General features: G+C 45.5%; 3 protein-coding genes and 1 long non-coding RNA gene across 7 annotated transcripts; 2 read left to right on the forward strand and 2 right to left on the reverse strand.

Annotated features, from left to right (window-relative positions):
* Window positions 1-9,028: 9,028 nt before the first annotated feature.
* On the reverse strand, window positions 9,029-10,599 carry LOC124658436. The gene is made up of 3 exons (XR_006989193.1): window positions 10,552-10,599; window positions 10,405-10,466; window positions 9,029-9,777 (listed from the first exon to the last, which is right to left on the reverse strand). It is a non-coding gene; the product is annotated as an uncharacterized LOC124658436 (long non-coding RNA).
* A 1,958-nt stretch (window positions 10,600-12,557) lies between these two features.
* Window positions 12,558-22,974, forward strand: LOC124652210. Of its 4 annotated transcripts, none has more exons than XM_047191230.1 (5): window positions 12,558-12,752; window positions 14,498-14,724; window positions 19,070-19,135; window positions 20,338-22,042; window positions 22,150-22,974. In XM_047191230.1, exons 2-5 carry the CDS (start codon window positions 14,507-14,509, stop codon window positions 22,813-22,815), a joined length of 2,655 nt encoding a protein of 884 aa, XP_047047186.1. In that variant the 5' UTR covers window positions 12,558-12,752; window positions 14,498-14,506; the 3' UTR covers window positions 22,816-22,974. The 4 variants fall into 4 exon arrangements, with proteins under 4 accessions (XP_047047186.1, XP_047047185.1, XP_047047184.1 ...); XM_047191229.1 differs by lacking the exon at window positions 12,558-12,752 and adding an exon at window positions 13,037-13,147; XM_047191228.1 differs by lacking the exon at window positions 12,558-12,752 and adding an exon at window positions 13,305-13,417.
* Window positions 22,975-26,041: 3,067 nt separating this feature from the next.
* On the reverse strand, window positions 26,042-30,820 carry LOC124654352 (nucleoside diphosphate kinase 2, chloroplastic-like). Its single transcript, XM_047193363.1, has 7 exons — window positions 30,533-30,820; window positions 28,925-28,978; window positions 28,755-28,841; window positions 28,238-28,318; window positions 28,036-28,148; window positions 27,869-27,918; window positions 26,042-26,389 (listed from the first exon to the last, which is right to left on the reverse strand). Exons 1-7 carry the CDS (start codon window positions 30,743-30,745, stop codon window positions 26,322-26,324), a joined length of 666 nt encoding a protein of 221 aa, XP_047049319.1. The 5' UTR covers window positions 30,746-30,820; the 3' UTR covers window positions 26,042-26,321.
* A 769-nt stretch (window positions 30,821-31,589) lies between these two features.
* Window positions 31,590-41,284, forward strand: LOC124654351 (auxilin-related protein 2-like). Its single transcript, XM_047193362.1, has 8 exons — window positions 31,590-32,180; window positions 33,922-35,506; window positions 35,587-35,710; window positions 35,794-35,891; window positions 36,082-36,147; window positions 36,362-36,451; window positions 39,782-39,958; window positions 40,784-41,284. Exons 1-8 carry the CDS (start codon window positions 31,651-31,653, stop codon window positions 40,820-40,822), a joined length of 2,709 nt encoding a protein of 902 aa, XP_047049318.1. The 5' UTR covers window positions 31,590-31,650; the 3' UTR covers window positions 40,823-41,284.
* The last annotated feature ends 19,831 nt before the right edge of the window (window positions 41,285-61,115 follow it).

The following is a 61,115-nucleotide window of genomic DNA, read 5'->3' on the forward strand; positions in this document are numbered from 1 at the left end:
TCCGGAGTACCTAGGGAACTCGCCGAGCACTACCTCAACATAAATCCGGGGGCTAAACCGGTGAAGCAAGCTATGCGACGCTTTGGAGATAAGAAGCGCCGCGCCATAGGAATGGAACTAGCAAAGTTACTAGAAGCGGGTTTTGTAATAGAAGTTATCCACACCGATTGGGTCGCGAATCCCGTCCTTGTACCCAAAAAGAACAACTGAAATACTAAGAATGTGCATCGATTACTGCGGCTTGAACAAACATTGCCCGAAGGATCCGTTCCCCTTGCCGCGCATTGACCAAGTCATTGATTCGACGGCGGGGCGGAACTCTGTGTTTTCTTGATGCGTATTCCGGGTATCATCAGATCCGGATGAAAGAATCCGACCAAAAGGCGACTTCATTCATTACCCCGTTTGGTACTTACTTGCTATGTTACTATGCCTTTTGGTTTGAAAAACGCAGGTGCCACCTACCAACGTACGATGCGGCGGTGCTCGAAGGACCAAATTGGCCGGAACGTGCACGCCTACGTCGACGACATCGCGGTCATGACCCGGAAAGGATCCGACTTGATCAGCGACCTCACGAAACCTTTGAGAATCTCCGTCGGTACAAGATGATGTTGAATCCGCTGAAGTGCGTCTTTGGCGTGCCGGCCGGAAAACTCCTTGGCTTCATAGTCTCTCACGGAGGCATTGAGGTTAACCCGGAAAAGATCAAGGCAATCCTGTGTATCAAACGGCCAACTTGTCTCAAAGATGTGCAACGACTAGCTGGTTGTGTCGCGGCAATCGGTAGGTTTGTTAGCCGTCTTGGCGAGAAGGCGCTACCTCTGTACAAGTTGTTGAAGAAAACGAGACAAATTTATGCGGGACGACGCGGCTGACGCAGCTCTTCGAGGGTTGAAGGAAATGCTTACCTCCCCACCTATCTTGGCAGCCCCGGCGAGTCGAGCCAATGCTCCTTTATATGGCAGCTACCAACAAAGTCATCAGCCTCGTCATCGTGGTGGAGCGAAAGGAAGAAGGTCATGAATATGACGTCCAAAGACCTGTCTACTACATAAGCGAGGTGCTGACGGAGTCAAAGCAAAGATACCCTCACTTTCAGAAGCTAGCTTATGGAGTTTTCCTAGGCAGCCGGAAGCTGAGACACTACTTCCAAGAGCACCCAGTAACAGTTGTGAGCAAGGCTCCGCTGTCAACAATTCTCAACAACGCTGACGCAACAGGACGCACAGCAAAATGGGGCATCGAATTATCCGCCTTCGACATCAGCTACAAAGCCAGGACTGCGGTAAAATCCCAAGTCTTGGCAGATTTCGTTGCAGACTGGACAGAAGCTCCGGATGCAAGTCTGGAGCCGGAACCAGAAACATGGGTCATGCACTTCGACGGATCCAAGCAGCACCAAGGCTCAGGAGCCGGAGTCACCCTGAAGTCCCCTACGGGAGAAGAGCTGCGGTATGTTACGCAGATCCACTTCGAAGCTACAAATAACATGGCGGAATATGAGGCTCTACTACACGGTCTGCGCATCGCTAAGGAAATTGGGATCAAGCACATCATATGTTGTGGAGATTCCGACTTGGTGGCACAACAAGTAGCCGGAACTTGAACGCCGAGAAATTCCGTCATGGCAGACCTACGAGAGACGAAGTTGATGAGATCGCCAAGTGCTTCCTCGGATACGAAGTCAAGTACGTCGGGAGAGACGATAACACGGCGGCGAGACATGCTATCCAAGCTCGGATCCGGCGAGAAAGCCAATTCCGCCTGGAATCTTCCTAGAGCATCTCCGGATACCCTCGGTGAAGGGCGCTAACCCGGAAAACCCAGAAGTGGCGAGTGTCTCCGGCTAGAGAGGTATTGGCTACCATTCCGGCTTGGACACAACCTTTCCTGGACTACCTCATCGATCAGAAGTTGCCGGAGGACGAGGTCCTCGCGCGCCAGATCATCAGACGAGCACGATCCTACACAATTGTTGATGGACAGCTCTACAAACGAAGCGCAACAGGGGTATTTCTCAAATGCGTCTCCAATCAAGATGGCATTGAAATCCTCGAGAGAGATCCACGCGGGGACTGCGGGCACCATGCCGCTCCCGGGTCACTCGTTGCAAAAGCTTTTCGGCTAGGCTTTTATTGGCTCACGGCTAAAGAAGATGCTTGACAAGATAGTCAAGACCTGCCGAGGTTGTCGGTACTACGCTACTCAACCAAACGCTCCAGCCCAAGAGCTGAAGACCATACCTATCACCTGGCCATTTGCGGTGCAGGGGCTCGATATGGTTGGTAAGTTAAAAAGATCATCTCCTGGCGGTTTTGAATACCTCTCGGTCGGCTGTTGACAAGTTCAGCAAGTGGATCGAGGCAAAGCCAGTGAGAAAAGCCGACGGTGCTACGGCACTAAAATTTGTCTGCAGCCTCGTGATGAGATTCGGCATCCCACACAGCATCATAACAGATAATGGCACAAACTTCGCTCAGGGAGAATTGAAGGATTATTGTGAGACAATGGGGATTCGATTGGACCTTGCATCTGTGGCTCACCCACAATCCAATGGTCAAGTTGAAAGAGCTAACGGTCTAATATTATCGGGAATCAAGCCACGCCTTGAAGAACCGCTGCGACGAGCAGGCTGGAGCTTGGGCCGACGAGCTGGACGCTGTCTTGTGGAGTTTGCGAACTACCCCTAACGAGGTCAACGGGGTTTACCCCATTCTTCCTGGTATACGGATCCGAAGCCGTGATTCCCTCCGACATCATCCACGATTCACCGCGAGTTTCCGCCTATAATGAAGAAACAGCTGACGAGGCCAGACAGCTATCTGTGGACCTGATCGAAGAAGCTCGGAACCTAGCTGACCAGCGCTCCGCCATCTACCAGCAGAAGCTCCGACGTTATCACAGTCGTCGAGTCCGGAATCGCTCCTTCATGGCAGGAGACCTGGTCCTCCGCCTTCGACAGGTGAAAGACCATAAGCTGCAATCTCCATGGGAAGGACCCTTCGTCGTTAGCAAAGTGCTTCATAACGGGTCGTACTACCTTGTTGATTTCCGCGAGCTGAGGGATAGACCTGCTAACTGGCGCCGGAAACGCAAGCGTGAGGATCCGGATGACATCTACGATGAAACAGATCGCCCTTGGAATATCGCACAGCTACGTCCTTTCTACACTTAGCATATTTTTCCGAGTTACAAACTCCGTAATAGTTATACATGATCAATGAAATAAAGCTTATGGTTCACTCTTTGAGTCTTTTACCTCCTTTACTTGTTCATTTTAGATCGTGTATGTTTTTTCCGACTAAAACCGCAGAGCTGGATGTTTTCCGCCTAGGCGTGTATAAAAGTTGTGATTTCTAAAACCGTCCTTTAGGACGTAAGCTTAAGTTTTACGATTAAGTTGTTATACATTGCGAACTCGTGGATTCCTAGTAGCGATTTCCGGCACCTATGCATGGGGGCTTGTTTCCGCGGTTATGGACGGATTGCCATTGGGCTTCGTCGCCGCTGGCGAGCATTTCCGGCTAAGGTTTTCCGGCTCGTGGAAGGTCAAGCGGGCAAGCCGGAAAATAACGAAATCAGCACTTGCTTTCCGACATAAAACGAAACATGCACATAATATTAAACGGATAGCAGGATAAGTGTTTCCGCCCCATGCATAATCGTTTCGTTCCTAGCTACTAAGAATTTAAAGTCTTATTACAAACCCTCGCTGGGGCCAAAATGATGCATTGTTTTTCCCACAGGAATAAAAGTTTTCACTCCCCCTTAGCCGGAGAAGTCTTGCCCTCTGGATCTTTTTCCTTGGCGCCTTCGGCCGGAGAAGACACGTCTTCATCACTTTCTTCAGAAGCAGCAGTGCTGGTCTTGGGTTCCTCTTGGGGAGCATTCTTGGAGCTGGTCCAGGTAAACTGGGTTCCGGATTCCGCAGGTCGCGCCTTGGCAGCGAGCTCCTTCTGAAGTTCCGCTTCTAAGGGCTCGTCCGCAGGAAGGACGACCTTGTCGTAGAATTCCTCGTGCCGGATCCTGCGCGCAATACGGGTGTCGTAGCCGCTCACTGCATCCAGGAGCGCGCTAACATCCGCATCCGGAGGAACGCCGTGGTTACACGATCAAGATCAAGATCCGCATTATGTGCTAGGCACATGGTCAAGGCCATTGCAGCTGCGCCTCGGGCTGATGATGCTTGCGAGATCCGTCACTAGCTCCGGCAGAACATCCATCTTTCCAATAAGTTTCCGGACGTCGCAAGTGCGGCTCCTCTTGATGGATAAGTTATAACATATCTTGCGGGAGGCGGAGATGAGATCTTTGCAGTCATCGCCTGCAAGTTGAAGAAGGTCATCCCGTGGGAACAAATTTCGGCGCTCTTCCGAATACCCAAGCGGCTCTGCATAAAACAGTCAGGGTATAAGCATACAATTTGGAGCATAAAGTAAAACGTCGGAACAAATATCTGGGCAAGGTTCCAGTATCGGTACCCAAGATGTTCTCATTGAGCAAATCCCAGTGTTGTTCCGCGGTCTCCATATACTTCCGGAGTCCATTGAGCTCTTTTTGCTGACATTTGATGGTCTCACTGTCAACATTTATCTTCAATTTCAGCTCGCCCTTTTCCCTGATGAACTCGGAATTTTTCTCCGCCAGCTGCTTTTCGGCCTGCTCCCTCTTTAGTTCCGCCTCCGTTAGTTTCGTTTCCAGATCTTGGTACGAGGAGCGCAGGTTCTCAAGTTCGGTTGAGGCTGTAGCAAGGGAAGAGGATGCGCCTATAATAATATAAGTTAACAGCAAGTTCAAAGTCGGAATTTGGTTAATGACGAAGAAGGCGGAAACCAACCTTGGGCGTCTGCCAGTTGTTTAGCCAGCTCCGCATTCTCATCCTTCAGAGTCCGGATATTCTCCGCCTGGCTCAGAGTAACGCGGCGCTGCAGGGCAATGTTCTTGTGCAGCTCGTAGTGCAGCGCCTGCTGTTCCTGTAAAATTTACACAGTGCAGGAGTAAAAATTCCGCCTGTAGCAGTGGTTTCTTTCAAAGCATCATTGCCGGAACCTTTCCGCCATAATGCTTGGGGGCTACTGGTTCATTCTAAAAAACTTTCCCGGAAGTAATCTTTCTCTAAGCATCTAAGCGCTAACTATTATTCAAGTTTCCGCCTACATGCTTGGGGGCTACTTGGGGAGTACCTTTTGCTTGCGAGATGAGCTTGTCGAAGAAACTGGCCGACATCCTTTTTAAAATCTTGGATCTCCGATGTCGCGGCATCAGGTTTCCCCCAGGCGTTGTTCAGCATGGCGTTGAGCAGGTCTTGTTCAAGCTCCCATTTCTCCGCCTCGGACAGCTTGTTGAAAAACTTGGTAGCATACGCCTTGGGGGTGGAAGTGATGTCAGCCGGATCTCCAAAGTTCTTCGGAAAAACGACGATGTCGCCAGCGCCATCTCCGGCCTTCTCAGAAGAAGTGACTTCAGCCTCTCCTTGGCCTTGTTCTCCTGCATCTTCTTGGGCAGGGCCTTTGGCCTTAGGATCTTCTCCACCTACCTTGTCGCTGCTGACCGGAATTATTTCCGGTGGAGTGTCTGTGGCGGGAGGGGGAGACGGGTCAGCTTTGAGGGGAGATGGCTGAGGAGTAGGGTGAGAGGCACTTGGCGGAGCCGGAGTAGCTGGACCGACTGCCGGAGATTTCTTCATGTATTTGGTAATGGGCTCCTGGCTGGCGGTCCGCGTGGCAGCGGTTTTCGGATTCCTGCAAACAAGTGAAAGGGTTTAGACAAGAGATAATTTCGCCAAGATAAAGTTGCATCATGTTCGGAAACTTACGGGGCGCCGGGGATGATGGGGCGCGTGCCTTGGCCAGCCGTTGAGAGCATCCTTATACGCGCACGCTCCGCTTTCCTTGAGTCTAGCGGAGGTGGTTTTGCCGTCTTCGGTTTCTTGGCGGAGGCCTCGCCGCTAGCTCCGGCCTCAGAGCCGGAAGCCTTGGCGCGGGGACGCTTTGTAGGTCGAGGGGCCGCCTTGCGGGGTGCTTGTTCCTCTTCCTCCTCGTCGTCATCCGGAGCCTCCTCCGCCGTGTCGTCGGTGACGGGGACGCGAAGAATGGTGCGAAAGTTTTCCTCCGCCAAAGTGTTGAGCTGGAAGGAAGATGAATAAAAGTTAAGTTAAACATCCAAAAACTTGTGAAGTTTGAAGCAGCGAAAAGAACAAAGCTTACCGGAGGACACTGGTCGTTCGTGTAAATGTCTTTGGATAGTTCCGGGACCTGTTGGCCCCTCGGAATCTTCACCAACGTCTTGATCCTTCTCTTCAGAGAGTCGGCCGGAAGATCGTGGCGGGTAACCCGGAGAAGATCATCCGCCCCGGTATAAGCGCACATCAGGCGCGCGTTGTAGCGTAGAGGCTGGATTCTTCGGGAGAACCAGCTAAGTGTGAGCTGGGCTCCGGTCAGTCCGTCGTGGACTAGCCAGGAGATTCTCCGCGCAGCCTTCTCCAGGATCGGGGTGCGGGCGAGCGAAGGGACGAAGCTCCAGCTTGCAAGTTCTTCCGGAGGTTCGTTGACGAACTGAGGCAGACCCTCATGGACCTTCGGAACTGAGGCATTCTTCTCATAGAACCATCCGGCGTTCCAGTACCGGACGGATTCGTGCGAGTCGTGGGGAGGGTACATGCGGCTAGGGCGGAGCATAAACGTCATGCTTCCGCAGTTCACCATTGCTTTGTCCTTGGTTTCTTTCTTCACCCGGAAAAAGAATTGCCACAACTTGACATCTGGCCGGATCCCAAGATGTCCTTCGCAGAGAGTCACGAAGTTGGACAAGAGAAGGTATGAATTTGGGCAGATGTTGTGGGGCTGGAGCCCGTAGGTGTTGAGGATAGAGAGAAAAAACTCCGAACAGGGAAGTGAAAGTCCGCGTTCCACCCAAGCCTTGGTCATAACTATTTCTCCGGCTTACGGCTTGGGGACGTCGGAATCACGAGTGAAACTCCAATGTGAGGAGATCATTCCTTCGTTACGGAGCTCCCTAAGCTCCACGTCGGTAGTTTCGCAAGGCCACCATTGACCCCGTTCTCCTTCGCGGATCCGGGCCTTGGACGCCTTCTTGTTTTCCGCCTCCTGCACCTTTGCTGCCATCCGAGCTTGCCCCTCGAGTTCTTCTTGGAGCTCTTGGAGGGAAGGGATCCGGCACTGGAGCGGTCGTTGGAAGATGCGGAAAAAGGTTGAGCTAGTCGATGTCGGAAATATATGGTGGCGGGAATGATATGGGATCCGGGCATATGGGTTCTATTTGGTTGGGATCCGGGCTACTCGGAGAGCTACCGGTACAATGCGACGATTCGAGTGGCATGCTTCCGGCTGCACCCATACAAAGTATTTGAGTACCCGGATCACTAAGGCTATCTTCTACACTAAGTTATCTTCTACAAGGCCGGCGTACTTACCGCTAATGGCGCGGTGGCTCGACGGAGCTCCGGCGAAGATGAGGTCGCCGAACTTGAAGGAAATCGTCCCGCGTGACCACGAATCGGCGGCGGAGCGGAATTTCTCGTTCAAACGTGGGAATCTTGGCACGAGGGGAGCCTTGGTTTGGCGGCGCGCGGGGTTCACCGTGGCAAAGCTCGCCGGAGTCGAGATCTGACGGGCGGCGCGGCGCGAGGAGGAAGACGAGGTGGTAAGGAGAGGTGAAAGAATGGATTTTTTACCGGTCCGCGGGGTATTTATAGGCCACACGCGGAGATTCGGGATCCGGATCCGACGGTGGAAACTGAACGGTCACGCCGTTAGATGGATGACACGTGTTTAGGTCAACTGCGGTAAAACGACGTGGAGGTGACTAGACCATGCACTCCCGAAAATTCCGGCTGAAGATTTGCATCTGCGAAAATTTAGCGCGGGAAATGAGGAAGTTGTGCGCGGGAAATGAGGAACTTCCGTTGTTAAGTTTGATCTAAAGGTAAAAGATTTTCGGAACTGTTTGAGTCTTTTAAAAGATTCCGGGTAATTCCGTGAGGATAAGTTGGCTCTCGTTCGAGCAGGGAGTAACCCGGAAATGTTCTTTGGAACGTCGATGGATGAAGTCCCGCGGGATGGGAGCATTTTCCGGCTATAAGTTAGGAAAAAGAAGAAAATGCAAAGTTGGAGCTCTTCAAGTTTCTCCGCGTTACCAACGTTGGCCGAAGATTGTGATGGATCGGCAAGGCGGAAACTGCAGGCGAAACTCGGAGAACTCTGGGGGCTACTGTTGTGGGTATACTTCATGGGTGTACCATCGACAGTGCCTAGATCCGGCAAGCCCGGGTGGCCCACAGATGGTGATGAGGCATGTGGCCCATCGGGCGGCCCGATTCTTGTTGATCATGAAGGAAGAAGTCCAGCCCGGGATCGGTAGGCCGGATCCGTACCGACATTAGGAGTAACCGGATCCATGGAGCCCATGAGGAACCGGATCCGTACGACGTATGGAAGGCGGATCCGTGACGTGCACGGCAAGATATTGTACCGTAGTTAGGCTATCTGTAATCCGGCTAGGACTCTCCATGTAAACCCTAGATCCGTGCGCCTATATAGGCCGGATCCTGGGAGCCCTAGAGGCACAACCTCAACTCATTGTAACAACGCGAAAGCGCCCAGATAATTCCGGACAAGCGGCGGTAGGCCCTGTCATCGTGCGGGTGTTCCGAAGCTGGGTAACTCGCGTACCACCGTCCCGTGTGCACTCCGCCCTATGGCCCCTACTTCTTCTCCCCCTCGTGAGGATCCCTCCTCCGGGGTACCGTCGATTAGGCAACGACCGACATGAAAACTATGCAAGTTTGCGAAGTGTCATGATTCAATCATATTCTTTAGATGAGCAAATAGTATCCACCATCACATCTCACTCATTTATTTCTATGTTGGAGATGCGAGGGAAGTCTCCGTTCCACAGCAAAATATCTCAATAATATATGCCATGTAGAAGCTAACCTAAAGGAATTGAATTTGTATTGGTGTGAAATGCAGTACTTTGATTCAACGGTTATGTGCACAACACCCTCTTTAGGGACCAATCATCAGAGAAAAAAAGGAGCTATATTGCACATAGAAATCCCAAGTTCATTGCCATCCTATAGACTGTAAAATATCCCAGTAACTTCGAAGGAGAACTATCATATGAAGATCCCAGCAACTTCAGAATACTTCATGGCAGTATAGTAACTGAAAAAAAAACATGGCCTCTTAATAGACTGTACCACATCAGTCTTTCTTTCAAAAATATAAACGCATTTTTGCTCTAATATTCTGCAAATAAGATTATCGTTCTTGAGATGTGAAAATGAGATCTATGAATCATAAATTTTGATCTAATTAATGAAACCTATGCTTTTGTACATGGACAACGCACAATACTTAAATCATAGAGTTCCGTAAAAAAATCAAATTATAGAGGTCTCTGGTTTGTAAGCAGGACTATGTGAACAATCAATTGTTGACTATAATCTACATGCCACCAGCACGTGACACAGAAATCATGAGGAATGGTGCGCAAATCAATCACGGATGATCAAGGTCCATATGAAATTAGTATGCGCGCAATTCTATCGTCCAAGGTTATGTCATGGGCGGATGCACAGAAAATCACTTTACCTGATTCGGAAGAGACTCATGCAAGATAGATCCAAGTTTTGGCCAGAGTGCCCTAGTCAAAACTTCACAACATTGGGGATGAGAAATATTTTCCACTTGGGCATGGCTAGATTGCCGCAGTCCAAACTCAAGAGACGTCGGGATGAAGAAATATTGGCTTCTGCTCGCCCGCATGTCAGTGAAGCAAATCAATCTAAACCAAAACCCTCACCATATACCAGATTAGTTTCAGGTTATACTCGTTTAGCATCGAACAACATCAGAAGGAAGAAATAACACATCAACATATCAGATAAATATTGCAGATAGAGGCAAGCGAATGAAATGGGAGAAGACCGAAGATAAGTTTGCTGCAGACACACACAACCTTTGGCAACCTCTTGCCGCATATACATCTCCACTTCTGACAGTAGTATGAGTTATCAATTTATAAAATGAAAGTGACATGTGTATATTTTTCACATTGAATGTACATTACTTTATGTAACAAATAAACAAAGGATTAGCATGTCGAATATAATTGAAGCACAAGTTCGCTAATTTGGTCAATAAGACTTTAGTGCGCAGCTTCTAATCCATAGCATAAATAGAAGCAGTCAACATTGATAAAAATGAGTTGCATCCATTCTAATCAAGCCATACCCAATTGCACAGAGTATCAGACTAATTGGTGGAAAGTACATAGAGCGTTGCTTTGCAAGGAAGCTTTATCCATTAATTACTAAGATAACCATAGTTTTCTTCTACTCACATATAAGATAATCGTAATTAGAAAGAGATAGCATACCTAGTTCTTTATCACAAATGACCAGAGAGCTCGAGTTTACTCGAAGACATGGGCGATATTTTCTGCACAATGTAGATAAGGGGATGTGGCAATGACCATCCGCAGAGCCTGGCTATACTAAGATGATAAGATATGGAGTCTGGATACCTCGACTGGCAGCCCAGGTAATGCGTACATTCCATTGAGAATGAAATACTGAAATACTCAGTATCATTAAGCTGACCAAACACTCATAGAACTTAACTGAAAGAGGAGAATATATAAAAGTATCTTTTGAGTAAAGCAACATAATGCAGGTAATCTATGTTTATTTCCCGCCAGTAAATGCAAGTCTGCGAATTCAAATGCACATGCACCAAGAACTGAAAAAGTCATCATCGAAGATATCACTTATCCAATGGTGGCCGCAAGACAGAACCAGAAAGCAAAAGCGCAGCACTATTGAAATTCCACCAGGAAGCAAGGCATTAATAAGTTCTTCCAAGTAAGAAATAAAGGCAACTTGAATAGTCGGGCTGGTTCAAAGAAGTATGCTTTTAAAATTTGTGCTTCATAGGATTCAATGGGTGTCCAAATAGCATCCTAATTGGTGCACAAATAGTAAGATCTGGGCAGTCAGACAAACAACAGTATACCAAGTGGACTAATGAGTGGAAGATGGTCTCCTCCAATTTCCAATTATTGTTTCAGTATGTTCACATCTACAAAGTAGAAGGCAGAGAAATAGTCTAGCAGTTTTTCTTAAAACGCATCAATCTAGTACTGCTATCAAGGTTGTTTGCAACCATATGTTCACATGGAAACAACATTGAAGAATCCACAAGAACCTGAGCAGATGACAGCAATCGATGAAACCATAAATAGCAAACAGAGAAGACACTAACAAAGAACCAAAGAAGGGATGGATAGTCGTAGTGCAAAGACTATGCCATGGCGCTGCACCTCTCCCTTTTCCCCCATATTGCACATGCTCTTTCTGAATCAGCTCCCATCTGACAGCCACGCTCCTGCAGTTTAGAACCACTCGTGAGCATCTACTTTTGCCTGACAGAGATGGAGAGGAGGTGAGACGCATAGTAGAGAAAGGGGCTGGGATGAATCGACCAAGATCGGTCATCGAAGGGAGGAAGCTGAAACGGAGAATTACATACCTGCGCACCGAATCGGCCACCGGTTGTTGCTAGCCTCCTCCCTCTGATGTTGAGCAGGGTGCGTGCTCCCGGGCTCGCCTGATCCCACGCTGAACTATTCCCGCACTGCTGGCCGCAGGCAATACGCAACACCACATCGGCCTCCTCCGTCGCGTCGCCTTGGTGGCCGGCGCCCCATCCTCGGCCTCCTCGCGCGGCTCTGATGCGGTGGTGGTGGGCTGGTGACCGGAGACGATGAGGATGCAGCCATGGAGAAGCTCCCCACAGGAGACTGGCGGCTACGTTACCCGCCAGGCAGCGATCCGCCGCGGGGCAAACCGGCGCCGCCGGCCATCCGTTGGTGATGAACGGCGAAGAGAAGGAAGTTTGTGCATGTGCCTCGGAGACGGCGATGCCGCCGGAGGCCATTCTCGAGGAGAAGCACGGGGCGGCCAGCGGATCAGGCGGGGACCTGCCGGGACTGCGCTCTGGCCACACGGCGCACGTGGTGGCCGCGTCTGGGATGAAGAGGAGACCAGGGCAGCGGTGAGGATGGACAAATCGGGAGGAGAGGGAAAGGTTCTAGAAAGAAGCTACCTGTCTGATAATCCATTGAACCACTGCTTTGACTGTCTGGCTCCTTCAAGCTACATCCTCACACCGAAGAGACCAAAAGTAATGCAAGAAAAGTAAATTTAGAAACTCCCACAAAATTGCAAAAGAGCACCCAAACGTACACAGGTATGAGGCAGAAACCAAAACACCATACGTGTCCGCATCACGTTAATCCCAAAAGAAAATCGGAAATTTGAGAAAAAAGATGTTTGTTACGGAATAATATAGTAGTTATAACTTTTGGGTATTGGTAGCCAAACTGCCCTTGAGATGCTGTAAGAGACAATTTCCTTGGGAGTACAATAAGTGCTCGTATTATTTACTCCATGTTGAGCTAAAGCAGCTGAACATGCTGTCTAACTGCTGGGATTAGTCACAGCGGCCTCAGCTTGATGTTGGTCGAGATCTAATCGCCTTCCCCGTTCCTGCATAAATTAAGCATAGCCTTTACTTCCAAACCATAAGGCAGGGAGGGCCGGCGCATTCCTGATTGAGTTGCACCTAGTCTTCAATTCCTTTCCCCTCTGCGTGATAAATCTGGGCTGAGATAGAGATATACTCTCGTGGTTGCCGCAAACCAGTCGCTGCCTCCACTTGCTGAAGGTAAGAAACTAAGAACCATCCCTTGAATGTAACGGTGCTCCAAATTTCTCTCCATTTTGCTGTTTTATTATGTGCGGATAGCGCGCGCCGAATGGTAGTGTAGTTAGTATATCTTCTTCCACATGGTTTGATACGGGAAGAGCTCATTCTTATCCCTTTCTTCTCTCTCCTACCTACAGTACCTAAGAGAACCTCCGAGAAAACCGGGCCGAGCCAAGGCCTCTCTCGCCGGCGATGCCGGCCGAGGAGGGCTGAGGCGAGGCGCCGGTGCCCTTAGTGTGTATATTAGGTGTAGTTGTTGGCCGTGTGCCAGTAGTCGGCTCTATGCCGGGAGGAACTCGCCGGTCTCTGGCCAGATCCGGTGGTTGCTGTTGGTTACTTTCTCCACTCTCTTGGTAATCACCAGCTACTCCATCAATAAGGTCTACCTGGGATTGCTGCTCCGGTGGTGGTTGTTGTTCTCTCCTTTGGCCGGCCGTGGCGGCGAGGGAAGGAGAGGATTCAGTGATGTGCTGTTACCTCGAGCTAGTAACTTGACGGATTTATCTTCTCCGGTGCTTCTGCACGGCGCCGGCTGGCCGTTCCTGCATCAATCTGGCAAGCTCCTCCGGTGGGAGGTTGCTAGTGTTGTTGCTACGGATGGGAGCTCCTTCAATAAGTGCAAGGTTCATTTCCGCTTCTGGTTTTGTATGTCTGTCGTGGTTCTGCTCCTACTGGCCGGCCGTGGTGGCGGGGAAAAGGAGTGTGCTGCGTCGGCGTTCTGCAGAACTTCGAACTGGTGTCTTCATCGCCTTTCTGGTGCTCCTCGAGCTGTCTTCTTCCTCTCGGCCGGCCATGGTGGCGAGGGAGAGGATGACGTCGGCTCTGTGCAGGCTGGTTTGCGGCGATGTGCTCGGGAGCTTCTGGAGTTTTTGCTCCTTGTGGCGGTCCCCAAGCGACGGCGAGGCTTCGCCGCTGCTATCCCCGGTCAGAGGGCTGATCCCGCCTTGCTCAGCAGTGTCGTCTGCTCGAGCTCCGTCTTCCTCCATAGGAGGATCATCTTCAGCCTCGACGCGCCTTCTCAAGCTCGTGCTCAGCCAAGTGGTCGAGTCCCCGGTCTGGGCAGGAGCGGCTGCGTCAGGAAGCTGCTCAACGCCGGCGAGAAGCAAGTATTGGATCGCTTTTTTGCGACCACTTCAGGGTGTTCCATGTTAATCTGCAGGACCTCGTTGTAGTTTCCTTTTTCTTCCAGGTCCTGTTAGTAATTGTTCACCCACCGCCGACAAAATAAAACTCCAGGCCCTTCTGGGCCTTATCTGTTAAAAAAAAAATGATTTGATACGGCGGCATGGACCTCCTTCCATCGTGAGCGTGGGTGCTGCCGCCTGAGCCAAACTGGTGGCTTGGAGAGCATGGCGCTGTAAGTCAGGCTGCAAGTGGGCCGTGACGCGGGAGCCCGCAGATGCGCTGCATAATCCCACGATAGTTTAGCAGGACACCGTGGCAGTCCGCAAAGCACTGGTTGCACTAATGCGGTGCCCGCACTGGCCCTCATAGCGTTGCTCGCGTTCCTCCGCGTATGACGTTTTGTGGCGCAGGCTTTGCGGCGCTGTGGTTGTGCCGCGCCAACTTGCAGCCTTATTACAGGCTGTAAGACGCCACTCCGAACATCCGCCGCCATATTTTTTCGTTCGTTTATATTCAAGAATTGAAGGATTGATCGAGCATGCTGTTCTAATCATATCGGATTGCTCTCAATTATTCAGGGAGGTTGAATGGCATACAGCGAGGAACTTGATGACAGACCATGGGAAGAGGTGGCGCTTATCAACACCTATGCCTTGTTCATTGGTTACATAACTATGGCTATCAAGGGTCTAGGTTTCCTTATACTTACATGGACCACCGTCGTACTTCTTGGTGGCTTCATCACCGGGCTCAGAACGACAGACTTTTGGTGTATCACGTTTATTACCCTTGTACAGACAGCCGGGTAAATCTTTTTTCGTTTTGATCCTTGCAACTTTAATATACTTTACTTCTTTCTTTTTTAGGTTGTTTCTTTTTAATACTTGCATCTTTAATATACTTTACTTCTTACTACTTCCGTAGGCGTTTCATAGGAAATAAATATCTTATAACAATTTCGACTTTAGCTTCATCTGTTGTACTCCCTTCATCTAAGAGCATCTCCACCGGCGCGTCCTAAGTAGCCGCCGACAGCATTATATGAGACGTTCCGGCAAGTGGTTTTCAGCTTAGGGAAGGCCATTCCACACTGACACACCTTGTGCGTTGGTTCCCAATTTTTATTTGATCAAATTATAACATTTTGCATAGTTTAAACAATTCAAATAATACTTTTACAGTGCTAAAACACACAAATTATTTCAAACAAATTATTTCACACAAATAGTTCAAATAAATAAATTAAATTATTCAGACCATAATAAAAATAAATTGCAATTAATCATGCGGCGTTTTCTCTCCGCACCCACAAATGTTCAACTAGATCATTCTATAGTTGACTATAAACACCAACATCTTGGATTTATTCATGCATCCGGAGGAAAGCACCAAATTGGACCGGCTCAACCTCACCAAGAGGTCCCTGAAAATCAAATGGATGGTCATCATCCGCTGGTGCGTCGCTCTCACTCTCAATGATCATGTTGTGCATGATCACACAATCATTAATCGCCTCTCAGATCTAAGACTCCGATCAGGTGAGAGCAGGGTACCGAACAATGGCAAAACGCTGCTGGAGCACGCCAAATGCCCGCTCTACATCCTTGCGACATGGTTCTTGGCATGTAGCAAAATAAGATTTCTAATCCAAAGCAGGACCTAGAATGGTCTTTGCAAATATAGCATATTGTGGATAGATACCATCAGCTAGATAGCACCCATTGTTATATGTGTGGCTGTTGATATCAAAGTTGACCGACAAAGCATGTCCCTCGGCTAGCCTTGCAAACACCGAAGAGCGTTGCAACACGTCGATGTCGTTGTGAGTTCATACATGCAGAAGAAAAGCGTGCCAAATCCAGATGTCATAGTTACTTAGTGCCTCAGGTATGACACTTCACTCTCCGGTGTGCCCCTTGTACAACCCTTGCCAAGCAAATGGGCAATTCTTCTAACCTAGTGCAAGCACTCAATACTCCCCAGCATCCCAAGAAAAGCTCATGCTGTATTTTGTGCCAGGATCTTTGAGTTGTATCTTTTTCACTTGGTGCCCTCAAATAGTATTGAGTGCTTGGCCTGTAAAACTGCAACCACTGCCCTGTAAAACTTGTAGAAAGTCTCGAAGCATGTCAACTTAGCCATGCGCAGATAGTCATCGGCTACATTTGGGGGAGCTCCGTATGCAAGATAGTGCATAGCAGCCATGCACTTCTGAACTAATTCTAACCCCCACAAGCCGGTTCATTCTTTTTTGCACATGAATTATGTGTAATACTCTGTGATGCCGAACACAATCTTTATGAACAACTACTTGTTCATCTAAAATCAGCGCCGAAAATCTTTTGGCGTATGTGTTGTGTTGTCGTCGAATTATTCGGAGTCAAGCAACAGTGTTCCAGCTTGCCGATGCCGGCCTTGTTTAGCGCCTTCCCAACCCTCGAACCGCCACGACGAGGCACGCTGATGGCAAGAAGGGGCTGGCAAAGGCGGAGAAGGTTGGCCAGCATCAGCAACTGTTGTTGCCGCATAGCGGTGGCATTGGCTTCTTCCTGCATGAACAATTGCTCTGTCATCTCATTGTCGTTGTCCATCGCTGCAATTCACCGAACACCTTGTGGATGGTGGGCGCCGGGGGAGATGCCGATGTCGATGATAGGTTCGGCAACCAGGCAGTGCGAGATGGCGGAGGCGTCGACGTTGGCTACGGCGGCGGTTTCTGGGTGGGGCAGGCAAAGGTCAGGCCCAGGGGAGGAGACAACGATGATGCTTTGGAGGGATGGGAGGCGGATCGCGAGGGGCGGAAAGGGTGGAGAGGGTGGAGAATGGGCAGGTTTGGCTGCCAAGAGGGTCCCGCGGAGCAAAATCCTACATGGATGAGAGTGATGGAGACGCCAACTCGGTCCTTCCGTGTAGGGGTCAACACGGGCTGCGAGCGATTTTATTGGGCTTGGAAACACACCGTCTATTTTGGAGGGTGCTGGTGTGAGCCCAAAAATAAGGCCGGCTCCCAAATCGCTATTGGGGTCGCTATGGGACGCACATGTGGAGATGCTTTAAGAATACAAGGTCACTTTACTTTTCATGCATACTTTAATTAATAACATACTCAACCAAATATGAGTTACATGTCATTCAAAACTATATCAGGACGACGTGGGCTTAGCCCAGTGGTTGGGGTCGCAGTGGCGCACCCTAACGACCAGAGTTCGATTCCTGTCTGTGACGAATTTCTGAAATTGTCATGCCAAGTCCTGCTTCTACTATATCAATAGTGTTCTAGTTCCTCCTAGACACTGTTTCATATTTTTTTCATTCAAAACTATATCATCGGATATACATTTCAATGAAATTTTCAAAGGTACTCCCTACATATTGGTTTATTAGGCTGAAACGTGGTTTCAAAAAATATGTTTAACCATAAATTTGGTCAACAAAAATATAAATTATACGTCACAATAATTGTACCATTGGATTCACAACAAAAGATGAATTATATGTCACAAAAATATACCATGTCTTAAACAATGTGTCAGTATAATAAACCGGTCCAGAGGAGGTGTATTTATTTTGGATCACATATAGCTTAAATAATTTATCAAAGTTTAACACATAAAACTACCGTGGCCTTGACAAAGAGAGTACTGCTCACTCTATTAAAAATAAGTGACTCAATTTTTTCTAGATACGGATGTATATGAGGGACCAATTTTGCATACTTGCTTGTATACACGAAAAACACATCTAGATGCAACCGTATCTAAATAAAGTTGAGTTACTTATATTTAGACCAAGGGAGTGTCATCTGTTTTATACTAGAGCCACCACGTTAATCCACATCATTCAAATTATTTCAGTAGTTAGATCTAAAATTAGTGGCTATAATTTAACAAAAGATTATTAGTTATGTATATGTGTAGGTTCTTTTGACACGACTTGTATGTGGAGTGGAAGAGCTTGTTGTATTTCTCAAAAAATCAATATCGGTACTTTTCTTTCCTTCTCCCTTTCCTATCATGTAATTCCAAAATGAATTGGTCCGTACTTTTCTTTATTCATCTCTTTTCTTGCTGGCAGGCAAAAAAGATGTCACGTTCCAACTAATACGTTTCTTTTCTTTGCTGGTCATACTTTTTTTTCTTTCCTTTGCCAATTGATTTTTTTCCTACCTAAATTTTGCTCACAAATTTTGGTTGGTCAAAGTTCTTACTCGCATCATATGTGCGAGTAATAACTTTGACCCCAACCTAAAATTGTACGCTAATGATTATTGTATCCTCTGTCAAAACACACACGTATTGTTTGTAAGTAATATTAGCTTAATACTAGAACCATCGGTGATGTAAGATCAACATGCAATGTAATTTACATTGATAAATTTTCTTGATGAACTTAAATGAAATTAATTCATCATAGTTAATAGTTAGTCCAAATTAAACAGTTACAGTTATTACGTTGGTCGGTCTTCCTTGCTCACAATTACTTATGTAGTTTCAAAATGTGAAACATTGTAGACTTGAACTGTCTTCATAGTGAAATTTTGACCATTATTTGTATACTAATATGATACTTAAATTAAGAAGAAAAAACTAACACCATTTTATTAATATTATTTTACTTTTCGGCGGATGCATTAACGTGTTTATATGTCGGTAATTAAAGTTAGAGAAGTATGAACACAATTTTTTTAATAATATCATCTGTTTCTATAAAATAATTTTCTATCTACGTTTTAAAATCTTCGCATGTTATCTCCACTTCAATTCATGATTTATACACAATCTTTGATTTGATCGAATGATTGGAATGATTTGTGCTCTTGTGTTGGCTGCTTTGATGTTTCATTGGAATTTCTAGTATATATCGCCTATTTATGGTCTTATGTTGATTGTATTGTACAATAGATCATGTCGATAATTTCTATAGGCTGCATACATTCATGTGGTAACATGTAGTTCTTTTTAAAGAATGATCAATGTGCCATGATCTAGCTTAAACTAAGAGAAATAGACAATCAAGTTCTTGTGATTTTTTGGATAAATATTCAAAGAGTATGATATGTCATCCTTCCGCGAAAAGTTTTGGTAAACCTTTATCTCTCTTTTATTTATTATAGATTAGTTTTTCTTATTTTTGTATACTTGACCATGCAGATGCATAGATCTATACATTAATATACATATTGATCATTTCTACGGAATTATTCCCTACATTCAGAAGTAAGTGTCGTAGATTTATCTAAATTCGTATGTATAAAGTGCCTTCCTAACCACCTAACCACATGTTGGTTCCCTTTCTAGCTGGTTTTTTAGCTAGCTATGTATCATTTTTTTCTTGTATATATGGACTCAGGAGGTAGCTAGGTAGCCTAAGTTTTTTAGGGAACAGACTCGGCCAGTTAGCTAGCTAGTACCGTATGGGATCACCGTGTATTGAGTGGATTTTCTTATTTCCTTCCATTTGTTTGGGTCGGTCGTACGTGCAAGTTAGAAAAAAAATCAATTGAATACAATAGATTGATCGTTCAGCAAAGGAAAAGAAAAAAAACATGACCAACAAACAAAAGAAATATTGGGATTGGTTGGAACGTGACATCTTTCTTGCCTGCCACCGAGGAAAGAGATATATAAAGTAAAGTACAGACCAGTTTAGTTTGGACAATTACACACAAGAAAATAGATAAGGAAAGAAAAGTACCAATCCTTTTTTATGAGAAATACAAGTCGTATTGTCAAAATGACCAGCACTTCTTCTCAATATATAAGTCGTGTTGTCAAAAGGACCTACACAGTTACGTAATTAATAATCTTTTCTTAAATCACAACCATTAATTTTAGATCTAACTACTAATGTAATTTAGAAGATGTGGAATAACATGATGGCTCTGTTAAACATCTGTGTATATATAATATAAGAGTAATACTACACCTACTGGCAGGCTTTACGGAAATCTCTTACGGACCTAGAACGTGGGATAGCACGCAGGGGTGGAACTACAAACCACTCCCGGTTTTTCAGCAAGGGATAAAATTTCACCCAACCATTTTTGGCCGTTTGTCCGTTCCGTAAGTCTAGGATTATTGATAATATAATATAATAGATAAATTTTTAGATTTTGTCTATTTGTGAAATTTGGAAACCTATGAAGCCGGTTGATGGCTTTTCGTTAATTCAAAACCAAACATTTTGAGCCTTCTATGTAAAAAACATCATGCAAACAAAACATGCACTTATCTCTAGCATTATCACATTTTGAGCCTTCTATCTACAAAATATCCTGCAAATCAGGCATGCACTTATCTCTAGCAGTATTATGGCCCGCTAATGTTGGGGAACTAGTGTTTTTATTTTTCTTGGCGAATATGTTCAGTGCTTTCTTTAGTATGTGTCTTGTCACTTATGTTGTCCATATCTACAACAGGATATTCAATCCACAGCGAGGGATCATCACCAAGAAATTAGAATATATAGTGAAGTCAGCCATCGGCTCTATTTTTGGTGTTTTTTTTGGCATAATTGGCCGTTTCGACCAGTATAGCACGACCTGCAATTCGCTTATTGGTCTTGCAAGTGTCTTGGTAGCAAGCGTTTCCGTAGTGGTTCAGACGCTGGTCTTGACCATACTAATATGCCCTCTGGCAGCTACATACATGTTTGGGCTGTTGATCTCGACGGGGATATCGATATGGCGTCTGGTGAAACATGATTACGGTAGCAACTCGGTTACAGAGGCAAACCTGAAACCGGCGATGGACACCTTGTACTACCTTGCATTGCTCCAAGGGGCTCTCTTCTGCTATAGGTTCTTCTTTGGTTTCACCAAGAAAGGGCTGGCTAAGGTTGTGATGGGAAAATGCAATGATAACGAGGACCTTGAAATAGCTTTGTTATACTTGGATGAAACAAGGGCCGGGTGCGAGAAGGACCCTTTGTTCGAGAGAAAACGAAACCTCATCACACATGCTGTAGACTTGATCGGTTCCAAGTCCCATGATGATTGTGTTTCCGGGGTAAAGATGTTGTACACATCAATATGCGTGCGGGAGGGGGGATTGAAGTACGCAAGACTCAAGGGCAACAATGAATTGTGTCATGACGGATGGAAAGCGATCATTGGGCGGCACATGATGATGAAAAATCTGATCATATCAACCTCCTCTTCATTCGTACTCCAGAAACTTTTGCAGACGTTGGATCCCTGGGGCGCATTTGACAGAGAGACGAGGAACCAGGGCGCGGTGATACTGGGACAGCTTGCTCTGGACATCCAATTGGAGCAATTCCCCGGGGTGATTCAGTACATTTGCACTCTGATCGGCAGTTTCGAGGAATACCGTCTAATCGAGCCATACCATAGAAACCGGCTGCGGCGCAAATATGACCAAAACTGGGATCGACAAGCCAGTCGCCTGCCGTCACCGGGCAACGATGCCAGTAGTCTTCGGGAGGCCTACGAGAAGCTGGTGCTGACAGGCTTGTGCATCCTCCGAAAGCTGGCAACCCACGAGAAGAACTGTAGAATCATGAGCAAGACCCCAGGTCTGCTACCAAGGATCATGGCGCCTGTCACCTCCGACATGACCCATGCATTTGATGGTGGGGCATGGTCCGCTAGAGTAGTACAGGGGTCACTGCAGATCATGTTACTGCTCGTGGCTGCTCCTGGGAAGACTGGGGCCAAGTTTCGTCGAGAAATCTCGAGCAACAAAGAAGCAATTAGCACCATGGAGAGGATTCTCAACTGTTCCTGCTGTCATATAGATCTGCAGAAGCGAGCCATGGGGATTCTCATACATTTATACATGGACACAATGAGCAGGAAAACTTACCCTAAGATGTTGGTAGACAACTTCAGTGATGATACCAAGGACAGATCCATCAGAAAGTTGGCAGGTGAAGCACTGGCAAAGTTATGTATCCAAGACGGAAGCATTTCTAGTATTATCGTACAGGTGAACAGCGATGGTGTTGGTAGCCTCATCAAGATACTACTTCTAGATGATGCTGAGAACAAGTCATGCAGGATAAGAGCAGCTCAAATCCTGGAGCAAATGTGTATTCATCACACACAACGTGGTGAGTCTCTCAGTAAACTTAAGAAAGACATGATAGACACAATGCCCAAGGTAATCCGCGTGATTTTTGTTCTAATCATCGACAGCATATATGTGGTGAATATCCTACCTTTGATTATTATGTCCTCTTGAAGCTCAAACTGTTCCTATCGTTTCAGGTGCTTTCACAGATCCTTTGCAAAGATAAAACACATGCACTAACAGAAGCAACCCATATTGAATTCCCAGAAAAAGAAGTTGATATTGAAAACCAATGTGATAATCCACAAGACAATGCCCTGGAGGAAACCTCTTCCATTCGTCCTCAAAACAAGAAGCATGGAGGTAGGGTGGAGGTGGAGATGGTGGTGGATGAATTGGATAATGACGAGGAGGAGGAACTCCACGCACCCTTGCTATCCCTCTGTGTGACAATATGCGACACATTCATAAGTGCTGATCAAGATTTGTCCTCTCAGTTTGGTGCATTTAGCCTTCCAAAGAAGGTCAAGGAAATGGTAGCAGAAAACAACGTTCCAACAGCCCCTTGCCTGAGACTGATGAAGCTTGCCTGTAAGATGGTCATATCAATGATGAAACACAGGGGCAGCTACAAAAAAGAAGACCTGGAGAGCTTGAAAGAAGCATTATCCAGTGCTTCTGAAGGCATGTCTTTTCTTGACATCTCCATGGTTTTTGCCAGCGAAGATGATGGCCCAGCAAAGACAATGAAGCCTGTCAAGAGTCTCGGTTCCCTCGTGAAGGAAGCTAAGGAAAGTGTCGAAGCATACTTCAAGGCACAAGAATCTGGAAATATAGAGCCATTTACTTCCACCGACGGGTGACCCTGATTCATCTCCAGCCGCGTCCCCAAAACAACCCCTAAACGCGCCTCCAAGATTTTAAAATAATGCATGTACTTTTTTTATTTTTATTTTAATAGATGGAAGAAATTTGTAGGTACGGTGAAGACTTCAAAAAATATATATGAACTAATTTTCAAAGGGGTGCAGTATAAACAAATTACGTATAAAAACTTCGAAAAAATGACTAATTTTTTAACTACTTCTTTGATGGCCCCGCCTCGTCGTCCTCATGGTGGCGTTTCCTGCTTGTCACATCTTTCGAAGAGTCGGTGTCGTTCGACGCGTCGGAGGAACTTGTGTCCCCCTCGTCATCGACGGTGCTCGCTGGCTGGGCCTTCGCTTTCGTCTCCACCTCCGTCTTTGCCCGGGCCCTTGCCTCCTTCTTTGCCGCCGCCGCCTCCTTAGCCTCTTCCTCCTCCTCGTCGGCCTCCCAATCCTCCTCCTGGCTGTCCGTCAGCGGGGAACTAGAGCTGCTAGGCGTTGCAACTCTGTCCCACCAATGACGTCATCCAGGCGGTTTCCCCTCGTTGTCGATGTCCGATGGCAAAGAGAGGTTGCTCATTGTGAGAGGGGAGAGGAGAGATAAATGGCGTCGGCCGGTTGTAGATCAAAGCGCATACGTATGGGTCTTATTGAACGCGGATGAATGGCGGCACATATATCGAAGAGAGCTGCGGTTGCTCTTCCGAGGAGTTCGCGTTCCATTCCGGTAGTTCGTGCGTCGACGCGGTTGCCACTGCGTCGGTTTCCCTTCCCGGCAACTGCACCATCGCTAGGTAGGTGGCGATTGAGCGTCCGTTCGTGAGTCGCTGACGCGTTGGTCCCGCCACTCCTCGCCTCACTTTTCGTTACGTCCGGCTCGCCCGGAGCATTCCCTGTGGAGCGGGGACAGATTGGGGCGCCGGACACCGTATTAGGCCGCGCCGGATGGAAAAGGTCTTTGGGACACGCGGCTGGAAACAAAATTTTGTCTGACGCGTCTTAAATACCTTTGAGGGCCGCTTTGGGGCGGCTGGAGATGCTCTTAAGACTCACCTGATAAAATCTTTACTCTATTATCTATCCATTGTGTGTTCGCTCCTAGGTGTATCACCTCATTGAAAATTTCTTTGTGTGTGCCTCGAGGATGCTCTGTATTTCTTTCTGTGTTTGTGTGTAAACTCAAATATGTTGACTGTTGTGAGTGTATCTCTGGAACCAGCGTGTAAACGCTACTCCTTGATCGTAACAGTTGTGAAAAGTCAATTATTTTTCCTGGTTTATACATTGCAGGTTGGGAATTAGCTTGACTACCTCCTGTGCTCGCAGGCATTTTGGCTATAGATTTGTGGAAAAAACAGTGACTCACTCAAGTGGAAAACCATGCAGTGAGGAACCATGAGCTACAGCAATTAACATCTTGCTTACACAGTAAGTAAAATAAAACGGTACATGTTTTCGATGCCTTGGTGTTTTATTGCCTTGATTCTTGATCCAACTATTAACATGTGAATACAAGAAAATTCTCAACAAGAATTAATAATTACCAAAAAGGTTAGTGTCCCAGACCAGCTCAATATAGCTCTATCTATCTATACCTAATAATAAAGTAAGAAGCGTTTCCGCGGTTTGGTCCGTTTCAAACCGTTTCGTCCGTCGTCTGTCCTCCGTCGCACCATGGAGATCGAGAGTTTGGCTGAAACGCGCCGTACGACATGAGTTTGGCTGGAAACCGATCAATTCTATCCTCAAATAATAACTGACCAAACGCGGACAGACTGGGGCGGGCAGAATCCGGCTAGAACGCGAACGATACGTACTGTCCCATATAACCTCGATTCTCTTGGCTGCCACGGGAGATCGATCAAACACCCGGCCAGAGAAACGTTTTACTGATCAGGCCCGGCCCCGATAGACCGCGTGGCGCAAAACGGCAGGCGACGGCCGACACTTTCCGTGGAGCGGCCTGGACACCGTCCAAGACGACTTCCCACGCTGGGCGACGCGATGTGGTCGACATGAGGCGCAGCTGGGCGTGCTCTCGCGTGGAGGAGCGGCAGGGGTTTGCGGCTGCTGCCAGCTAGAGGAAGGTGGCGGTGTGGAGGAGTTCTGGCGACCACTCGGGGCTTGCTCACCGTGATCTAGGAGAGAGCTTACCGGCGTGGCAGGAGCTACGCTGCCACCACCACGACCAGATCTGGGCAGCACCGACACATGTTGAGGGTCCAGAGCGCCTGGTGGCCGATTCACGATGACGGAAGGGGAGGGGCAGGCACGCAGAAGAGGATCCGGCGAGGGACCCAGTATTTTCGAAATTCTCTGTTGCTATTCCATGGGGAGCTCCTCGCTAGCCTCCCGATAGATGGATGAAGGTGTTCAGACGGCGTTGGCTGCCAAAGACGCCTCCTAGAGTCCTAGATTCTCGTGATTAACAATATCTTGGTCGCAAGCCGGTCGTCCGCTGTTGAGTGAGTCTGACAAAATACTCTTAATTTCAACCAGACCGTTTCATGAAAATGTGAGCATTTTTTCTGCATTATTCATGTAAAAGGTCGGCGGGCTGTTATTGTATCAAGCAAACAAATACCAATCACAGATTGTATATTTTAAGATGCAAGCTGATCGTGTCATCATAATATGCATGCTAAATCCAGCCTTAGTTGCATACTGGGGAGATGCAAGCTTCCATTGGTCGGTTAGTAAGATTCGTTTGCTTGAATACATTAATTTGAAGGGAATTTCATAGCAATAAATTTATTTTCATATGGAACACAAACGTTTTGAAAAAGGATGTTTGAAATAGAATGAGCTGAAATAAGAGAACACTGATCAGTTATGCCAAATAAAAACCACGATGCTCTGCCGGAAACGACTCATTTGTTTCCTTTAACTTTTATTTTTTCGTGATTGGGAAAATCAGATTGCTTGAGAAGTCGAGAGTCTATTTTAATAAATCCAATGAGAGCGACTACATAATAAGAACTGAAATATATGATAGTGCTGCCAAAATCATGCTAGCTCTTCAAGTTGACATATAAAGTTAAATTTAAGGTTGAGTTGGACTTTTTACCGCCACTCATGCTTCGTTGGAGGAGATATAATGGAAAAAAGGTAATTTCAGGATATATTTATATCGATCGATTTATTTTGTGACAAACTTAGATAGTGCTAACTTTAATTACGGTGATTATTTATTTTCCCCGGTGCAACGCACGGGCACTTTTGCTAGTATAACAAACACGCTCAATATAACAAACAACCGTAGAAAGAACATACATGTGGACTTTTTTCGATAAGGGGAGAGACCCCAGCCTCTGCATCAATTGATGCATACGGCCTCTTTATTAAACTTATTTAAAAGGTCTGAGTTACATGTGGACTATGGTGAAAATTTTGGAGCCTTGATAGGCTACTATACTGGACAGAAGTAAACTCATACATGGCCCCGCAGAACAAAGTTGGCCAAGTAAGCACCGGTGTCAGGCTCATGCAGTGATGTGCCAGCATCACTCTATAAGCCAGGGTGATTGAACTGATTCCCACTGAGCGAGCTCGCCTTCTTTGAACCATAGCGCTACAAACAAGACAGTAAACATGAGTTCATATCATTACATATTGTAGAGAATAGCATGTCTAAACCAATTGTTGAAGCTAATATGCACGCCACATCACTATGTACATGATGACGTTTGCATTAAGAAAAATCCGAATCTCCTTTTAAGAGCATCTCTAACAGAGCCCGAAAAAGTGCAAACCAAAAAAGTGGTTTTCAGTCTTCCGAAAACGATAGTTCGTTCGAATTTGGCAGTGGCGCAGATTAGAAACCGTAAAAATGGAACTGAAAAGCGGAATTTGAAATGGCGCGGGTAAATTAGGCGATGATCATAGTTCGACATCAAATTGATGCTCCGATTGAGCATCAAAACATACATTGTTCATAAAATTAAAGCTACATTATACTGGTACACCGGCGGGCGCTAGTTAGCTAAAGCAAAATGCGGCCAATATAGTGACCTACGCGCGTGGCGATGCCGGTGGTGGCGCAACGATTCGGCGGCAGAGGGCGCCGACGCTGTCGTCGATGATCTTCACGCGTCGTCGGCGTCAAGCTCGACTATTTCGAGCTTGACACGGCGGACGCGGGCCTCCCGGCGGCCCCCCTCGTATTCACGAATGAGGCGGACGGCTTCCGCCTCCTCCCGGCGGAAGAGCGCGCGAGCCTCCGCCGCGCTGATGGCCTTGGTTTGCGCAAGGACGGCGTCCTCCTCGTCGCTGCCGTGGACATAGTCCCCGGCGGAGAAGGTGGGCGACCGCGCGGGGATGAGGTCCTCGTCGTCGCTGCTGTCCGTGACGGGGAGCCGTGGTGCGCGGCTTGACTGGCCGGACGACGAGCCCTCACCGGCGTTGCCGTACCTGGCGAGCTTCCTTGGGGGCGTGAGCCCCCAGTTCGTCCACCGGCGGGCGCTGCGCTTGCGCGCGCCCTCCGACCGGTTCCATTTGCGCCGCTCCGCGTCGGTGCGGAAGACGGGCGGGCGTGGCGGCGAGTTGCCGCCGCCCAATCCGGCGCCACGGCCTTGGGAGCCTCCACGGGACGCCATCGCGTGGCGGCGGGCTGTGGATTGGTGGCTGGGGCAAGCTGGATTGCTCGCCGGAAATGGTGAGTGGCAGCGGCGGAGGGAGAGGAACGGCGGAGGGGAGTAGGATTTGCGACCCAAACTCCCCTCCGCGAACTCTTTTAATAGGGGCCGTTCAGGCAGTTGTTCGGGCCCTGAACTTATTTTACGGGCCGGCCCATCTTTTCGGCCACTGATCTACGACACATTCGGCCCGAACCCGTAAATCCGCCGGAAAAGTTCGGTTCTGGCGGGATTTACGGGTTATGTTAGAGATGCTCTAATCAAGTCAATTAAATTCAGTATTCAGAAGAATCAAAACACAACTTAAATTTGGAATCAGAAGTACCAGGTCTTGCAATTCTTTATTGGATCGACAGGAGCAGAACACAATGGCTGAATAGTGAGCTAGCGACAAACTGAATTGTTGTTAAACTTACCGACTTCACGCTTGCCATTATCAGGGCTGTCACTTCCGTGGATAACATTCCTGAAAAGCAAGAGCCCATAATAATTTCATTTATAAAGGCTATGGATGGAGGCGACATCAACTAAAATGCAACATATGTAATGCAGTGCGAAGACATGAAAACATGTAGATGCCAACCTTCCTGTTTGAACTGCAAGATCACCCCTTATGGTCCCTGGTTCAGCTTGAAGGGGGTTAGTAGCTCCTATCAGTTTGCGAGCCGATGCAACAACACCTGCACCCTCCCAGGCCTGACAGGACAAAATAATAAATAATTTAAATGCAAAGAACGATCAAAGTGCAGAACTGGAGCTATATTAATTTCTTTACAAATACATACCATGCAAACTACAGGACCAGAAGTTATGTACTCTATCAGTTTGGGAAAGAAAGGTCTCTCGTTCAGATCCTTGTAGTGCTCCTGAAGTAAAGAGAGAAGAAGGGATATAGTGTATACAAAAGCAAAAGCATTATCAATTCACCGGCTCAGCCCTCAACATAATATCTTGTGCTTTGTTCAATGGCACATGCCAGTTAAAGAAAAATATGAGTATGTGCGTGATGAGTACAAGAGTCTATGGTCAGCATCTGTAACCATAATTAAATGGGGAGCATCTTACATGACCAGCAAGGTCATAAGTCGGGGCATGATGTTCTATTGTGCCAGATACATTTGATGACTGGCATTTTATCAATTGCGAGTGATCAATGATACCATTTGGAATAATTTTAAAACTGCTACAAGTGAAAAAAAGATGTTGCTTTGTTGCGTATAATGACAGGAAACATTTTGGTGGATAAGGAACTTTTAAGAGCCATATTCACTTCGAAATATTTAATGCATTTTTTAAGCAAACCTGAGCCAACTCCTTAGGGCACTGAAAAAGCTTTAATCCCTTCAGCAAAAATCCCTTCTTCTCGAAGCGAGAAATAATCTCTCCAACCTATGTGCAAAAACTGTATGTTTTAACTGAACTGAAACAAATAACAAATACAACCAAACAGAGAGAAGTCAAGAAAGACATACCAGACCACGCTGAACACCGTCAGGTTTGATCATAATGTATGACTGCTCAATTTCCTGGAAAAATAACAAAAAAAATCTAGTTTAGCGATATGTCATAGACAACAAAATAAAATTAGACGCTATTATATCTTCTTTCATTGGAAAAGAAATATTTGATATGTCAAAATTGAGTTCTTGTTTTTTTTCAAGTAAATAGATAAGCTAAGTTACCACTCTTAAATGAGAAAACATACATCTTTCAGGCATCAAATATGAGCACACAAAGCAAACAAGCAGACTACAAATATCCAAATTAGTGAAAGGTCTTAATTATTCGGCAAATTGGAAGATCGCCTTGTCTCAGTGTGAGAGAATGGAGAACTAAGTGATGTTCACAATCTGGACAAAGTTAGGTACTCTTCTAGTCTCAGCTTGGTACAGAGCTGATTTCTTAATTAGTCCCTAAAAATTACAAATAACAAACAGTGATGATGACACTGGGTCGTGTTTAGGCGTGTAGCCACATGGTTCACTGGATTAATTTCCTTTGATGTCACTGTCGAGCCACAAGGAAATGTATTTCTGTAATTAATGGTTAGTTGCGTCTTGACTGGATTGAATGAATTAGATTACTATCTACCATCTGTACACTATTAAACATTTCTAAAGTTGAGAAAATTTTCTCTCGAACAGAAACTTGAGAAGGATGCTTTTGTGATTACTTTGGGGAGAACCGGAAAATTGTAAACGTGCTGGAGCAGGTTTAACAAATTAATACAAAACCATGAGAAGTGAACTATCCCAGAACAGACCCCTACTCTGTGGTCATACACGTGTTGGAACAAAGAAAGTCAATTAGTTGACAACAGGGCCTTCTAAAAAGGAGTTGGCAGAGGAAACTCAGGCTATGTTCCATTTAACATTCTTAAGTACCCAACAAATTGTTAAATAATTCCAGAGTTCCACGATCAGAGCACAACACAACACAAGGTCAACGTTTTGACTAGAATTCTGCTGAACACAAGATTGTAATATACATAGCAGACATAACCAATTATTTACCGCATATTATTAATTTTCCAGGAATTTCAGTGCAAGTTCCATAGCTAGGGAAAAAAAAGTATAGACAATAAACACGCACTCAGTTTTGTTATAATAAAAGCACACCAGAAATAGTGGCGAAATAAGTATATCTACCACGATGTGTCGAATTCTAAAGTTTGCTTGGTCCAGCCTGGACTTCTAGTACCCATTTTAGGTAATTATTATCTGTGTGACTATTGGTAGGAACCAAAATTGAAGTGGAGTTAAGGTGTTGGTTCTTTCAGTCTGTTCCTGAAGCACAGTGTTGGCAATATACAGTACTTACGGATGCTGCATTGTGTTGGTTACCAAATATAGGTGTCACTTTCGTTCACATGGTGCACTATCTTGTGCTGTGCATGGTCAATTAGTCACTGGCAATTAAAAGGGAAACCAAAACTGAGCACAACCAATACAACGGTAAAAGAAAAAACTACTGTAGCACAATTCACAGCACCAAACAAAAATTACGGTCCTAGCCGGCCCTAACCTCTTTGAAACTGCGGGATAAGGCAAGTAGGCAGGAGAAAAATCTAGCGAACTAACCGAGGAGGCGAAGATGCGGTTGTTGGGGGTGACGCGAGCCACCCTGGCCGCCCTCCCGCTCCACCCCACCGCGCCCAGCCCGACGCGGCCGCGGCGCCTCGAGGAAGCGGCGGCGAAGGAGAGGGACGCCGCCGGCCGGAGCGAGGCGGAGCTCCGGTGGCCGGCGGCGGCGAGGGCAGGGCCTGTTCTGGCGAGCGCGGCCATGGCGTCCATCTCTTGAGGTCCGTGCAGAGGAGACAGGGAAGCACGCGCACTTTTGGATTGGGAGAAGATGCTTCGCTTCCGGGCTGCGCTGCGGGCGGTGAAGATAAAGTGCTTTACGCTTGAATGGACTGTTGATGTATAGATGGGATTACGCTAGAGTGGAGCAAACACGTATTACAGGTACGTGTACGTATCTTTACGTCTTCGGTGTGACTACACGGAGTAGTTCGATCACCACCAGGTCCACCACATCGCACATTCACACAGCGCAACACGGAACGGCGCGCCGACCAATCACCTTCCTCCACGTACGCAGTCGCGGTGGGCCCACTCGCAGAATCCCGGCTTGCTCTCCTTCCTCCGGCTTCGACGGCGATGGCAAGCCGCCACCGACGAGCCCGCCATCCCTGGCTAACGTTACTCGCCTTGTTGCCGCTCACTGGCTCGTGGGTCCGGCATGGAGGTATGGTTCACCTGTCAGTGACCCATTTGGACTTCACAACGCGTCCGGTCGGCCTTTTACCCTGGGCCCACATGGAAGCGACCCCACCCCACCCCACGGGCTGAAATGATACACGCTCAAGTCCATCTGGGCCCGCTCGGCAGACAGACAGACAGCCGCGTGAGACAGCACCCACCACCTTCTCTCTCCTCTCTCCCATTCCCCTCTCCAGGTCGCCGGCGACCTCTCCGCCGGCGTCCCCGCCGAACCCCGCCGCCGCCGCCGCCCCCATTTATCCGATCGATAGGCATCTCGGACCTCGTACCCCGTCCCCGTCCGCAGACCCACCGCGCCTCCCCGCCCTGCCCAACCCGCCCTCGGCCCCTAGCGCGCCCCTACACCCAACCGCCAGCGGGCACGAGCGCCGGGACGCGGGTGCGCGCGGCCCAGATCCACCGATCCTCCTGCCGCCATGGACGACTTCCAGGGCCTCCTGGCCCGCGACTTCGGCCTGCGTCCCCAGGGCAAGGCCGCGCCCATGTCGGCCGCCCGCGCCGCCGCGCCCGCTGGATCCGCCAGATCCGCCGCCCCATCCGCCCCCTCCTACGACGACCTCTTCGGGGCGGGGGCCCCATCCTCCGCCCCGCCGCCCGTCGACCCGGTCTTCGACTTCGGCTCCTTCACCGACCCCTCCTCCACCACCACAGCCCCACCCAAGCCCAAGCACTCCTCCATGCCCGTCTTCGACAAGCCGGTCTACGACGACGACATCTTCGACGGGGTGCCCGGGGTCAAGACCTCCTCGGGGCAGCAGTACGAGGACGTGTTCGCGGGGACCCAAGCGGCGGCCCCCGCCCCTGCCTACGACGACCTGCTCGGCGGCTTCGGGAGGAAGCCAGAGGCCAGGGAGAAGTGGAAGCCCGCGCCCGCACCGCCATCCTCGGCGGCGGGGTTCGACGATTTGTTCGCGGGGATCGGCCGGAGCAGCCCGGCGAAGCAAAGGTAACTGGGGTTTTTTTCCCGCGATTTTTGTGTAATGAATGGCACTGCACTATCTATATATACATGTGGAACGTAGGAGTCATGCATGCATGCATGCTTTCAGTTGCCTTGAGACGACGGATGATGAGCCCAAAGCGTTTGGCGGTGCTCACCAACTGGGTAATGAGAGGATCGCGTGGAAGTTGTAGAGTTGGGCAAATCGTGCGGTCATATACGACAGCGTATCTACTCAATATTGCATTGAGTACAACTTTCATTAACGTGTAACATACGAGCGTAAGCATGCTTTCAGTAGTCTTGACTATTGAGACAGATGAACCCAAAGCATGCTTTCACTAGTCTCGACTCTTGAGACAGATGAACCCAAAGCATGCTTTCACTAGTCTTGACTCTTGAGACAGATGGACCAAAAGCTTTTGTCGGTGCTCGCCTACTGGGCCACGAGGGGATAACGCGGAGTCGCTCAGTTGGCCAAATTATGCAGTCATTGCGTACAACTTCTATAACGTTTAACATAGGAGTCTATGCATGCTTCCAGTAGTATTGAGACAGCTGAGCCCAAGGCTTTTGTCGGTACTCGCCTACTGGGCCACGAGAGGATCATGTGCAAGTTGTTGACTTTGGCAATTTATGCGGTCATATACGACGCGTATCTACTCAATGTTGCATTGAGTACAAATGTATAACTTTTAACGTTTCAACGTGTAATAGGTTTGCGATGGTAATTTACACCAGTTCAGTTAGTAATGTATTTATGATTTTTTAGCTCTACTACACTGTGCCACTTGGGCCTCTATCTATATATGCATCATGTACATAGTGAAATGTACCATATGTTAGGGTAGGTGCAGGTAATTTGGATCGATCTGAGTCTGAGACCAGTCATGTACTAGTTGCATCTGCTAGGCGCCTTTGCAATACAAGTTTGACCAAATTCAGTGTATGATTTGGCACATTGGGTTTTTGGTGCTTTCTAGTGCATGGTAGGCGGGGCGGCGGTTTTCGAATTTAGTAGAGTCAGTTAGCATAAAAATGAACTTCAAACTTGTAAGGGGTATCCAAAATAACTGGAGCACAATGCAGTGGCTTATGGTGAGGCATCTGCCGACTTTGATTGAATCGACAGTTGATAGAACTGTATCAGTTTGCATTATGTTGGGTTCTGTTTAACAAATGAAATTGATTATTAAAAATTAAATGATGCATTTAAAACTGAACAATTTAGTAAATTTTAATTATACTGAAAGCTCCCTGATCACTTCGCACTATGTTGTTTGTAATATATGCAAGTTATCTTTAAATATGCAATGCCCCAACCAATTTATAGCCCTTCACTTTGTTGTTCAGATTTGACGCCAGCTATTGTGAGTTTTGATACATTGGTACATGAATTTGTGAGCCCTATGCATGCTTTGTGTTAAGTTCACATTGATTTTTGAGCTTTCAGAGGAAAGTTAGGACCTATTGCTTGATTCAGTTGATTAATGAAATTTCAAATGGGTTATGCAAGAAAGTTGATGAGGTTATGAGCTTATTCGGTGCTACATTTACGTGGATCTCTTGCAGTTAAGAAAAAAAAACACGATTGAAATTGATGAGGTGTTATAAACTGTGAGAGATTTTCTTTTTTTTTCTTACCTTTTTTACTCTAGTGCATGTTAACTTCCTCACAAACGTGTCCAGTTTGTAACTTGCTCACAAACATGTCCAGTTTGTAACTTCCTCATGTTATAAATCTCAGGGAAACTGCTGGTACCAAAGAAAAGCAGGTGCCTACATCTCAGCCAGCTAGCATGGCAAGCGACCCCTTTGCTGTTTTTGAAACGACTTCTACTTCAGCCCGTCAATCCTCTGGGATATTCTCTGATCCCTTGGATGAATTGGGTAGGAATTCAAAACCTCAAAAAGACCATGGTAATGTTACTGTTGACAGTGGTCTATTTGAGGGTGCTAGCACATTCAGTCAGGTCCCAAAATCAGAACATTTGTTTACCTCAAAATTGAGTGACGGCTCAAAGGAAAGCAATGGCTCAACCAAAGCCCGAGACTCAAGCCCTGTGCAAAGTTTTCCCAAAAGAAACTTAGCCCAACAACCTTCTGTGGATAGCTTTGAAAATGTGTTTTCGCAGTCACAGTCTGCTCAGTATTCTGATGTTCATGTTGATATTAGTGCCCCAGGTTCCGAAAAATACAGGGCGAATGGTGTTGATGACCAGTCGCCAAGATCAAATGAATCTGAAGGTGAGATATGGCTTACAGTTTCTGAGATTCCCCTCTTCACACAGCCAACGAGTGCCCCGCCGCCTTCAAGAACACCACCGTCTCTTGCAGTTAAGAAAAAAACACATGAATCAAAAACAAAAAGAAGGGAGGATGATTATCTACGGCAGTCTAGCCAAAACTACAACCATCACAAAAGTTCAGCGAAGCAAACTGCCGGTTCTTCGATGGATGAACTAGAAGATTTTGCCATGGGCAAACCTCAAAAGTCAGCTTATGACAACGCAAATCCTTTCAACGATGAAGAATTTGAGCGGAGTTCATCGGCTGCAGCATCTGCAGCTGCAATGAAGGAAGCCATGGACAAAGCCGAGGCTAAGTTCAAGCATGCCAAGGAAGTACGAGAGAGAGAACGTGATGCAAAGCATAGAAATAGAGAACAGCGGGAACAAGATGATGAAGCAAGGTCGTATGCACTTGATCGGGAAGAGAGAAAGAGGCAGGAGGAACTAGAACGGGAGAAAGAGATGAGACAAAAGGAGGAAAAGGAGAGAGAACAAAGAAGACTTGAAGAGGAGAGGGAACTTGAGCAAGAGAGAGAAAGAGGGAGGGGTAGGCAAGCAGTGGAAAGGGCAACAAAGGAGGCACGGGAAAGAGCAGCTACTGAAGCTCGTGCAAAAGCAGAGAGGGAAGCACGCCAGCGTGCTGAGCGAGTTGCTGTGCAAAGAGCTCAACAGGAAGCTCGTGAGAGGGCTGCAGTGGGTGCTAGAGACCGAGCTGAGAGGGCTGCTGCTGAATCAAAGGAGAGGGCTGCTGCTGAAGCTAAGGAGAAGGCTGCTGCTCAAACCAGGGATAGGGCTACAGCAGAAAGAGCTGCTGTTGAGAGAGCTCAACAAGATGCAAGGAGAAGATCCGAAAGAGCAGCAGTGGAAAGGGCCGCGGCTGAGGTCCGGGAAAGACAAGCTTCTGAGGCTCGAGAGAGGCAGGCTGCAGCAGCAGCAGCGGCAGCGGCAAGAGAAAAACAGAGTAAACCAGATGATCTTGAGTCCTTTTTTGGTATGGGTGCCCGAGCAAACAGTGCGCCTAAGCAAAGGGCTCCAGCGGCGGTGATTACCAAAACCTTCTTGCAATATTCGTGTTTTAATGGCACTTTTTGCTATTTCTTTTCTAATTGTGGAAGTTTCAGGATCCTACGTTTAATTCCCAGACTCAAAGTAGAGGGGCAGCAACTTCTGCTTCAGCAGCATCTATGCGGAAGGCATCATCCACAACAAATATTACAGACGACCTATCTGCGATATTTGGAGGAGGTACTAATCATCCCTAACAGCATTACTCTTTTATTACAATTTGGCAGTTTTAATCTTCATTTCGTTGATTTATGTTCTTTCAGCTCCCATGTCATCTGATGAATTTCAAGCGGTTGAAGGAGAGAGTGAAGAGAGAAGACGTTCTAGGTTGGAGCGGCATCAACGGACCCGTGAACGAGCGGTAATGTTGATATAATTTCAATAAGTGAACAACATTGTTTATCAGAGATTGCTCTCCTCTGTCAAAAATTGTTGTTATTCATAGTTGATTGTATATTCCTGGTTTTATCTTTTGAAAAAAAATCTATGATAGTGGAATTGTGATGCATGCAGAATTATAGTGTTGTTTTTTAACTTCTCTTTTTACGCAGGCAAAAGCTCTTGCTGAGAAGAATGAACGGGATATGAATGTTCAAAGAGAGCAGGCGGAAAGGGATGTAAGTACTCTGCCATGATTGATGGGCCGATTTTTCTTGTCTTCTCTCTAGTAAACATCATGTAATACTGCCTCGATATATTTTTATTCACTCCATGGCAATTCCCTGGTTGCCTGTCTGTGCAAGGGTATATTATTCTGTTCTATCAGTTGATTATTATTGTCTGCTAATGGCTAGTACCCTTAAAAAAAATTGCGATGTCTTTTAATTTCAGAGAATTTCGGAATCACTAGACTTGGAGATTAAACGATGGGCTGCTGGAAAAGAAGGCAATTTGCGAGCACTGCTATCAACTATGCAATATGTGAGTCCTTGAACTTCTAAAACTCAAGCAATTATTATTTATCCCTGTCAACTATCTGTTCACTCCCTGTGTTTTATCCTTCTCTTAAACAGAAGCTACATATGTGTTTTTGCTTTGTCTACTTGAACGTTTTACTTTGGTCGTTCAATTTTGTATTGTTATTATGTGTTCCTTAGTTTTGTAATTCATTATGGCCAACACATAGTTCCTTTTGTCTAAGTTTTGTTCTGGGGTTATTTTTTTTGAGCATTTAGATTCCAGCAGTCCAGCTTCCATCTGCATGCTTGACTAAAGTAATCTTTCACTCAATTGACAAGCCATGGTATTGAGGTGGTATTCGATAGTTTTGGTTATTTTCTGGTGCTTTAGTGTACCATAATATTGCCAATGTTTCCTCATTGACTTGCTGGTTGGTGCACGCTAATCCACTCATCTTGTCACTTGGCCATGTCTGGTCGCCGCCACAACCAGTGGCGGGGTGTGACGTAAAGTTAAGCAGGTGCCAATTCGCTTACTAAAGCAGCCACTAACACCTTTTTTCTTGAGAACCTAGTGTTTTCTAGGGGAAAGCTGTTAACACCAAGTTAGAGGCACACATTGAAACAAACTAAAGCTCCGGGCCATCACCAGTTAGTGGGCCAAAATTACTACTCCCTCCGATCCTAAAAAAATGTCGGACATGTCATTTTGCAAACGCACCCTCAGCCTTTCGTTCTTATTAACCCGCACTCCTCTACCAGTCGAAATCGCACTGAATGCGACGGCGTGGTGTGCTTGCTTTTGCTGGCCAGCTGGCTTGCATGTGCGTCTGCTGGTCAAATGCATGCTGCGCAGAGCGCGGACCATGTACCACGCATGCGAGCCAATCAAATTGATTAATTTAGAAGGGGTTAATTATAAAATGTGATTAGACTATGGCTTCCGACACTTTTTAGGATCAGAGGGAGTAATTTTGATTCCAGCGACCCTCCTTCCCTTGTTTCTGGTGAATATGGTTGGTAGGAGCCAACCTCTAGCCAGGCATTTCAGTATCGGGTGAATCTTCATACACATGCAAATAACACAAACAAAATAACTACTCCCTCCAATCCTAAAAAAGTGTAATACAATTTATGTTTTACAATTAGATCCTTCGAAAATCAGAAAAACATGTTGGATGCTCTGCTCGTTGCTCAGCACACAGAATCTTGCTCACGCAACCACGCTCTGGCAACCAGAGGGCGGCACTGGCGCAACCCACCCTCGCCTTGCGCTGCCGGAACCGGTGGTCCTCCCCGCGGCCACGGCCCCTCCTGCAGCGGTGGCGGCCTACAACCTCGGCGAGGCCCAGATCGAGGCAGAGGCGGTGGCCCAACGAAGTTGCAGCGCCGGCCGCGCCGTTGCTTGCATCGCCCTCACCGGGGGGCTGGCAACCCTTGCGCCTCTTCTCGTTGACGGTGGCCACGCACCGCCCCAGCATCTGCTCGGGCGCGTGGTCGCCCGCTACCCTCGGCCACGCCCCCGGCGTTGCAGGCTCCGGCGACCCATCCTCCTCCACAGGGGAGCCGTCCCCCACCTCTGGTCAGCAACGTCGGGCACTAAATTGGCGGCGGCCACCGGGATCCATGGGGAGGCGGCGGGATTGGGGATAGGATTTGGGGGTTTCTATCTGTAACCGCACCCATGTCCTCTGCATGCGGCTGCGGGTTGAAGACGATAGGGTAGGCTGATGTTCGGGTTGACGAGCAAATAAACGCGATGGCTTTTTTACAAAATGTACTGTCCGACAGTTTTTTCGGATCGGAGGGAGTATATGCAAGCAAACTAATACATAATCTAAAGAAAATAGTCAGAAGGATGGGCCACGACCCTGTATATTTTCCAGTTCTCCACTACGCTCCGCCCATGGCCCACAACCAACCCACCATCTCAAACTGCGGATTTGGTGGTCGTCTTCTCTCCTCAGCACACATTCGTGGAAAACTCAGACAAGCCCAGTTGATCATTGGTCCTCCATTAATCATTTTCATGCCAATCTTGTTCCACTTTCCACTATAGGTGCACAAGTTTTCTCCCTTTCTGATTCCTGATATCTCATCATGGGTGGAGGCAGCACATGGGCTGGAACCGAGACTAGTTTACTGCTGACCCTGGTTCCGAATTCCTGAGCAAACCTGTGCTCTGCATACTTGTTACCGGGAACCTCTTCACAGGGAAAGATTGTAGAAGGGCAAAGGTATTGTATGAAGTTTTATGACATACATAGAGAAACCTGTCAGTGTCCTCTGTAAGGAGCAGAGCATCCGTGAGCAAGTAACCCGATATGCAGGCAGCTAGGCTTCTCATGGGTGGGAAGAGGATGAAAGAGAACCTGATATTCCCTCCGTTCACATGAGGAAGGCGTAAATCTTTTGGCACTGCGATCAAGGAGAATCTGAACTGAAAATTCTTTCGCACCCTACCCCTGTTTAATCACTCCGTGTTCATTTCTAGTACCGGATATTAAGGAGTATTTACTATCGCTGGATATTAAGAGAGTCCAATGCATGCACAGACAATTAATGGCGCTGGAGATTAAGAGACTCCCAACCATGCACAGCCAATTAACGTAGCTAGAGATGAGAGAGAATTAAGGAGAATTAAATCTGGATGGATAGAATTTGATCCTTGCATGCCTCATGCGCAAGACAAAACAAGGTGCTGTCGCTACGTTTACTACTCCGCTTTTTTTGAAGAAGAGGGAAACGAGAGGGAGATGGGTATACTCGGAAGGTTAACTATAGTTTTGCAGTTGCGCCTTGTTTTTTGGCGAAAAATCGGAAAAATATTTACGCCTTCTCCATGGGAACTTAAGCTGTATGCACCAGTCAGTCCACCTGAAAGCCTAATTTGACGAGCATCATATTTTGTTATATATCTTAAAGACCATTTTAGTAAATATGCTGCAATACCATCTTGTAGCAACAATGTGATCTGCATTTCTTTCTCATTTGGTGGTTGTAACTAAAAAAATCTGAGAATATGTGGTTGAACAGTAATAGAAGTATAATTTCCTTCATGCCAACAAATGAATACTTTGCTGTTAATGCTACTTGAAGTACAGTCCTATAGATGATGTGAATGCAATTTCTCTAATCTTCAGCCAGACACATGATTATGGTATTATTCTTTCGGGTTATTATAGATGTGTCCGAGCTTCTATGAGACAAAATCTCTTTTCCATTAACAGTCTAAAAGCTACCAAGGCATGAAGCAGTACTAATTTATGACCATGGATTTGTATTATACGACAAGCCAGAAGAGAGGTTCTGTGTTTTACCCAGTGTTAATCTTTTTATTATTACTAAACAGGTACTTTGGCCAGAATGTGGATGGCAACCAGTATCCCTGACAGATCTGATCACTGCTGCTGCTGTTAAAAAGGTGTACAGAAAGGCAACTTTGTGCATCCATCCTGATAAGGTGCAGCAAAAGGGTGCAAATCTACATCAAAAATATATCGCGGAGAAGGTGTTTGATCTCCTTAAGGTGTGTCTTCCTTTCGCTATACACGAATAACAACTTGTGTGTTTCACGTCAATATGATGCTGGCAAGATTTCACCTTATCAGGATTTTTGTTATTCTTTATCTTATGGTGACTACCTTTAAACTGCATATATAAGAGACCTTTGACCGATGTGTGATTTCTGTTTGAGCAAGAAATATGTACTAGACGTCTCTTTCAAGGCTGACCTTTTTTTTTTGTTCCTGTTATTCGTTACAAAAAAAGTGGTCCGTTTAGCCAATGGTGGCTCCCTGAAGTATCTATATCCATCCTGACATTGCTTCCTGTCAATTTGGAGTGCTGTAAGAGCTTGTAAAATATTCCCTCCGTTTCAAATTAAGTGTCGCAGCTTTGGTCAGATTTGATCTAGATACGCATGTATGTAGACGCGTTTTATTGTGTAGGTTCATTCATTTTGGAAAAAAAAAGCTGCGACACTTAATTTGGAATGGAGGGAGTACTTGCGCTGAGCTGCTATTATGCACACATCCAAATCATTGCTAGCTGTTGACTTGCTAGGCTGCCATGTTGGAGTCTTGAAAAGACATGTTTCTAGACAAACATGTGGTGATTCAATTCACTGGACCGATTTAGTTCAGGATTTGGTGTAGCAATGAGCTTATCTATTGGTAAATCTTGTGTTTATACATTAGGAGGTTGTATTTTATTTAATTCTAAAAAAATTGGGGCCTGTGTTTCACAATGGTTTTGCCCTAATAGGCTTTGTACATATTACCAGTACAGTGATGATGACTCTTTGACGTCCCACAATATTTTATTAATCCTTCTCTCTACATTCATTAAACAGGAAGCGTGGAACAAATTCAACTCTGAAGAGCTCTTCTAGACATACTATGAGATCAAGCATGTTGCATGCCCGTCTTCCCCCGCGTGAGGTATTTGAGGAGAATGAAACACATCATCACCTGCTTTGACTGCTCGAGGCACTCAAAGGTGAACGCCGAGTTGGAGCGGTTGGTCAGGGGAAACCGTGAAGTGATCAAAGTGAATGCCCCACCATATTTATTATTGTATTATTCTCTGTTACTCCATCCATCTTCCTTATGCCTTATGCATGTGTTGATTCAATGACAATTCGCAGCTACACGCTGGCGGACCTTCAACCAGTAGGTGTATATTAGCGTCCTTTTTGCTGGGTTGATCGTTTGTTGTGCGTAGCTAGCAGGGGGTGGGGCTAGCGTTGTGAGTTTTGGACAGGTACAGAGTTTTAAGGCCAGTGCTACATGTATCATGGATGTCACCTGTTTGTTGCCATAGTTACTGTTGATATGTTAAGATGCGTTGCTTATAGGGAACTTTTGGAACAACCATTGAAGCTTCTTCATGTGATTATTCTATAAAATTGATCTGAAAATTTTGGTTAGCTGGTTTTCTCAGGCAGTGTTTGTTCGTTTAGGACATTCTTAGAAGAATAAATCGGGTTTTGTTGCATTTACACTAGGGAGATGTGCCTACAGATAAGTACGGGTGCTTATTTTGTCTAAGCACTCTATTTACACTACTCCTTCTGGTATCTTTTAATTGACTTAGATTTGGTACAAAGTCTATATTAAATCTGAGTGAATTAAAAGGGATCAGAGGGAGTAGAAAGATGCTTAACTAGGTGCATCTCCTGTGCAAATAGCATTGGTGTTTAAGAAAAAACCAGGTTTATTTTCATGTGTTGTACATGGCTTTATAGTTGCTTTTTGTAATGATTAGTTCTAAATGGTTTTGCCAATGCCTACACGGGCTTCGGTATTTCTGGTCTTTTTCCCCTAAACCGATATGAAAATAAATACTCTAGTAACTCATCGTCCATACAACGTTGTTACAAAGTAGAGTTAAGCAGTGAATATAACCTGTTATCTCAAGCTACATCATGCAATCGTTATTACCTGGTTGGTTTGGAGATTCTGACAAGCAAAGTTGTGTTTCATCAGGTCTGGCGAACATATATATTTACAAAACTTTGTTGAAAAGCTCGCGCGTTGGAAGATGTTGTGCCCTGCATCCAGGTTGCAGAGAATTTTCCCTCAAAACAAGTTGTAAATTGAACGTTGGTTTTCGACCTTTGGCGGTCAAGGAGAAGGGGGTGCCGAGTCTTGCCGTTGCTGGGCTATGCAAACTTGTTTAAAGGCTTGCACTGCATTGGATCGTTAAAAGATGAAGTGTTAACTAATTTTGTAATGAAGGTGGACCTGCAGCACTAGTTGACACGTTCATTGATCTTAAAATTTGTACTGAGTGGACGAACAAGATGCATGCACCGAAAATAAACCCACCAATGGCGCCTTTGCATCGACATCTGGTATACATGTGGCTGGGTCTGGGGTTTTGAGGTGCAGGGATAGGATAAGCAAATGTGAGGCCTGGTCGACGCTGCCTGAAAGCAAAGCCAATTTGCAGTCGATGCAGGAATGGGTCGGATTATATCATTGAGATGGATTCCGTGATCCTGGAAAATGCTCTCACATCATCTGAGTACTAGGAGGCGTCGGCGCGGCGCACGCCGCGCCCGTGGCATTTTTTTTTTTTTGCGAGAAATCCACCGATCTATTAATAATCATCAACAGTAGTACAAATAAGCCAAAAAGTAAAGAAAATTACAAATTGATACTCGAACCACCTAGCGACGACTACAAACACTAGCACGAGCCGAAAGGCGCGCTGCAGTCCTCACCCCTCCATCACCGGAGTCAGGCAAAACTTGTCGTAGCATTTTGCTTGTAAGAAAATCTAGCATTTTGCTTGTAAGAAAATCGAGTGGTTCTAGATCAGCGGCGTGTATGAAGATTCCCTTGCCCAGACAACAACAACACACTAATCAAAGGGGTACGATAATTGTTCCTAGTGGACTGATTCAGGTGGTGCCGATTTTAGTAACCTACATAGCTATTGACACGTGTAAATAAGCATGACAATGAGGTGGCCATCGTTCCTGTCAGTTGGCCCCATCGTAGCATCACTATCTTTCTCGCCAGAAGAGAGGCTCCCTCTTCGTTCTGGAGGTGATGACTGGCTCACCGATGGCCTTGCCGTCGCATTGTGGCGGAGATGTCGTCGGTCCGAGCGAGACCTATAGGGTCGTCGCGAGGGATCTCCGGCTCACTCTGCAGAGTAGGGGTCAGCGAGTCTGTGGCGAAGAGAAGGCGGGCGGTGGCAGGAACGGGCATGGAGAAGTTTGATGTTGGCGATGTGTGAGTGCAGGCATTGGCGGCTATGGGTGTATTCAGCTGTATTCGTACGAATACCCATTATTCCGAGAGGCCGGCGGAGCAGACGATTGCAGCTTCGGCGGGTAGCAGAGCATCGGGTAGCGGAGAAGGTGACTGCGAGACACGAATCCACGATGGCAAGTCAGCAACACACTGACTAAACATGAACGCAGTGGCCGGTCAGGTACTCTTCACTCATTTTCTGCAGCTCGAGCAGTTGCAGATTAGCAGAACTGAATATAGTATATTAGCATTAGCTGTTTGGCATCGTAGATGAATTCATTTTTCTATTTGATATGAATATTGTATCAGAGTAGATGAATTTATTTTCGCTAGCAGAGTAGATGAATTCAGTTTCACTTCTAATTTCCGGAATTTCTCTTGTTTTCTTGTAATCTAGCTGAAGAAGAAGAGTGATTCTAGAGTATGGCGCAGCCACTGACGGTGAGGCAGTATCGCCAGTCCGAATTCAGCACCTTGCCGTCACAGATCTTATCTGTGAGCTTGTGGACAAAGAGGATGTCAGCAGCGGAAAGCACAAGCCAATCCAGTATCAACCGGTATGCCCTCTTTCTTGAGCTCGTAGAAGAAAAAAATTCTAATTAACTCTTCCTTTTTTCTGAATAAGAAAGTATCTGTGGTGATTTATTTTGTTTTCTTTTTTATTAGTATTAGTATGCTTGGTTCTATTCTGTGTGCTTATGTAAATATGTTGGAACTGAAATAGCAAATTAGAAACTAAATATAAATACATAGAACAGCTTGTTATACAATAGAGAGAACTTAAGACGGGTGAAGACAAAGACAGCCTTCATCAAATTCATTATATTCTCAAAAGCCAATCAAAAGCGCAGAAGAGTAACAACCAACAAACAACAGAAAGCACTAAGTACAGCGTAATACAAAAGTATTATCCAAATTGTTTTCTCGGAAATGCATCAGCTCTTGTAAGTAGACTGGGCACCGAATATCTGTAGCTCCAAACACCTGAATTTAGCTAGGCTATCTTCTCTGAAAATGTACCAGCTTCGGTAGGTAACACTTGACCACTCTAGCTATCTTCTGCAAACACCTGAACTTAAGGACTTAAGAATAACTCTGGCACTGTAATTTGTTTAGAGAAATCAGCACCTGACTTAAACACTAAACAATGCATGAAAATATCAGTAATGCAAGAACATGAGAGGATAAACCTCCATTGAAAAAACCTTACATGTGAACTAACACATCTACATATAGCCAAGCAACAGAAAAACCTACAAATGATGATTGCAGTTCAGAGACAAATATCTGAAGCCTCGCCCCAACTTGACGACTGTGGCAGAGAGGATACTCTAGAAAAAAGGAACAAGTAAAAGTAAAACCATATGAGTTGCATATTTTATAGAAAATGCAAGAACAGACACCATAAAAGGAAGGTTACATGTAAGCTAGTGCATCGACTTCGGCTGAGACGATGGATGTTCTTTGAAAAGGACTGAAGTGAAAAATGGGGAGAAACCATCATCCTGAATTGAGCCTCAGAAATAGAAAATCAGCAATGGATGTTGACTTGACAAAGACCCAAATTGTTATAATTATATATATACATAACTATTAAGAATCGCTGAGAATTCAGAACCAGTGTGAAAAGTATAATGCATATAAAGTTTTGCGATACCATCTCTTATAAAAAAAAAAGGGTCCTTTATAGAGCCTGAACCTAGCAGTGAAACCAATAAAGCTAGCAGACCCCACACCACGGATTAGTTTTGCCTCAACTATTTGAGATCAGAACTTGTAAAGTAATGCTGACAAAAACTCATTATACCAAAAATATTTTCAGGTATAGCATATGTATGTGAAAGGTGGAGCTATCACAAAAGACCGACTGATGAAGGCACCATAACCAGCTAACACGGCCTCACATACCATTCTTACATAATCATGTGAGAAATATGAATAATATAATCTGATTCTCATTTCACATGGGGTATTGTGAATGCTAGAAGGAAGGTTTGAAACATCATTACGAATGATTATTTCGGCACAATGTCTCTGCATTCCTAATATTTTGAGGAAAATGTTATTAAGCCACTATTTAGTTGGTTACTTGTCAGACCAAAACATAAATCACTCCTAACCACAGACTCAGAATTTGTTGCAGAGAGTAAAAATGGTATATTACAGAGCCATGAAACATATCACCCTATATGAGATCATCAAGTAATGTGAACAATATATATATCTTGTATGGCAAATTCGCTGAGTGAAGAAAGTGAGAGCATAACAAATACTAAGGGATTCATAACATACTTGGAAGAAAACTAATTCGGGACAACATCTATTATAATTTTCCAACAGTAATCATTCCTCACAATTCTTTCCAGGCCTTAGAGCCTCAACTCACAAAAAATTATGCCGCCGCTGAATGAACTTTATACATTGAGCAACCATTTCATAACAGGTAACATCAGTCTCCACAAAATACTATGCACTGAAGAAGTCCACAATCAAGAAACCATATTTCCTACTCTGATGTATAGGAATGAGAATTCTTGGAGAAGCTCCCGAACCTGATCTGAAAAATACTACTGCCCAGATCGATCCATGTTGAGGCCAGGGCTCCAGTAAGTGTCAGGCTTGAAAGATACTGGCTGCTGACGCTGGACACACGTGGCGAGAGGCGGCCATCTTGCACGAACAAACACAATTCAATCAGGAGTTGGGCATAAAAAAAGGTATATTACAGTCCTATGGAACATATGAAATAACTCTTTATAGGATGCCAATTAGGTCATGGGCAATTCACAAAATAGAAAGGAACGCAATGGCAAGACGGTAGACACATAGGAAAAAACAGGAATCTTACTGACGCTAGCTTGTAGAAGAAACTTGCTGATGCTGTGTGTTATAGTCTTACCTTGGTAATAATCATTTCAAAATGAGACAGAGGGAAGATCAGTTGCTAATATGAGCTGGAACCTGCAAGGTGAAATGGCCTTACATCTTGAAAACAGATTCTAATGGAGAAGTAAAACATTACAATTTAAAAAACATATACTGATCCCTATATCGAAAGTACCTAAGGAAATGCAGAAGTAGGTACATCTAGACAGTTTATGTTAAACAAAGCCAATAAGTTGCATAATTACCCTACATTGTGGAGAAGACAATAGCCAAGAGAAATTGTACCTTCATTTTGAAGTAGCAAAAGTTTAAATCACGCAAATGTAGGAAAACTATTAAAGTGAGGAAATACATATGCGTCTACAGTTAGCATATTTTGCAAACAGACATGACTTGTTTAGTACATTAATCAAAGAACATTGTTATGGACGCTAGATAATCCTTAATTTTACACTGTCTACTTTCAGGTACGGTAATAATGAACCAGCACTATTAAACATTCAAACAAAATCATAACATAAATGAGATATCAGAGTAACTTTGTATCCATCGATTGTGCAATTAATAAGAAATTCTTCAGCCTGCTCGCTTGCTTATCCATGGGCTGAACATGGTTCAGTTCAAATCCTCTTTGGGTAGACTAATACCCAGGCAAGGAAAGGCCTGGAACAAATCAAGAAAAGGTTCAGTTTATTGAGGAATTGCATTGAACATAAAAAGAACAAATGCTCCACTTGGCAAACCTAGTAACCAATAACGTATTGATTCTGAAGGTAGACATATGCAGAAAATAGATGATCGGGAGAGAGATTGGGCAAGAGCAACCAAATAGACCTGACCTTGCAGGACTCTGGAACAGTGGCATAGGTGCTTGATCGGGCCTATCTGTAGTCATGGCCGCCTCCATACACCAGCCACTATAGCGATGGAGAGAAAGAGGCTGCCTAAAAGAAATACTGGATCAAGAAGGCAAGATGTAGAAATCCAGCTCGAAGGCCATGATGTTAGGCCTGGATCGCATCGGCACCAACGCTGCTAGTCCAAAGCCGGCTACAGCTCCTGTTCAGCCTGTTTCTCCCTGTTGGTACCGCTGCTCCCTCCAGAGCTGCTGATCTCTTCTGGTCCGGCGGCGTGAGGGGAACTCGTGGCTGCCCGCTCAGGGAAGTGTGGCTAAGGAGGAGACGGGCGGAGGGCTGAGGAGGAGACGGGCAAGGGGATTTTTTCTACTCACATATGGAGAGTGGAGAAGATGAGAAGAATCCATGATGTTAGGCCTGGATCGCATCGGCACCAACGCTGCTAGTCCAAAGCCGGCTACAGCTCCTGTTCAGCCTGTTTCTCCCTGTTGGTACCGCTGCTCCCTCCAGAGCTGCTGATCTCTTCTGGTCCGGCGGCGTGAGGGGAACTCGTGGCTGCCCGCTCAGGGAAGTGTGGCTAAGGAGGAGACGGGCGGAGGGCTGAGGAGGAGACGGGCAAGGGGATTTTTTCTACTCACATATGGAGAGTGGAGAAGATGAGAAGAATCCATGATGTTAGGCCTGGATCGCATCGGCACCAACGCTGCTAGTCCAAAGCCGGCTACAGCTCCTGTTCAGCCTGTTTCTCCCTGTTGGTACCGCTGCTCCCTCCAGAGCTGCTGATCTCTTCTGGTCCGGCGGCGTGAGGGGAACTCGTGGCTGCCCGCTCAGGGAAGTGTGGCTAAGGAGGAGACGGGCGGAGGGCTGAGGAGGAGACGGGCAAGGGGATTTTTTCTACTCACATATGGAGAGTGGAGAAGATGAGAAGAATCCATGATGTTAGGCCTGGATCGCATCGGCACCAACGCTGCTAGTCCAAAGCCGGCTACAGCTCCTGTTCAGCCTGTTTCTCCCTGTTGGTACCGCTGCTCCCTCCAGAGCTGCTGATCTCTTCTGGTCCGGCGGCGTGAGGGGAACTCGTGGCTGCCCGCTCAGGGAAGTGTGGCTAAGGAGGAGACGGGCGGAGGGCTGAGGAGGAGACGGGCAAGGGGATTTTTTCTACTCACATATGGAGAGTGGAGAAGATGAGAAGAATCGAGAGAGGAAGAGAGGTGCTAGGAATTTTCTATCTGGTCAAAGAGGTGGGAGGATCGAGACCAGAGAGATCCTTTCCTTGTCTTTCCTGGGCTGTTCGGGGTGACCGGCAAACCGGAAACCACCGGAAAAAATAAACAGCCAAAAAAAATCAGAAACCTATAATTACCGGGAGAGATAAGGAAACAATCTGGAAAGCCCAACGTGTCAAGCAGCAACCGATGGAAGGTGAGGAAAATTAGGGCATGAACAGTACATAAATGAAAGAGAGAGCACAAAATCAGCCAGCCTTTATATAGGTTATAATAATAATGACCTGCCTCGCCATGGTGCACTCTCTTCCACGAAGCAATACGTCTTCTTCTAGTTCAAGGTTGGCATTGTGAAATACCCAACTTCGCATAGGTTATTGTGGAGAAAATTGCAAAAAACCACCACAATTGAGGCTAGGGTATCTAAAAACCACCTGGTAGCTTTTTTTTTTTTTTTTTTTTTTTGCAAAGACCACTACTTCTATGGTAACAGTTTTGGAGAAAGCACTGATCGACCACTTACGATGGCTAAGTGAGTTCCTGGCAAGTGGGGCCTGATGTTAGGCTGACGTGGCGGGGCAGAGATGGTCGGCTCACGAGCGCCGTTAACGGCGTAGTATGTCTGAACCGCACCCGGTCGGGTCGGAGCAGTTTAGGTCAGGCATTTGGCCACTCCACTCGAGTCTCCCTCGGTCGACATGGATCTCGGCGGCGGCGGAGGCGGCGACGGCGGCGGCTCGCTGCGGAGCGTGATGGCGACGGAGACTCGAGCGGCAGCCTCCACGTCGTTGGAGGCGCACGAGGCGGTACGGGTTTCTTCGACAGCCCAGGACTGTTGCGGCAGCTCTAACCCCGTAGCACCGGAGTCGGGGTACCCGACGGTGGCGGCGGTGGCGGCGGTGTAACATCTCAACTCTGTTTATCTAAATAAATGGGTGTTCATCAGCATTGCATGCATATAGTTTGCATTTGAGTAAAATTTTACATCAAAGTTTAATAATTTTCAATTATGCAAATCCCTCTCTGTTTCTTCTCCATTCAAAATCTCTCAAGATTTTATAAAATAGACAACATGGCATTGTTATTATTCAATGAGCCATGTGTTTTTATTATTCTTTGGCAATTTTTGAGTTCAAACAAAATTCAAAACAGAGTTGAATTTGAATTTGAAAAGAGAAAGAAAAAAAACCAGAAAAGGAAAAGGAGAAAAATAGAGAGAAACCCTCTCTCTCCCTGGGCTCAGCCCACTTCCTTCCCTCTCCCCTCTCCCTGGGCGAACGGCCCAAGTGGCCCAAACAGCAAACCCACCCCAGCCCAAGATTTCCCCCAGGGGGGTTTTCGCGAAACCGTCTTCGTCCCGTGCACCGAAGCAGGTCGCTGGCGCACGCCCGGCCGCTCGATGGCGCCGCCGGACAGGATGAGCTCCGCCACCCCCCGGCGGCCTAGAAGTAGCTCGCCGCCGCCGCCCCGAACCCTAGCTCCCCCTATTTCTCTCCCCTACGCACTCTCCTTCGCGAAAATACCTAACCCTAGCTGACAGTGACCGGCCGGCCGCCGCTCGATTCGCCGCCGGCAAGGCTCCCGGCCGTCGCGGACCACACCCTCGTGCTAGCGATGAGCTGCTGCTCCTCCTCGTCCCCTCGCCTCACTCCCTCTTGCCCTCTAGCCATGCCAGCCTCGGGCACTTGCCCCGGCCGCCGTCGGGCTTCGTCTCCGGCGACTATTCGCGGGCGGCGCCACCGCCAATCAACTCCCCACGTCGAGGCGCCCCTTTTGCCCCTGCTTGCGCGCCCTATTGCGTCCCGAATCGGTGGATTGAGCTCCATCTGAGCTCAATCTCGAGCTCATGGCCGGCTGACGTCATGATGACATCAGCATGACGCCATATTTAGCTTTTCTTTATTTTCTATATTTTCTCGTTATTAATTTACGTATTTTCTGTAAATAGAAAAATAATGACATGTGGGTCCCCTTGTCAGAATTTTAATAATTTAGGAAATGTTTAGAAAAGAATAAAATTATGATATGTGGGTCCAAATTGTTAAACTTTTATTATTTTTATATATATTTTTAGAAATTGATTTAAAATGAATTAAACTTTGGAAATTCATAAGTAATTCATTTTAAATCAGAAAATATAAAATTATATATCGAAATGATCAGAAAAACAAATCCTAGCTGTTTATCCATGTTTCATACATGCTTGAACGAATTAAATATGGAGCTTTAGTAGAAACCCTAATCGACCCTCTCAATCCGTTGGGATTCGATGCCGAACCCCTCAATTTCCATCGATGCACCTAGGGTTACCCAAACCCCTTTAATATGACATGTCATCATATTGTATGTGCATTGCATTGTACCATGTCTTGATCGTGCTATTCCTTTCCGGTGTTTGGTTCTTCATGATAGGGACCGAACGTGAACCTGAGATCGACGCCACCGAAGAGCAGCACCAGATCAACGACGGACAAGGCAAGCCCTAACCTCGGTTCATATATGGTTTCGAAATGCTTTACTTCGGTTCTTACATATTGCATCCGCTTCAAATTTGTTTTATCGACGAGTTGTAGATATCCTATGTGTGCATATTCCATCCTTGTAGCCCAGAGTTCCTGATCCACCGCTCCCAGCAAAACTAGGTCTGAGCTTGTTCGCATCGCTAGAGCCATATATGTGTTATGCTTAGCCATGCTTAGCTGTTGAAATCTGATCCATCCGGTTGATGAATCAGAGCTATGAATGAACCTAGTTTGACAGGATGACGTGGTAAGATCAGTGATGTTGTTAATAAACATGTTTAACGGCTTGGATGGGCCGCCACATGAGGATGTGGTGATTTGACTCGTTCTCGCCAATACTAGGACCTGAGTTCTCGCCTTCGGAACCAAGACTGAGCGTACAGCCACACGGGGCCCATGGGAACCCCTTGGCCTGAACTTGCCTAGCTTACCCATGAGTCAATTAGTTTGCGAGTTCCAATTGCCATACGCATGGGGAAAAGGTGGAAAAGGTTTTCAAAGTGCATCATACAGGGCGTGGCTAGGGTGAAGGATGCTGGAGGCATTGAACTGGATCCCCTGCTGACAAGGGATTAACTTGTCAATGCCTACAAGTTGTAGACTTGGGTTTTCGTGGAAGTAGAGGGCAAGTAGATCTCGAAGGTTTCAGCCGAAAAGGTGCTCGACCGCTAAGAAACTAGGGTTTGTTGACAATGAAATCGATCCTTTCTTTGTCCCTCGACTCCCCTTATATAGGAGGCGGAGCCGAGGGTTTCGTATTACACAAGTTACAAACTCCGGAAACTCTTTGAGTTCGACCCGTGAAATTACAAGTCTCTTTATTCCTAATCTATCTCTATTTACTATAATCGATACTTTACTAGGTTTCCGGACTTCATAATCTTCGGGTTATGGGCCTTCAATAAACCCCGGGTACTACCTTTGGCAGGCCCATCCGGGATGCCTATGTCAGTAGCCCCCGAGATTTTGCTTGATTCGTAGAGTCGAGTAAAATCTCGATCGCATTCTTCGAGTCATTTACAAACAACTTAGTCAGGACATACATATCTTGTGCAGGGATATTGGTAAATGGGGCTGGTTCATCTGACGGATCAGGTACCAGTTAACTGCTCTCGTGGAAAACCCGCAAAAACCTACTTCAAGGTCAAGTCCCTGGACATGACCCCGGAATACGGCGTAATTCGACATGTGCCGCTTGAGGACTTACCCATGAATCAAATTCCAGTCATGTTCATAAAATCCATAGCTTGTCCGCTAGGAATGTTTCTTCGCATCCGTTGATACGGAAAAAAGTAGCAGAGCGCGATGCGGTGCGATACCACGCCACTCGGGACGGAACCCGGGGACTTACCTTCGTAAAGTTTTAGGGCATCCGGAGATTTTATCGCGGCGGACGCGCTCCAGGAATATATTTGTCGAGTACCTTTATCGGCTGATGGAATAGCCAATTTTATCGAGTCATGTAATGATAATATCTTGACACTCCCGATGGGAGTATATGAAGAGTTGTATGGAACTCGAATTTTGGCGATCATTTTCTTCAATCACAAATTATCGGGTGCGCGACCAGCGCTCCCGATGGGATTAGCCCCCGAGGCTACAGTTGAGTATTTATAATCGGCTGTAGGCTCAACTTGTATTGCTTCTTTACTTAATGCTGTCAAAACCTCGACTTCGCTCCATCTTCATTTTATCGGGTGCGCGACTAGCGCTCCCGATGGGAGTAGCCCCCGAGGCTACAGTCGAGTATTTATACTTGGCTGTAGGCTCAACTTTCCTTCTCTTTTTGAACGACCCCATATTTCTCTTGTCACACTATCCTCTTATCAGAAGTACATACAAAACTTCTGATAAGAGTAGCCCCCGAGCATTTGAGCAAATGCTTGTATTTGACCAAAGGCTCTCGAAATTATTTTCTTTATACCATCGACATTTTCCCTGTCGCTATTTTTCAAAGAAGGCTAGCCGAGCTTTCGCTTATGGTGACATCAGTGCTGACGATAGCCTCGACCAATGCCTTGGGAAGGTGCGGAAACCGTCGTGTCACTGACCTGTGGGCCCAAAACACTGCGGCGTTTGACATGTTATGCAAGTGGGGGACACACGTCCTCCACTTTCCGTGGCACGCGCGTTGTAGCGCCTGTCTAATTACTTCATAGTTAAAAGACCATTTTACGAATGGAGACACGTGTAAGGCTCTGGATCCATTTCTCCTACATCCAACGGCGCGGCGATTCGGTGGCTCGCTATAAATAACCTTCTTCTTCTTCCTTAATCCCCTTCGATGCGCGCGCTCCTGCTCTTTCTCTCTCCAAAACCTCCATTGCTGCTACTAAGCTCCTGCGCCCGTGCTCTTCTCCGCCTTCTCTAGTGCTCACGCTGATGCCACCGCGCGTGAAACTCACAAAACACGCCGCACCAAAAGCCAATCCTTCGATGGAACCTACAGAGATTTCCGGTTGGGAGAGATCCAAAATCTTCAACCAAGATCTGAAGACCCTCAAGACGCTTAGGCTGATGAAGAAGGAGGGAGGTCTAATCTTTCCTGGCAAGGAAAGCTTTGATGTCTACGCACGCTTCTATTCCCGTAGACGAGTGTTGGGCCTCCAAGAGCGAGAGGTTTGTAGAACGGCAGCAAGTTTCCCTTAAGTGAATCACCCAAGGTTTATCGAACTCGGGGACGTAGAGGTCAGAGATATTCCTCTCAAGCAACCCTGCAATTAAGATACAAGAAGTCTCTTGTGTCCCCAACACACCTAATACACTTGTCAGATGTATAGGTGCACTAGTTCGGCAAAGAGATAGTGAAATACAAGTAATATGGATGATTGTAAGTAACAATTGTAATCTGAAATACAGATGGCAGCAAGCAAACATGTAACGAGAACTTGTTGGAAACAGTATTTCAATGCTTAGAAACAAGGCCTAGGGATCATACTTTCACTAGTGGATACTCTCAACAATGATCACATAACTGAATAAATAAATGCTACTTCCTCACACTCTCTTGTTGGATAACAAACACCATTCATTGTGTAGGGCTACAAGAGCACACCTCAAGCCGGAGTAAACAAGCTCCACAACATCCGGAGTTCATATTTAAGTAACCTCTAGAGTGCATAATAGACCGTTGCAATTTAGACCGAGTACTAACATAGCATACACACTGTCAATAATAGCTATGAAAGGGGGAATAGATCGCATCAATACTATCATAGTAATAGTTAACTTCATAATCTACAAGAGATTACAATCATAACCTACGCCAAGTACTACATGATGCACACACTGTCAACTTTACATCATGGAGGAGGAATAGACTACTTTAATAACATCACTAGAGTAGCATATAGATTAATAGTGATACAAAGCTCATCATATGGATCTCAATCATGTAAGGCAGCTCATGAGATCATTGTATTGAAGTACATGGGAGAGAGATTAACCACATAGCTACCGGTAGAGCCCTCGGCCACGGGGAGAACTACTCCCTCCTCATCATGGGAGACAGCAGCGGTGATGAAGATGGCGGTGGTGTCGATGGAGATGGATTCCGGGGGCAATTCCCCGTCCCGGCGGCGTGCCGGAACAGAGACTTCTGTCCCCCGAACTTGGCTTCGCGATGGCGGCGGCTGCGTAACTTTTCCCGTATCGTGGCTTATTCTTTTAGGGTTTTCGCGACTGGAAGGTTATATAGGCGGAAGGGCAGCATCGGAGGGGTCCCGAGGGCCCCACACCATAGGGGGGCGCGCCCCCCCCCTTGGCCGCGCCGCCATGTGGGGTGGGGCCCCCTTGGCTCCCCTCTGGCCCCTCTTCGGTGCTCTGGAACCTTCCGTGGAAAATAAGGCCTTGGGCTTTTGTTTCGTCCAATTCCGAGAATATTTCCTATGTAAGATTTCGGAACCAAAAACAGCGAGAAAACGAGACTGGCGCATCTTGTTAATAGGTTAGTTCCGGAAAATGCATAAAAATGATATAAAGTGTGAACAAAACATGTAGGTATTGTCATAAAACTAGCATGGAACATCAGAAATTGTAGATACGTTGGAGACGTATCAAGCTTCCCCAGGCTTAGTTCCTACTCGCCCTCGAGTAGGTAAATGATAAAAACAATAATTTCTGAAGTGACATGCTACCAACACAATCTTGATCAACATTATTTGTAAAGTATATGAGATGAATGAAGTGATTCGAAGCAATAGTTGCTAACAAAAAGATAATGACTAAACAACTGAATCATATAGCAAAGACTTTTCATGAATAGTACTTTCAAGACAAGCATCAATAAGTCTTGCATAAGAGTTAACTCATAAAGCAATAGATTCTTAATAGAAGGTTTTGAAGCAACACAAAGGATGATTAAGTTTCAGCAATTGCTTCAACTTGTAACATGTATATCTCATGGATAGTTGTCAACATAAAGCAATATAACAAGTGCAATAAGTAAACATGTAAGAATCAATGCACACAGCTTGACACAAGTGTTTGCTTCTAAGATAGAAAGAAGTAGGTAAATTGACTCAACAAAAAGTAAAAGAAAGGCCCTTCGCAGAGGGAAGCATGGATTACGCATGTGCTAGAGCTTTTTATTTTGAAAACATGGAAACAATTTTGTCAACGGTAGTAATAATTCATATGTGTTATGCATAAGACCTCTTATAAGTTGCAAGCCTCATGCATCGAATACCAATAGTGCCCGCACCTTGTCCTAATTAGCTCGGATTTCCATGGATTATCATTGCTTTACATATGTTTCAACCAAGTGTCACAAAGGGGTACCTCTATGCCACCTCTACAAAGGTCCTAGGAGATAGATCGCATTTGATTTCTCAGTTTTGATAGATCTCAACTTGAGGACATCCATACCGGGACAACATAGAAAACAGATAATGGACTCCTCTTTAATGCTTAAGCATTCAACAACAGATAATATTCTCATAAGAGATTGAGGATAAATGTCCAAACTGAAAACTTCCACCATGATACATGGCTTTGGTTGGCGGCCCAATGTTCTTCTCTAACAATATGCATACTCAAACCATTTAATCATGATAAATCACCCTTACTTCAGACAAGACGAACATGCATAGCAACTCACATGATATTCAACAAAGGTAAAAGTTGATGGCATCCCCAAAAACATGGTTACCGCTCAACAAGCAACTTATAAGAAATAAGATACATAGCAACATATTCAATACCACAATAGTTTTTAAGCTATTTTCCCATGAGCTATGTATTGTAAAGACAAAGGAATGAAATTTTAAAGGTAGCACGCAAGCAATTTACTTTGGAATGGCAGAAAAATACCACATATAGGTAGTTATGGTGGACACAAATGGCATGGGTTTTGGCTCAAGGTGTTCGGATGCACGAGAAGCATTTCCTCTCAGTACAAGGCTTTGGCTAGCAAGGTTGTTTGAAGCAAACACAAGTATGAACCGGTACAGCAAAACTTACATAAGAACATATTGCAAGCATTATAAGACTCTACACTGTCTTCCTTGTTGTTCAAACACTTCACCAGAAAATATCTAGACCTTAGAGAGATCAATCATGCAATCCAAATTTCAACAAGCTCTACAGTAGTTCTCCACTAATAGATTTAAACTACATGATGCAAGAGCTTAAACATAATCTACTTGAGAGCTCAAAAAAATTGCCAAGTATCAAATTATTCAAGACAATATACCAACTACCACATGAAGCATTTTCTCGTTTCCAACCAAATAGCAATAAGTGAAGCGATCAACTTTCGCCATTGAACGTTAAAAGTAAAAGCGAAGAACACAAGTGTTCAAATGAAAAAGCGGAGCATGTCTCTCTCCCACACATGGATTGCTAGGATCCGAATTTATTCAAACATAAACAAAAATAAAAGGAAACAGACGCTCCAAGTAAAGTACATAAGATGTGACGGAATAAAAATATAGTTTCACTAGAGATGACCTGATAAGTTGTTGATGAAGAAGGGGATGCCTTGGGCATCCCCAAGCTTAGACGCTTGAGTCTTCTTGAAATATGCAGGGATGAACCACGGGGGCATCCCCAAGCTTAGGCTGTTCACTCTTCTTGATCACATTATATCACCCTTCTCTCTTGATCCTTAAAAACTTCCTCCACACCAAACTCAAAGCAATCTCATTAGAGGGTTAGTGCATAATCAAAAATTCACATGTTTAGCAAGGACACAATCATTCCCAACACTTCTGGACATTACTCAATGCTACTGAAATTTAATGGAGCAAAGAAATCCAATCAAACACAGTAAAAGAGGCAATGCGAAATAAAAGGCAGAATCTGTCAAAACAGAATAGTCCATAAAGACGAATTTTTTAGAGGCACTTAACTTGCTCAGATGGAAAAACTCAAAACTAATGAAAGTTGCGTACATATCTGAGGATCACGCATGAATTTTCGCAGATTTTTTTGATTCTTCTACAGAGAGAAAACGCGAATTCGTGACAGCTAAGAAATCTGTTTCTGCGCAGAAATCCAAATCTAGCATCAACTTTCTATTAGAGACTTTACTTGGCACAAAAACGAAATAAAGATGATAAGGAGAGGTTGCTACAGTAGTAACAACTTCCAAGATACAACAAAACAGTAGCAAAATAAAAACATGGGTTATCTCCCAAGAAGTGCTTTCTTTATAGCCATTAAGATGGGCTCAGTAATTTTAATGATGCTCGCGCAAGAAATAAGAGTTGAAGCAAAAGAGAGCATCAAAAGCAAATAAGAAACACTTTTAAGTCTAACCATCTTCCTATGAAAAGGAATCTTGTAAATAAACAAGTCATGTAAGCATAATGCAACAAGCATAGGAAGGCAACACAAGCGCAACTTCAATATTCTCAACATAAAGAGGGGAAACTTAATATTATTAAGATGCATATAACCATATTTCCCTCTCTCATAATAACTTTCAGTAGCATCATGAACAAACTCAACAATATAACTATCACATGAAACATTCTTATCATGAGCCACATGCATAAAATTATTACTCTCCACATAAGCATAGTCATTACTATTAATTGTAGTGGGAGCAAATTCAATAAAATAGCTATCATTATTATTCTCATCACCATAATCATCATATATAGGAGGCATATTGTAATCATAATTAATTTTCTCCTCAATAGTAGGTGGACTGAAAATATCATATTCATCATTGTAATCATCATAAATTGCGGGCATGGTATAATCATAATAACCTTTATCCTCCATAGTAGGTGGCACCAAAATACCACTATCATTATAATCATCATAAATGGGAGGCAAAGTATCATCAAAGTAAATTTTCTCCTCAAAACTTGGGGGACTAAAAATATCATTTTCATCAAAACCGACCTCCCCAAGCTTAAATTCTTCCATAGCATTAGCAATAATAGTGTTCAAAGAGTTCATGCTAATAACATTGCTACAACTATTTTGCAAACAAAGTTCCATGGGTTTTTTAATTCTCTCTTCAAACACATCATGTCCTAATACAAGATAAAGTTCATAAAGATCTCTAATTTTTTTGTTGTTTTCCATTAAGCCTAACTAGTGAAAATAAAAACAAGAGACAAAAAGATATAATTGCAGAATCTAAAGGAGATACCTTCGAGCACTCACACACCGGCAACAGTGCTAGAAAATAGCTTAGTAGTCGGAGGATGTGAATACCTTTTACCTTACCTCCCCGGAAACGGCGCCAGAAAATAGCTTGATGTCTACGCACGCTTCTATTCCTGCAGACAGTGTTGGGCCTCCAAGAGCAGAGGTTTGTAGAACAGCAGCAAGTTTCCCTTAAGTGAATCACCCAAGGTTTATCGAACTCAGGGAGGTAGAGGTCAGAGATATTCCTCTCAAGCAACCCTGCAATTAAGATACAAGAAGTCTCTTGTGTCCCCAACACACCTAATACACTTGTCAGATGTATAGGTGCACTAGTTCGGCGAAGAGATAGTGAAATACAAGTAATATGGATGATTGTAAGTAACAATTGCAATCTGAAATACAGATGGCAGCAAGCAAACATGTAACAGAACTTGTTGGAAACGGTATTTCAATGCTTAGAAACAAGGCCTAGGGATCATACTTTCACTAGTGGACACTCTCAACAATGATCACAAAACTGAATTAATAAATGCTACTTCCTCACACTCTCTTGTTGGATAACAAACACCATTCATTGTGTAGGGCTACAAGAGCACACCTCAAGCCGGAGTAAACAAGCTCCACAACATCCGGAGTTCATATTTAAGTAACCTCTAGAGTGCATAATAGACCGTTGCAATTTAGACCGAGTACTAACATAGCATACACACTCGTCAACAATAGCTATGAAAGGGGAATAGATCGCATCAATACTATCATAGTAATAGTTAACTTCATAATCTACAAGAGATTACAATCATAACCTACGCCAAGTACTACATGATGCACACACTATCAACTTTACATCATGGAGGAGGAATAGACTACTTTAATAACATCACTAGAGTAGCACATAGATTAATAGTGATACAAAGCTCATCATATGGATCTCAATCATGTAAGGCAGCTCATGAGATCATTGTATTGAAGTACATGGGAGAGAGATTAACCACATAGCTACCGGTAGAGCCCTCAGCCTCGGGGGAGAACTACTCCCTCCTCATCATGGGAGACAGCAGCGGCGATGAAGATGGCGGTGGTGTCGATGGAGATGGATTCCGGGGGCAAATCCCCCGTCCCGACGGCGTGCCAGAACAGAGACTTCTGTCCCCCGAACTTGGCTTCGCGATGGCGGCGGCTGCGTAACTTTTCCCGTATCGTGGCTTATTCTTTTAGGGTTTTCGCGACTGGAAGGTTATATAGGCGGAAGGGTAGCCTCGGAGGGGTCCCGAGGGACCCACACCATAGGGGCGCCCCCTTGGTCGCGCCGCCATGTGGGGTGGGGCCCCCTTGGCTCCCCTCTGGCCCCTCTTCGGTGCTCTGGAACCTTCCGTGGAAAATAAGGCCTTGGGCTTTTGTTTCGTCCAATTCCGAGAATATTTCCTGTGTAAGATTTCGGAACCAAAAACAGCAGTAAAACGAGAACTCGTCACTTCGGCATCTTGTTAATAGGTTAGTTCCGGAAAATGCATAAAAATGATATAAAGTGTGAACAAAACATGTAGGTATTGTCATAAACCTAGCATGGAACATCAGAAATTATAGATACATTGGAGACGTATCAAGCTTCCCGACGCCCCGCATCGGATATCGGGTAACGTTTGTCGACCACCTCATTCGCGGCCTCTCTATGTAACATCCCAAAAATTTCAAAAGAAAGAAAATGAATTTCCATATTTCCAAATTTTGGAACCAACAAAAACTTTTCTTAAATTAAGTTTGATACATAGTGATCTTGCTTAATTATTGTTTTATTGCCATGATTGCTTGTTATTAGTATTTGAAATGATCTTAAACCCTAAATCTCACCCCTCTTTTCACCACCCAAGTTAAAATAAAATAAAAGGAAATTAAATAAGAAAAAAGGCATATGTGCCTATGGCTATTTTTGTAAATCTTTACCCTAGGCCTTTCTACTTTGATTAGAGGTTTGGAAAACCTTCACAAACCTTGCCTAGAAATTATCAAACCAAATCCAAAGTGAAACCAAAGATTTTAAAAAGAAACTAAAAAGGCCATAGAGGCATATGAGAGCAAATAGCAAATTTGTGAATTTAAGGATCTTGCCCCTAAGACATGTTGTGAATGGTTGGATCACTCCTCTATACCATTTCAACACTCAACAACACCAATTGGGTCAAGCCAAGTCAAATTAAAAATCAAATACAACATATGCATAGAGGTATATGTGACACATAGCCATAATACTCAATTCTTGCCCTATGAATTTAAACCTTGACCAAATGGTGTGAAACCATCTCTAAACCTAATCTAACCCTAAATTGACCCTCAACCTTGCCCAAGTAAAGCAAGGGGAACAATTTACAAAATTAAGAATATCATCTCTTATGTGTGATGGCCATTTTTGCAAATCCTTGAGCTAGACCTTTTGGAATGGTTTCAATGGATGGGAAATGTCCCTAAACTAATAAGAATCACTTTGGAGACAAGGAAAATCAAATCCAATAGAGAGAAATCAAATGGTGAGAAAATCCCATATTTCACTCACATACACATTAGCCAATTTTTCAAATTTTAACCAAGGCCACCAAGGCTTGTGCCATTGCTTGTAAAACCCTTGAATATCAAAAACAAACACAAATGCATCAAATAAACCAGAATCAAATCAAAGAAATTGGCAAAACCAACATACATGTGATAATGGTCATGTGACCCTTTTATAAAATCTTCACTACTTTACCCCCCTGGTTTGGACTTTTCTTAAACCAACCTTGACCAACTCTTGCCATGTCATCCAAGACCAAGTCAAAGTGAACAACTTTG

The sequence above is a fragment of the Lolium rigidum genome, chromosome 5 (genome assembly GCF_022539505.1).
Source record: "Lolium rigidum isolate FL_2022 chromosome 5, APGP_CSIRO_Lrig_0.1, whole genome shotgun sequence".
NCBI lineage: Eukaryota > Viridiplantae > Streptophyta > Magnoliopsida > Poales > Poaceae > Lolium > Lolium rigidum.

Excerpts from the sequence above, each read along its gene's own strand:
- LOC124654352 (XM_047193363.1), bottom strand. The coding sequence starts at position 30,745 with ATGGACGCCATGGCCGCGCTCGCCAGAACAGGCCCTGCCCTCGCCGCC. Across the intron at positions 28,979-30,532 it reads ACCGCATCTTCGCCTCCTCG|GAAATTGAGCAGTCATACAT; the intron begins GTTAGTTCGCTA and ends TTATTTTTCCAG. Across the intron at positions 26,390-27,868 it reads TAATGGCAAGCGTGAAGTCG|CGCTATGGTTCAAAGAAGGC; the intron begins GTAAGTTTAACA and ends TCTTGTTTGTAG.
- LOC124654351 (XM_047193362.1), top strand. The coding sequence starts at position 31,651 with ATGGACGACTTCCAGGGCCTCCTGGCCCGCGACTTCGGCCTGCGTCCC. Across the intron at positions 35,711-35,793 it reads ATCTGCGATATTTGGAGGAG|CTCCCATGTCATCTGATGAA; the intron begins GTACTAATCATC and ends ATGTTCTTTCAG. Across the intron at positions 36,148-36,361 it reads GAGAGCAGGCGGAAAGGGAT|AGAATTTCGGAATCACTAGA; the intron begins GTAAGTACTCTG and ends TTTTAATTTCAG.
- LOC124652210 (XM_047191230.1), top strand. The coding sequence starts at position 14,507 with ATGGCATACAGCGAGGAACTTGATGACAGACCATGGGAAGAGGTGGCG. Across the intron at positions 14,725-19,069 it reads ACCCTTGTACAGACAGCCGG|ATGCATAGATCTATACATTA; the intron begins GTAAATCTTTTT and ends TTGACCATGCAG. Across the intron at positions 22,043-22,149 it reads TGATAGACACAATGCCCAAG|GTGCTTTCACAGATCCTTTG; the intron begins GTAATCCGCGTG and ends CTATCGTTTCAG.